We start from the raw sequence: 72,089 nt of genomic DNA on the forward strand, positions 1-72,089 counted from the left end.
ACATTTTTGGAAACCACTGAATTCGGATTCAGGAAAATTTATTTTGACTTTAAAACGTGCAGAAATGGTTTCTGTGCACATTGGTGAAATCGTTTCATCAATCGGAGTCACGATGAATTTTATATTAATTTCTGAACGAGCGGGCTTTGCTTGTCGGGCCCCAGCTTATGATTAATGGGCCCTAAGGAGTTAGTGGCCTGCATTATAAATAAGTTATTTCAGTACAGAAATTACACACAACAGGTCATTATTTTTGAGAGCAATTTTCGAAAACCCTACCCTCTCTCTCAAAAACGTTTTCGGCCGACCCCTCCCCTCTGCCCGAGAAAATTCCGGTCTGTGATTTTGAGTCGCGGTCAGGAATAACGAATCAGATTCGTGTAATCTCTTCGCAGAAAACTTCTGATAGATTTTCTAGTGCAATCTATCAGAGGGATTAAACCTCTGTTCGTGGACCTGATTGAAGGCGTTCATCGGTTCCAGGGAGAGACAACAAGAGCAGAATTGTTCTGTTGGTGTCCATTAATCTCGTTGCGAGATTTGAGGTAAAATTTATTTAATTGTTATTTAAATTTTACACACACAATAATTCAATCGTTGTATGGTTGATACCCACACCATGGAATCGTTCCATGAGAAAATTTTTAAACTTCCGCTGCACCGGGTATCAATCGTAATTGGTCTGGGAACTCGCCAGTTTTCCTACAGTGGTATCAGAGCCAGGTTGCTCAGATCAATCGATTGAATTAATCAATTGTACAAAATTTTTGAGTCTCGGTTTTTGAAACAAAATAAATATTTTTAATAAAAAAATTTTTTTTTTCCGGGGGCGAAACCCGGGCAGCGATTGGATCGCTGCCCGGAGGGGGCAGCGATGGTCGCTGCCCCCAGGGGCGGCGCACGGCGCCGCCCAAAGGGGGCGCACGGCGCCGCCCAGGGCGGCGACCGTCGCCGCCCAGGGCGGCGCACGGCGCTGCCCAGCGCAGCGCTGGGCGCTGCCCAGGGCGGCGCCAGGGCGACGCACGGCGCCGCCCAGCGGCGGCGCCAGGCGCCGCCAGGGCAGCAAACGTTGCTGCCCTAAGGGGGCAGCCGGGCTGCCCCGGCCCGCGCCCCGGGTGCGGGCCAACCCGGGAGTGTCCCGGGTGGCCCGCGGGAAAAATTAATATTTTATTAAAAAATTAATTTTAATATGTTAAAATTTTATTTTTGGTCCGGTCAAAAATTGTTTTTGATTGGTTCACGAGATTTCGGATCGAATTGTTCGAGTCCGTAAATTTTAAAATTGATTTTGGATAAATTTGAATTTTTGGAAAATTTTAATATTTTATCCGTAAATTGAATTTTGAAATCAATTATTTTGGTACAATTGATGATAAGATATGATCTTATGATATATTGAGTAAAATATGATTTTATTTGTAAAATTGGATTTTATAGATAAAATATGATTTTATTTGATATGGAGATAAAATATGATTTTATATGTGAAATGTGATTTTATATATAAAATATGATTTTATCTTGTTTAAATTTGAATTGCCACAGCATGTTATCCAATAAATTAATTTTGAATTAAATGTTATTGGATAAGGATGATCGATTGCCATGACCAATTTTGTAGGTGTATGTTAGGAATTTACATTTTGTCTTTATTGTTGTTGGTTTTATTAATGGGCCTGGTTTATGGCCCGATATGAATGTCATATGTAATAAAAGTGGGCTTGGTTTATAGCCCGTTCCCACCCCTAAAAATGTATCCCCTACTTGTCATTGTTATTTATTGTAAATACATTAGATTTAGTGGGAGATCAAGATTTGAAGATGGTGGGCCCAGCAGACAATGAAGACTGAAGAAATGTAAATTGGAAGCATATGTAATAGGATTGCATTTGCATACTGCATATTACCTAGGATTGGACTAAGACCCGTGATTGGCAACCACGGGTCAATTAGAAATGGAATCGATCATCCTATATAATATGTGATATTATGATTGTATGCATGTTTAGACATAAATTGCGTGAATCCGGCAATGCATGCAATAAATTAAATATGATGAGACAAATATTTTTATAAATAAAATCCCTCATTTTAAATATGATTTAAAATTTATATCAAGATAAATAAAGGAAATTTAAATATTGTTTAAATGTTCCTACCTTCCATCAACGGTCAATGTATGTGATGCTACCCGCGGATACGGTCCGGCTCATATTATTGGGGGGGCCCGTCCGTCGGAAAGCTGTACATTGGATCGACAAATGTTGTAAGTTGGGTGGAACTCCCATGGGATCGGCTCATATTATTGGGGGATCCACATGGCGACCGTCCATCACAACTTAATATTGATGGGTCATCTTGACATGTCACTTTAAACGGCGTCATATTATTGGGCCCTTATTGGACATGAGGTAAATACATGGGGGTTGCTTTGGAAGCAATTGGGCTCTACCTTTTGAGAATTATGGTTGGCTGATATTATTCGGGACCATAAGTTTGTCAATTGGACTCCATGTTCTCACTAAGGAAAAAGTTTCCCGTTTTCACTAGAGGGTGGTGAAATCGTTAAAATAGTGGGAGTGAGATTCATAAAATTAAATTCGCCTATTTTATGTCTTAGTAAATTGTTAAACAATCATCGATAATTGTCTGTTTTATCTCAGTAATCCACATGTTTCTGTTCTCCAACAAAACAAACTTATTGACGCAAACAATACAGAATGATTCCATAAGTTAAGATTGTCCTAAGTTCGGAAAAAGATTTTCTAAGTGTTAGAAAAGGCTTCTCCGAAAACAGCCCCGGCTGATGTAACTAGAGAAATGGTTGGACCATGATCTCAAGGCAAAATGTTACATACAAAATTGGACAAGTCTAAACAAGTTTGCCATCACTGCAAGAAACCCGGTTATTGGAAACGTAACTGCAAGGAATACCTCGAGCAGTTGCGAACTGCAAAGGGTATGTTATTCATTGAAATAAATATTTTTAATACTACTTCTTGGGTATTGGATACCAGATGTAGATCTCATATTTGCAATGAGTTGCAAATGATGATAAGAAGTAATAGGCTAAGGATGGGTGAGACCCAGTCAAGGCTCGGGAATGGTTCCAGAGTTAAATCCATAGCTATGGGAAATATTTATTTTTGCAGAATGGTTTTAAATTATTGTTGAGAGATGTTTTATTTGTGCCAAATTTAATTAAAAACATTATTTCTATTTCTATGCTTGATAGAGATGGTTATTCTTGTAATTTTGTGAATGGGATTTGCAATATTTACAAGAATGAATGTTTAATTGGAAATGGACAACTTGAAAACGATCTATACAATTTAAAACTAAAAGACGTTCCAGTAAATTGTATTGACAAACCGGCGACAACAAACAAAAGGAAAATCGATAGTCAAAACCCGGCAAACCTTTGGCACGCTAGACTAGGTCATATTTCCTCAAGGAGGATGAACAAGCTAGTGGGAGAGGGCATGTTTGATATGTCTGATATTAACTCTTTACCTACTTGTGAATCCTGCCTAAAAGGAAAAATGACTAAATCTCCTTTTAAGGGGAAACCTGAGCGTAGTCAGAATCTGTTGGATTTGATCCATACAGATGTTTGTGGTCCATTTAGAGTAGGGACTCAACATGACCACACCTACTTCATTACCTTTACTGATGATTATTCAAGGTATGGGTATTTATATTTAATGAAATATAAGTCTGAAGCATTTGAAAAGTTCAAAGAATTCAGGGCTGAAGTAGAAAACAAGCTAGGTAAAAGTATTAAAGCACTTCGATCGGATCGAGGTGGAGAATACTTGAGTACCGAGTTTTTGGACTATCTAAAAGAGAATGGGATTCTCTCTCAGTGGACTCCTCCTATGACACCACAGCTTAATGGTGTATCGGAGCGTCGTAATCGAACTTTGTTGGACATGGTTCGATCTATGATGAGCTTCACTGAGCTTCCACCTTCGTTTTGGGGCTATGCGCTTGAAACGGCGGTATTGTTGTTGAATAACGTCCACACTAAAGCAGTGGACAAAACACCATACGAGTTATGGAATGGCAAAGCTCCTAAGTATTCATACTTGAGGATTTGGGGATGTCCTGCTTACGTGAAGCGGACAGTGGGAGATAAGTTGGATAGTCGATCCAGCTTGTGTTATTTTGTGGGGTATCCGAAGAATTCAATCGGATATTATTTCTATTATCCTACTGAAACAAAGGTGTTTGTTTCACGGAATGCCACCTTCTTGGAGAAGGAGTTCTTATTGGATAAGAAAGGCGAGATGATGGAACTCGAAGAAGTTCGAGAAGAACCCGAAATACAAAATAACGATCCCACACCTCAGGAACCATTGCTGGACACGCCTGCACCTAGAAGATCCGAGAGGACTTCTAGACCTCCAGTTCGATATGGTCTTCTTCTTGAAGAGGGTCAAGATGAACCCGACATTGGATGTGATCCAAGAAGCTTTAAGGAAGCAATTTCTGATGCGGATTCGAATTTATGGCTTGAAGCTATGCAGTCTGAATTGGATTCGATGCATACTAACCAAGTCTGGTCTTTAGTGGATCCTCCCGATGGAATTGTTCCAATAGGGTGTAAATGGATCTACAAAAGAAAGCTTGGGCCTGATGGTAAGGTATTGACCTACAAGGCGCGATTGGTGGCGAAAGGTTATACTCAAAGGCAAGGAGTTGACTATGATGAAACCTTTTCACCAGTTGCTATGTTCAAGTCCATAAGAATCCTTATTGCCATAGCTGCATGGTATGACTATGAGATATGGCAAATGGATGTGAAGACTGCTTTTCTTAATGGAGATATTAAGGAAGAAATCTATATGAAGCAGCCTGAGGGGTTCACATCCATGGGAAGCGAGCATAAGGTATGCAAGCTTCAGAGATCAATTTATGGTCTAAAACAAGCATCAAGAAGTTGGAACCAGAAATTTGATGAAACAATAAAAGATTTTGGTTTCATCAAGAACCCGGAGGAACCTTGCGTGTACAAGAAAGTAGTTAAGGATGCGGTGACATTCTTAGTACTTTATGTTGATGACATCCTACTCATTGGGAATGATGTAGGGATGTTGCAGTCAACGAAGATATGGTTATCAGGTAGATTTTCGATGAAGGATTTGGGTGAGGCATCCTACATTCTAGGGATTCAGATCTATAGAGATAGATCTAAGAGAATGATAGGACTCACTCAATCAACCTACATCGATACCATATTGAAACGGTTTTCAATGGATGGGTCCAAGAGAGGACATCTACCCATGTGTCATGGAGTTTCTCTATCCAAGTCTATGTGTCCCAAGACTGATGCAGAGATAGAGAATATGACACATGTACCATATGCGTCAGCTATAGGTAGTATCATGTATGGGATGATATCTACCAGACCGGATGTAGCATTTGCTCTGAGTGTCACGAGCAGATATCAGTCTAATCCTGGTCAGATGCATTGGAAAGCCGTGAAGGACATTCTTAAGTACTTGCGAAGGACTAAGAATATGTTCATGGTTTATGGAGGACGAGAACTCAAACTGGAAGGCTATACCGACTCTAGCTTCCAAAGTGATGTGGATGACTCGAAGTCAACCTCTGGATTTGTGTTCATGCTCAATGGCGGTGCTGTCTCTTGGAAGAGTTCCAAGCAGGACACCACAGCGGATTCCACCACTGAGGCTGAATACATCGCAGCATCAGCTGCTGCTAAAGAGGCCGTTTGGATGAGGAATTTCGTCCAAGAGTTGGGCGTCATTCCTGAATTTGTTGGTCCAGTCCCGGTGTACTGCGACAACACGGGTGCCGTTGCTCAAGCAAAGGAACCAAGGTCTCATCAAAGATCCAAACACGTACTGAGGAAATACCACATAATCCGGGAGATTGTGGAAAGAGGAGACATCAGTGTCGAACGAGTGGCCTCTGCAGACAATATCGCTGATCCACTTACTAAGCCTTTGCCAGGACCATTGTTTGACAAACATCGCGAAGCAATGGGTCTACGTAGTATGACTAGTTGGCTATAGGGCAAGTGGGAGATTGTAAGAGTGGGTGCCCAGTGAGCCAACTGTGTGGCTATGGGCTTTGTTGACTCTTTGTATAAACAATCTTTTGTTTAATATTATTTACACTTTTATGGCAATGACTTTATATTACTTCATATTGTTATATTGTGATATACTATTGTTGTTTTGATAAAGACCTTGAATATACTATAGTGTATGTAAGATGTGGTAGAACATGGAGATGTCTATCATGAAATACATCTTATAGTCACTGTATATTCTAAAACCGTTCCTAGTCGATTGAGCCGTCCGATAATAAGGATAAGGATCGCTCGAGTTTGAGACTAGCATTTGCGATGCGGAGTACCACGTTTCATTGGTAGGGAACATGGAGATGTTCGAAGCATGCAAATGGATATTCATAGGATGAATAGTCGAACTACCCTATCCGGACTTTCCAAGTGGTTATCACTTATCGAGTGGATAAAGTCCGCGGTTTTGGTTGTACACCATTAGTCCTTACGACTTGAAACATCATGGAGACTCTATATGCTAGTGCTGTGCTTTGACTCGTTTACCGACTCTATGGGGGTCATCAGGTGTCGAGATTGGGTACAGTTACGACACATATAGGAGTCAATGCATTGTTGTCAAGGATTCACCACATACTTGCGAGTGTGGATATCCTATGCGATCTGAGGAGATATTAGTGTGACAAATCTCTGGCCAGAGTACTTGATGTGATTTAAGAAATGGTTTCTTAGTAGCACATGCGATGTCACTAATTTGATCTTCAAGATGTATTGCATAGTTATCGAATCTTGAGCGACTCTCGATATACCAATGGTTGTTGATTCGATCGGGATATATGGATGAAGGGACCGTACTGTACGTTAACCAAAATCTACTGGTTCTTGTAGGCACTATCAGTGATACCTAGGGAATCATGGGGCGATGTTGCTAGGCGCTTTACCATGATTCGTTGGGCAAGTCGGAAAGTGTTGTTCCGAGTCACAAGGAGTTGTGAGCCCACGGCTAGCTGTATCCCTGAACCATTGAGGGTCACACAGTGTAATGGAGTTTTAATCCCCGTTGAGATAGTTAAATTTAAAGAGTTAAATTTAATGAACTAAGGAGTTGGACTTCTTAAATAAGAGTAAGGGAGTAGGGTTTCCTAAAATGACATAGGGATGGACATTTTTGGAAACCACTGAATTCGGATTCAGGAAAATTTATTTTGACTTTAAAACGTGCAGAAATGGTTTCTGTGCACATTGGTGAAATCGTTTCATCAATCGGAGTCACGATGAATTTTATATTAATTTCTGAACGAGCGGGCTTTGCTTGTCGGGCCCCAGCTTATGATTAATGGGCCCTAAGGAGTTAGTGGCCTGCATTATAAATAAGTTATTTCAGTACAGAAATTACACACAACAGGTCATTATTTTTGAGAGCAATTTTCGAAAACCCTACCCTCTCTCTCAAAAACGTTTTCGGCCGACCCCTCCCCTCTGCCCGAGAAAATTCCGGTCTGTGATTTTGAGTCGCGGTCAGGAATAACGAATCAGATTCGTGTAATCTCTTCGCAGAAAACTTCTGATAGATTTTCTAGTGCAATCTATCAGAGGGATTAAACCTCTGTTCGTGGACCTGATTGAAGGCGTTCATCGGTTCCAGGGAGAGACAACAAGAGCAGAATTGTTCTGTTGGTGTCCATTAATCTCGTTGCGAGATTTGAGGTAAAATTTATTTAATTGTTATTTAAATTTTACACACACAATAATTCAATCGTTGTATGGTTGATACCCACACCATGGAATCGTTCCATGAGAAAATTTTTAAACTTCCGCTGCACCGGGTATCAATCGTAATTGGTCTGGGAACTCGCCAGTTTTCCTACACTACCCCTAACTCTTGGGAAATGCAACGGTCGCAAGACCAGGATTGTGAGCTTTATTATAGTAGATGCTCCGTCTGCCTATAACGCCATACTGGGTAGACCTGCCATGACCACTTTCATGGCTGTCGCATCAGCTCTGCATCAGAAAATAAAGTTCCCAGTTGGTAATGAGATCGGTGAAGTACAAGGTGATCAAGTTATTGCTCGCAAATGATATGTGGAGGAGGTCAGAATAGAACAAAAGGTGACCAGGACTGATAGAGTTGATAGACCTGGACTTTCTAGCATGGAAAAAGTCAACCTGATAGAAGACACAACTGTCACGGCTGAAGAAGAAACTGAGGAAATCATGATCTCCCCTCCTCCGGGGACGGTAAAAATTGCTCGCACCCTTGAAGCACAGTTAAAGCAAACCTTATTGGAATGCTTGGAAAAAAATAAAGATGTTTTTGCATGGTCAGTTTCAGACCTGGTAGGGGTCCATCGAGAAGTAGCAGAGCACAAGCTCAATGTGATAAAGGATTGTTATCCTATTATTCAAAAGAAACCACACTTCGGTCCTGAGAAAGATGCGGTAATAAAGGAACAAGTAGACGAATTACTCAGGGCTGGACACATTGAGGAAATCTATTTCCCGACCTGGTTGTCCAATATAGTTCTGGTGCCAAAGTCCTCTGGTAAATGGCGCATGTGTGTGGATTTTCGGGATCTGAACAAGGCATGCCCAAAGGACTGTTATCCGTTACCCAGAATTGATCAACTTTTCGATTCCACAGCAGGGCACGAGCTGCTCAGCTTCTTGGATGCCTATCAAGGATATCATCAAATCCCACTAGCTAAAGAGGACAAGGATAAAGTGAGTTTTGTGACATCAACAGGAACATATTGTTACATGGCCATGCCGTTTGGGCTAAAAAATGCTGGGGCTACATACCAAAGGTTGATGGATAAAGTATTCGAGCAACAAATTGGCAAAAATATCGAGGTCTATGTAGATGATATCCTGGTCAAGACCCGAACTGCAGACCAGTTCATTACCGACCTAACTCAAACTTTTCAGACTTTGAAGCACTATCAGCTTAAGCTAAACCCCAGCAAGTGTACTTTCGGAGTCCGAGCTGGAAAGTTTCTTGGTTATATGGTTACGAGAAGGGGAATTGAGGCAAATCCGGAAAACGGTCCATGCTATTATTTCTATGAGCTCGCCCAGGAATATACAAGAGGTACAAAGGTTAACAGGAAGAATCACAGCGTTAGCCCGGTTAGGAAAGATGGAACAAATCACCAGCCTGTTTACTTTGTGAGTCATGCTTTGAATGGACCAGAGCTCAATTACCTAACTCAAGAAAAGCTTGCCTTAGCTTTGGTCATCACTGCAAGAAAATTACGTCCTTACTTCCTGTCACATCCCATCACCGTGCTCACCAATAGCGTTCTGGGAAAAATTGCAACTAATCCAGATGCATCGGGAAGACTTATCAGGTGGATTACAGAGTTGAGTGAGTACGACATCAAATTTGAGCCTCGGATAGCCATAAAATCTCAAGCCCTACCAGACTTATTAGCAGAGACAGTTCAGTTAGAACAAGAGGAACTTTGGAAGATTTTTGTAGAAGGGTCATCATGTCAATCAGGGAGCGGAGCTGGAGTCGTGATTATCTCACCTTGGGGTGAAGAAACAAATATCTCAATTAGATTGGACTTCAGAGCTTCTAACAACTAAGCAGAATATGATGCATTATTACTTGGACTCATGGCAGCACGGAATCTGGGTATTTCTCGGGCTACTCTATATTCCGATTCCCAATTAGCTATTCAGCAGAGCAACGGGAAGTTTGAGATCAAAGATGATAAGATGAGGAAATATGCCAAGGAATTAGACAAAGCCAAGGAAGGATTCACCGAACTGAACTTGGAGCTCATCCCTCGAGCTGAGAACATCAAGGCCGACCATTTGGCTTGCTTAGCCAGTGCCTTGAGTGACCGACCTGACCCCATTGTTGCAGGTCGGGCTCTCGTATCTCAGCTGGAAACTCTTGATGATATGCTAACTCAAGTACCAAAAGGGGATTGGAGATATGATCTGCACAAATATCTAACCGCGAAAGAATTACCAATTGATAATAAAAAATCTAAGGAGATAAAACGAAGGGCACTTTGTTTCGTCATGATAGATCAAATTCTGTTCAAAAGATCCTTCACTCAACCTTTGTTAAAGTGTCTAGGTCCCGACGAAGCAAATTATGTATTACGGGAAATTCATGAAGGGTCTTGCGAAAGTCATCTAGGTAGTCTTGCCCTGGCTCGGAAAGCCCTTCTTGCTGGTTTCTTTTGGCCTACTATGCGGAAAGACTCTTTAGATCTGGTTCATTCATGTTATAATTGTCAGAGACATGCTAACTTACAGTGGATACCCGCAGAATATATGAAGGTAGTAGTGGCTGCTTGTCCTTTTGATCAGTGGGGATGGATATTGTTGGGCCATTCCCTATTAGCACGGGGCAAAGGAAGTTTTTGTTGGTCGCAGTCGATTACTTTTCCAAATGGGTGGAAGCTGATCCCCTGGAAAAAATTACAGAGAATGAAGTGCTCAATTTTCTATGGAAAAATATAGTGTGCCGCTTCGGGATCCCTCGCAGGTTAGCATCAGACAATGGAAGACAGTTCTGTGGATCCAAAGTCCGAGCATGGTGTCAAGAAATGAAGATCAAACAAGTTTTCACCTCTGTAGCATACCCGCAAGGGAATGTACAGGTCGAAGTTACCAACAGAACGATAGTCCAGTCTCTTAAGACACGACTGGATGCAGCCAAGGGCAAGTGGGCGGACGAACTCCCTTCCGTATTGTGGTCTTACCGAACTACAACTCAATCCGGTACGGGTGAAACTCCTTTCAGTATGGTGTATGGGACTGAAACTGTTCTCCCAGCAGAAATTGGACAAGAGAGTGCTAGGATAATGGCATATGGGGCAAACAATCAAGAACTGCGAGCAATGGATTTGGACTTACTTGAATAGCACAGGTCCCGAGCTGCAATTAGGCTCGCAGCCTATAGCAAGCGAATGACCCAGGCCTACAACAAAAGAGTATATCCTAAGGTTTTCCAGGAGGGAGACCTGGTTATGCGAAAGATACAACATCCAGGGGAAAGAGGAAAGCTAGAGGCCAAGTATGAAGGCCCATTCAAAGTGATAGGAAAAGCTGGAATAGCTGCATATTACTTAGAAGATGCCCAAGGAAAAAAGGGTAAAAGGCCATGGAATGCTCAGCACTTGAAAAAATACTATCCCTAGTAGCCCAGCTCGGGTCTCGTCATATTATTTATATCTTACTAAGCTGGTTCTTAACCAGCCAAGTCTTTTTGCGTTACAGTCATTCCTGTTTTGTTTACATCAGGGTCAGTCCTGTTTTAGCGTCAATTTTGTTTTTGAATGTTGCAAAAGTCATTTTTGTTTTATGGAACACCCTATGATTTTTGGTAACATCCTTTACTCAAAGTCCACCTCAGTGGCCCACATCAGTGGAAATCAAAGCCCAGGCAGGTCTGGCACTCAAGGACCACATCAGTGGAACTCAAAGCCCAGACAGGTCTGGCACTCAAGGACCACATTAGTGGAACTCAAAGCCCAGACAGGTTTGACACTCAAGGACCACATTAGTGGAACTCAAAGCCCAGGCAGGTCTGGCACTCAAGGACCACATCAGTAAAACTCAAAGCCCAGGCAGGTCTGGCATTCAAGGACCACTTCAGTGGAACTCAAAGCCCAGGCAGGTCTGGCACACAAATTCCACCTTAGTGGCCCACATCAGTGGAACTCAAAGCCCAGACAGGTCTGTCACTCAAGGACCACATCAGTGGAACTCAAAGCCCAGGCAGGTCTGGCGCACAAAGTCCATCTCAGTGGTCCACATCAGTGGAACTCAAAGCCCAGACAGGTCTGGCACTCAAGGACCATATCAGTGGAACTCAAAGCCCAGGCAGGTCTGGCGCACAATGTCCACCTCAGGGACCCACATCAGTGGAACTCAAAGATCAGGTAGGTCTGGCTCGAAAAATTTAAGCAGGTTTGTCATATCAAATTTTTATTAGTTTAGGCAGGACTGGTGTCAAAAAATCAACCCTTGGTACTTAAAAAATTTGATTGGGGCTCTATTTCAAAGATTGGTATGGTTTAAACAGTTAATAACTTGGGGCTTGATTTTTATTCGGCCATTCCAGGTACATGCAGATCGAGTTTCAATGAGTTAAAGTCATGGCTTGCATCCGGCCAATCCTGGTATATGTAGGTCAGGCTTTAATGATTCACAATCAATTTGATTTTTATTCATCCAGTCTGGGAACATGTAGGTCGGGTTTTAATGAATTTGTTGTTCATCCAATCCGGGTACATGTAGGTCGGGATTTAATGATTTACAATTAATTGGATTTTCATTCATCCACTCCGGGTAGATGTAGGTCGGGGTTTAATGACTTAATAGATTTTGGCTCGACTGTCATTCACAATAAATACGAAGCATGATAGAATGTCAATATAGAAGCCCGAATAAGCCAAAAATATTCATTCACAAAGGAACATAAACCATGTATCAGCCCGACCTGGGCAACAACAAAAATAAATGACCGCGCAGGTTCTATAAAATGGATCATATTGTTCAAAAAAAAAAGAAGTAATCAAGGGGCGGAGGCATCTGGTGTCCCTGAGCTCGGGTCGGGATTTTTTGTTTTCTCCAGCTCGGTATCTTCTGAGTCTTTGTCGGGCATGTCGTCAAGAGCTTTGGTACAGTCCAGAAAAAGAGCAGGGTGCTCGATCTCTGAATACCCATTATCCCTGAACTGGGCTAGGCACCCCTTAACGCCCTCATCAAAAAAGGTAGCCGCCTTCTCAGCTACCGCGTTTGAAAAATCCGCGGAGTTCAGGAACTCCTTTTTCCTGACCTCCTTCGCAGCCTCAAGCTGCTTGGTCAGGGCCCGTACTCGGTTCTCTAGTTCAATCTTATCCACCTCCAGCTCGGCAGTCTTTTTGTGGGAAACCTCAAGAGCATCTCGCCCGGACTCAATCTCCACCCTCATCTCGGTCACCTCCTCGTTGTGCTCCTTCTTCATCTCACGAGATTTCCGTGTGAGTTCAGAAATCCGAGCTACGAAGGCTTCTTGGTTCATGGTATGTTCTTCCCGGGCTTTAAAAGCTCGATTGGTGATCTCCCCTCCCCAAGCTAGAGCCTGTGAAAATATAAAGGGTAAATGACAGCTCGGTAAATGCTAGCTCGGTATACAAGGTAAGATTGAAAAATTGCAACATACCTGCAGGGATGCCAGAGCAAAGTTCTGTTCAGCCTCCAAGATTGGCACCGCTTGTAGGATTTTTAAGTCAGATCGGGAAATCAAGTTCTGCATTATGCCCAGGCAGCCTTGCGGGTCGGGCTTTGAGAAAAAAGACATATCTGGGACCCCGGGCTGATCAGGCATTCCTTGAACTCAATATCAGGTATGGATTCGAACTCCACTATGGGTTCCTTGCCACGAGCTCGGGATGAGGAAACAGTGGGCGGCTGCTGAAACTCGAGAAGACCAGTGCTGTGCTGGTCCTTGGCTTTGGAGTTTTTCTTTTTGGATGTATCAGTAGGAGGGGGCTCAGGATGAGCACCGGCCTCACCTTCTGTTTTCTTCCTTTTCAGATTCTTTAGAGCAGCTCGGAAATTACCAGGCATGGCTGCAGATCTGATCCTGTCGTCTAAATCAAACAAAAAGCGATAAATAAAATGCACGGGTTTAAGTTAATCTAGATAAGGGTAGCACGGGTACAGGGGTACTACCTACATCCCCTTCGATCTCTAATCCCTTCCCACTGAAGCCGTAATGACATAGCAGATCATCCTCAATCAGGCTTTCAATGTTAAAGGTTTGCACGGACATTGTGTTGATAAAGTTTGTGAAATCATAAGTGGGTAGAGCTATGGGTTCAGGGGTTGTGAAATTCATAGCCCAATTAGACCGACATTCCCAGGGCTGGTTGGGTTTAACATAAAAATACCTGTTTGTCCAACCCTTGTGGGAGGTAGGCTTACCCTTCAAAAAGGGGTACTCGGGTCGCATGGAAATATAAAAATGACCCAGGACGGTTTTCTTAATTTGTAGGTAATAGGTGAAATTTCCTAAGTCTAAGGGAATTCTAAAAAAACAGAACAGGACAGCTAGGGATAAGATCGAACTAAAGGAATTCGGGGACAACTGACTTGGACAGACGCAGAAATATTGACAGATTTGTGACACACAGCTCTGGAGAGGAAATCTCAAGACCATTTTTACCTGATCTAGACTAAAACTTAGAAAGTCAAGGGGAGGTTTGTGAGCTCGGTCCTTCCGACCTGGGATTAGGAGGTCATAACCCTCAGGCATGCTCGATCTCTCCCTAATGAGGGGACCCAGGTTCGGGCTTAAATGGGAGGCCAATACCTCAAACCATTTTTTGCCTTTAGCAGATAATCGGGCTTCGTCCGACCTAAGTCTGTGTAGTCGCTTCAATTTTTCCTCTCGAGTTTCCGATAAATCCAGATCTGAACTTGGATTTTCGGAGTCGGAATGCTCGGGGTTGTCAGAAGGAGAGTTAGGTGCATGAACAAATTCTACTATCTCTCTAACGGAAGTCTCATTCAGAGATGACATATTAACTAACCTAAGGAAAGAAAGGTAAGACTTACAAATGGATAGGCTGCAGTGGTATGGCTCGGGAACGACACAAGAAGGACGGGAATAGGCAGTCCGGGTCGGGTGAGCTCTCGAAATTTCTAAAGCATAACAGTACAAGAGTGAAAGGTAAAAAACGAAATTGGTGAATTGATCTAGACCGTGGATTGTTACCTCGATCTACGGCTCAGGACGGGACAAGTTAGGCCATCTAAGCTTTGGGAGGTGAACAGTCCGAGGACATCTAGGTCGTCCATTAAAAACACATCACGCGGATCCTGATCTGGACCGTCTAAAAGACACATCGCATGAATTCAATTTTGAGCTGTTCGAATGAAGCATGGGTAGTTCGGGGTCCGGACTGCATTCTTGGTCTGAATTCATTCTTCTTTTAGACCAGTTAGGGAGGTACTATTGATACCCCGGGAAATTATTTTAACCCGAACCCGTTCATTATGAGTTTAAGAGGGTTGACACAATTATGGGATTATTATTATATATAAGGTCCAGCCCAGTTTCCTACCTGTTAGGGCGTGTCAAGACCTGGGCTGCTGTTAATGGGACAACCAGAGCTGGGGCCCAATGGGCTTGGTATATTTTCTAGTTCAAGTGGGACTCGAATACATTGAAGATAAGCTTGACTATTGCACAGATATGAATGAGATAGGGATAAATTCAAGGGTGGAGCAATGAATGAAGAGTCCTACTCCATGACATGTTATAATTCGACTAGGTAACTTACTCTATTTTTCCTATAAATACAGGTACTGTTATGGTTGTGTTCATTCATTACTCACTATTCATTATTCATCACACATTCACTCTCACTTTTACAGCCATGCACCCATACTCTCTCGTTTTCGTATTAATCATACCCCCTGCCTTCAAGACACTGACTTAGGCATCGGAGGGGTCACGCCAAAAATACATTCGGCGCCCCCCTGACCTAGTTGTTGCCTGTGCAGAACTTGGTGGTACTCGACCCGACCTGCTTCATTGAAGATTTGGAGGATCCATTCTACCGCACCGAACCCGAGGTAAAATTCCGACATCATCAGACTTAGTTTTGATTCATTATGTTTATTAGTGAGTAGTAGTTTTTCTTCGATCAAGGCCACGTGATTGGGCCATATAATTTATGTAGAAAACTTGATGGTTTATTCAAGAATTTTCAGACTTTATTTTATTTTATTGATTATCGAATTTATATTTGTCTTGTGAATTTCCTGGCCAGTTATTTGATTGCATGTTAATTGATTCCAATTCGACAGAGGAGGTTTCGATTTTGATCACTTCGATATTCAACATGTTGTAAAACCAACTAGAAATAGAATTTGGTTTCAATGTGCGGTTTAAGTGTTTACTGAATTTTCAAAGTTCATCATGCATTCAAATTTTATTAGAATTACGAAAGATTAATCCGTCAATATTTGAATAGGTTTGATTGTTCTAGAAATAGTCCTTTGAACAAATTAGGAAAATTCCCGTGAATTAAGATTAAGGATGATGTCTTAGATCGACAGCTTGTTACATGAATTGTCTGGTACCTACGTGTGTCCTTGATCAAATTATTTCCAATTTGAATTTTAGTCTAAAATTTTCTGTTGCATTTTTATTGAGTTAAAATTTAATTGCAATTTAGTTTTTTAGTTAAATCTAAAATCACTTTGTTTGATTCGTCTAGATTAATTAGGAATAATTATATTCTGGTAGTCATATTTATACAGTCCCTGTGGGTTCGACATCTGATTTTAATCACTATCTATAACTTGACCTGGTACGCTTGCCAGTTGAAAACCAAAAAATCTGAAGTGCGGAAATAATGGATAAAGCATCCTCAAATTAAAACTTTCAAATTTAATCATAATATAAAAATAATCAAGAAACTGAACAATTTCTACAATTTTCTAAATATACTCATAAACCTTAAATAAAATATATGACATACAATTTACATAAAAATAACATTATGCGGAAAGCTAGCATAGGTCAAGGGTATCGTGCTCTGCCGCATTGCAATTCCCTCAAGTGTCCCGCCTCTCGATCTCAACGAAAAAACCTGCACCAAACAAGTGTAGTGAGCCTAAAAACTCAACAAGTATAATCCTTTAATAGCAAATATATTAGATATTACATGCACATACCTTTAAAATAATTGTAATCAAATACTTTGAAACTTTACTCGAAAAATGCTTTTAACTAAAAATAAGACTTGAACTAAAAGAGGTCGCATACATTAAAACTCACTCAACTTGAACTTAAACTAGAAACTTTAACTGAAAAATCATGCTAGAAACTTTAATTGATATTTAACTTAAATTTTTCTTTGAATTTAGATCTTCAATTGTGACTCCTCGTTCGATTGATCAATCTATAGCTATAGTACTATGCTAGCAAGAAAACCAAGATTTCTCCCGACTCCACATTGCCCCTTGATGGCAAGGAAATTAAGATTTCTCTCAACTCTACAATACCCCTCATTGGCAAGGAAATCTAGATTTCTCCCAACTCTACAATACCCCTAGTTTGGCAAGGAAATCAAGATGTCTCCCAACTCCAAAATACCGCTTGTTTGGCAAGTAAACCGAGACATCTCCCAGCTCATCATTGCACGTCAATAGTCACAATCAATTTTCCTCATTCAAAACCTTTTCTTTTCACTTCATAACTCAGCATAACTTTCTTGCCTTTAACTTATCAAGCATGGTTGGAAACACTCGAGTTACACTTATATATGTCATGCATCATCATCTACAAAATGACTACAAAATATTACTTGACACACTTTAAAATAAGAGATTTAAATGCAATACATGATGGTTAAAGGTGTTGCCCCTAGGCTAAGGATCCAACCCACACACTTAACTTTTCTCTCAATAAAACTCAATACGGGCGCCGGTCCCGTATAATCTATAACTCAACCTTCCCTTAACCAAAATGCTTCCTACTCAAACCGGAACTTTCTACACACCTTGAACTAACCCAAGAATCAGTCCTTAACTCCTCGAGCAAAACCGAGCAGCCTGCACGAACAGGATTTCCACACAGCCCCTATCCTCCACATAATTCTTCACTAACCACTCCACTTAAACCACCCATAACTTAACCAAAACTTATCCAATTGCTGTCCACTTGAACCGAAATGCTCCCCACATCCTAAAATTGACCTAAGACCAAACCACACCATAACCAAACAGCCCGAAACCACCGTCTGAACCAAACACATACAACCATCAACAAAGAAGCATCATCTAGCACACCCAACCTATACATTCAACTTCAATCCTTTGCTCCCCTTAACCTCAACCAGCCTTGAACCAACCCATACAAACACCATGGACCACCACTTGAGCCAACCCTAGCCTCCAAACCAGCCCAGGTTCAACCAACCACTCAACACCCGAACCAACTCACATACACTAACAAACAACAACTAAACCAGTCGGTTAGGGCTCCCCCATATACCAGCCCCTATTCCTTCTATATAAAACCTTCCCAGCTCCAAAACAAAACCAATAACAAGGTTCAGAACCCATAGCTAGGGCATCCCTGAACCATCATGAGCAATAAATTAAAAAATAATCATAAATCCTCATCAATTTTGCACCAAGATTTCGAAATGCTTTCATATATGCATAAATCATTTAAACACCTTTAATGTAACTCAAAAGCACCACAACCCAACATAATATTTCGAAAATAACATGAATCCTAACTGAAAATGTAAGCAACATTTCAAAATTTTTGCTCAAACCTCAAGAAAATCGAACCCTAGCTACAATAACAATAATACAACAATATATCACTTGCATGGTGAGAAAAAGAAGTTTATACTTGCCTCAAACCTTCGAAATAATTCCCATAACTTAGCTTAAATTGTAGAGGAGAGGGAGGAGAGAACTTTTTCTTGAGGAGCCACACCATTCCAGCCAACTAGAGAGGAGGGGGTCATGGAGGAGGAGCAAGGGGGCGGCGGGTTTGGGGCTTGGGAGGAGAGTGAAAGGTTTGTTCTTTTAATTAGGGTTATAGTAATAAGTGTGTGTATAAACTTGTGTGCATAGGTGTGTGTATAGAAGTTGCTACTTTTTAAAATAATAAAAGTTCTACTTTGAAAATAACAACTACTACACAACACCCACAACACTTAATTAAAAATTCTTATATTTAAAAATATTTAGTTGAAATGAATTAAATAACATCTATCCGGGTTTTAAAATACTAATTTTGAAGGTCAGTAAATAAATTCTACAATTCTTTTTAAAATAATTATGATTACTCAAAAATTCTTAAAATGAAGCTTTATCTACTTTTCTCAACTTTTAAAGATTTAAAAATCTCTAAATAAAATATACCTCAATATCCTCGGTTTCTCTCGTCGGCCCTGAAATAATGTAACTCAAAAATTCTTTAAAAATAATCAATACTTAAATATTTTGATGTCACAAATATAATTAAAACATTTAAATACTAAAAAAAGCAATTAAATAAATTTATTTAAAGAAATACACAAGCGAAATTAAAAATCTTTAATGAAGTTGGACAATTAAAAGCACTTAAATAAATAAGTTGGAGAATTCAAATTATTTAAATAAGCAAGCTTAAATATTTAAAATCATTAAATAATAAGTTGTACAATAAAATCATTTAAATAAATAAATAACATTTTATTAACACGTAAATTAAATAAAGAATTTAAATCAATTAAACTTAAAAATAATAATCATATTATTTATTTAATTTTATGCATGCAATTTGAAACATTGGTTTGAGGCATTACACTGATTATCACGTTTAAGTTATTTTGCATGCTTAAACTTTGATTAATTAGTTATTCCGGGTCGGATCACTATAATAATGAAGTAATGGATCTACATATGCACACATAATATGTAAAAATCGGTATGAAAAAATATATAATTAAAAACAAATTCTAACCTCTTGTCACTGATATTAATTTGATTATAAAACTATCATGATCCTACGAACAGAGAAAACACATATCTTCTATAAATTTATGAGATCATTTGTATATATTGTGCCTTTTTATGAATAATTTCATTGATATAAGGATTTTGTATGCCACTATTTGTAGATGCTCGTAATTAACCATTATAAGGAGACTCAGGGACGTAGCCAGAAATCTTTTTGACCTTGGGCTAACTGTTTTTTGACAGGTTGTTCGTCGTCATTGTTCTTTCATTAGAAAAATCAACTTATTATGAAATAAATATACAATTAAATTTTTAGAAAATTAACTGGTTTTATACATTCAATATGTAATAATAAAGTCCCAAAAAGCACAACGAACAAGAAAAAAATGCAAGATGAAAAAAAAAATTATGGGAACCATTTTCTCGAACAATTCAAGTAATGAGATATAACCAATATACAAGCTATAAATCGATGACAACACAAATAAAAGCAAAACACAAACATAATTTCACTAATTGTCTAAGAATTCAACAAAATCACCATGAATAAAATTGACTTATCCAAACAAATAAACATAAAAATTAAACAAATTTTCAATAATAAACTTGGTTATTAAGGAGATATAAAAATTTGACTATCATAGTAATTAACCGATTTTGAGGTGAGAGAAAAATATAGAAATTGATTAAACATAAATGTATTTTTTAATAGGATAATTAAATTTAATGTGATAAAAAAATTCAATTGCTAATTAAATTTAATGGGCTAAAAAAATTCATTAATGGGCTAAAGATCCAAAAAAAATTTTACTAGGGCTAAAACCCAATAAAAAATAAAAAAAACACTTCAAACCTCATAAAAAATAAAAAAAACAAATTTTTTAATATCTAACTAAAAGAAATTGACTAGAGCTGGAGCCCACCCCAACCTTTGGGGTGGCTCCGTCCCTTAGGAGACTCGAGGGTTGACAATTTTGATGATATATATGTGTTAGAGTAGATGCCCTGCAAGCCAACTGTTGGCTAGGGATTTTATTTACTCAAGTGTAATAAACAATCTTTATTTTAATATAATTACTCTTTTATTCAATTTTGGCATTTACTTTATCTGCATACCCATGCAAGCTGCATAGATAAAGACCTTGAATATACTATAGTAAATAAATATGAGGTTTTACATGTGATGACAATCATGAAACACATATTTCAATTACTGTATATTCTAAATTAAGTTCCTAGTCGATTGAGCCGTCCAAAATAAGGATAAGGATCGCTCGAGCTCGAGACTAGAATCTGTGATGATGTGTACCACGTTTCATTGGTATGGACATAGAGATGTTCAATCATACAGATTGGTGCTCATACGAGGAGTTCACTGAACTACCCTCTCTCGGATTTCCCAAGTGGTTATTATTCATCGAGTGGATAAATCCGTGGTTATGGGTGTACACCATTAGTCCTTACGACCCGAGACAACACTGAGGCTCTACATGCTAGGATTGTGCTTTGACTCGTTTACCGACTCCAAGAGGGTCATCAGGTGGCGGGATTGGGTACAGTTACGACACATGTAGGAGCCAGTGCATTGTAGTCGGGAATTCACCGCTCACCTACGGGTGTGGATATCCTATGTGATCTTATAAGATAGTAGTGCATGGAATCTCTGGCCAGAGTATGAAATGTACATTAGGGTAAAGTGGTTTCCTAGTTGCACATGCGATGCCACTATGTATTCTCTTAGATGTATCACATCGTTATCGAACTTCACATGCAACCCTCGATGAACTAATGGTTGCAGATTCGATCGGGATATATGAGATGAAGGGGCCGTACTGTACGATAACCATAATCGACTGGTTCTTGCAGGAACTATCAGTGATACCTAAGGAATCATGGGGCGATGCTACTAGACGCTCTTACCATGATTCGATGGGTCCAATCAAAAATGAATTCTGACATTCTTATGATCAAGGAGTTGATTCATAGAATGAGGCTAATAAGGGTAAGCTCGTATAAAGGACAATGTCCTGAATCACAAAGAGTTGTGAACCCACGGCTTGCTGTATCCCTAAACTATTGAGGGTCACACAAGCACTAGTTTCCCTATTCCCGTTGAGATAATAAATTCAAAGAGTTGAATTTATAATAAACAAATTTGATTGGATCAAATGATAAGCTTATAAATGAGTTTATAATGTCTTATAGAATTTTTAAGAGCACAACTGCTAAAAACAGTTAAGGGAGTGCACCTGCTTAATTTGAGTGGTAGTGTTTCAAAATTAGCAGCTGTCTTATTTATACTTTATTGGTTTCGAAAATTCAAGTGTGCATCATAATAACGATTGATTTAAAATCGTCACATCGATGATATTGGATCATCGATCGGGATTATGATAATATTAATACAATAGATACATGATTCATGGGCTAGTAGGAGTACAAGCACATCATGATAAATTATTAAAGTAATGGACTTTAATAAATTAATAGTATTTTAGTTGGACTATAATAAAACCCACTAGTTGTATTAATACATGATATTAATTTGTTTAAGAAAATAATATTGATACCATAATATATAAATTGCACACAAAGGAAACTATAATATAATATAATATATATATATATATATATATATATATATATATATATATATATATATATATATGTATCGAGAATATCATCCCATGATTGGAATGATATTTTCTAAATCTTAATTATGTATATATGTAATAATTAAAGTTGCTTAATTTAATTTACATATCTAATTAAGATATACTTATATATATATATTAATATGGATAGATTTTCGAGACTCAATTCATTCTAGCAAGTAATTTTTCGAAATTGCTCTCTCCCTTGTGCTCTAAGAATTTCGGCCACCCTAATCAATAGGGATTTGAGTCGTCACTCCTTGTTCATTCAATCTCAACACAAATTTCTTCTTTTCTCTCTAGTGCGAGTTAGAAGAGGAATAGGCAAACTGATCGTGGACTTGATTCGGAGATTGAAGAAGGAGATACTCTAGTTGATCGTTCGTAGGGAATTACAACAAGAGCTATATCCGCTAATCCCGGAATAGTTGGTGTCAAGTGAGATATTCACTAAAGGTATAATTTCGTAAACATCCTATGAATGTCAATTAAACCATACGAGTGTCCAAGCATGTTTTGAATGTCAAGACGAAAAATTTTAATTTTCCGCTGCGTCTTGGGTACGAGAAAAATGGTACTCCAACAGTGGTATCAGAGTCAGGTTCTCTATATCGTATGGTTAATTTCATGTTGAGTTTTTTTTTTTATTTCTAACCGCATAAGAAAATTCTGAAAAATCGCAACACCTTAAAATTTATTTTTTCCAAAATTTTTTTTAAAAAAAAATAAAAAAATTTAAATTATGTTACTGTTCACGTGAACAATAACACACGTTGTTACTGTTCACGTGTGAACAGTAACGCGCTGCCCGAACAGTTCTGGCAGCCCCAACGGGCAGGCTGCCCGAATCGTTCGGGCAGCCCTTGGAGTGAGATTGGGCTGCCCAAAAAGTGTTTGGGCAGTCCCGACAAAGTACACGATGCGATTTTATAATTTTTTTTTCCAACACCTTAAAATTTATTTTTTCCAAATTTTTTTTTAAAAAAAATAAAAAAAATTTAAATTATGTTACTGTTCACGTGAACAGTAACACTAGTTGTTACTGTTCACGTGTGAACAGTACGGGCTGCCCGAACAGTTCGGGCCGCCCCAACGGGCAGGCTGCCCGAATCGTTCGGGCAGCCCTTGGAGTGAGATTGGGCTGCCCAAAAAGTGTTTGGGTAGTCCCGACAAAGTACACGATGCGATTTTATAATTTTTGAATTAATTTGGGTTAAATTGAAATTTTATGAAAATTTGACTAATTTATCCTTACAATTAATTTTTAGTAAAATTATAAATATTTTCTTATGAAATAAATAATTAAAATGTGGTTTTAATTTTTTATAGTAAAAGGAGTTTTACAAGAAATTAATTATTATTGAATTAATTGGAAATTAAATAAAGAAGTTTATTTAATTTATTAATTCATTTAATAATTATGACGGTTAGTAATAAAATTACAAGATACATGATTTGTTTGTTTTTATAATATTTGATATTATATGCATGAAGGATGATCGAGCGCCGTGACTAATATTCTAGGTGTATGTTAAGATATTTTACTGTTTTTCTCATTTTTTTTATTTTTAATAAAAGTGGGCTTGGTTTATGGCCCATTCTCACCCCATAAGATGTATCTCTTATGTGTCATGGCTATTCAAATGTAATTATTAGAATTAGTGGGAGATCAAGATTGGAAAATGGTGGGCCCAATGAAAAAGATGAAGACATGTAAAATATTGGAAGTTTATGTAATAAGTTGCATTGCATCCCTCCATTTACCTAGGATTTGGACTTTGATCCATGTTTGGCTCGCATGGATCAAATAGTATTGGAAATCGATCATCCTTGTTTATTTAATTATCATATTATGATATATGTGATATGTAGTAATATGCATGTATGTATATTATTAGATAATATAGTTGCATGAATCCGGCAAACATAAAAAATCATGACGCACGATTTTTAAAATAAAATGATGAGACAATTTCAAAATTAAAATCCCTCATTTTGAATGAGATTCAAAATTTATATCAAGCCACAAAAGTAAAAATTAAAAGAGTTTAATTTATTCTTGTCTTCCATCAACGGTGGTTGCATGATGAACGCTACTCGCGGTCAGTGCCTGGCTCATATTATTGGGGAGGTTTGGACGCCGGAAAACTGTGACTTCCACTGACATAGATGATGTGAATTGGGTGGAACTCCCATGACTTCGGCTCATATTATTGAGGGAACTCGTGACGACCGTCTACTACAATTCAATATTGATGGGTCGGCTTGACACTCGAAGATAAACGACGTCATATTATTGGGTCCTTATCAAGAGTGGGGCAAAACACGTGGAGGTTGCATGGGGATGCAATTGGACTCTAACTTTTAGAAATTATGATTTGCTGATATTATTCGGGATCATGATTGTCTAGATTGGACTCTACGTGCTCACTAAGGAAATGCGAATTCTCGTTTTTCACCAGAGGGTGATGAAAATGTAAAAATAGTGGGAGGAAAATTTATAAAATAAAAGTCCATATTTTATATCTACAAATTATTTTAAAATAATTAGTAACTGTTATCTGTTTTTCATTTTCAGTGTGCTCAAAATGTCGACACGTAATCCACTTTTTATCATTCTTGATCAAAACAAGTTAACCGGACCTAACTATAATGACTGGCTGAGGAATTTAAAGATTGTTCTAAATTCGGAGAGGATCGCGTATGTGCTTGAAAAGAAGCCCCCGAAGGAGGCAGCTGCTAACATCAGTGAGACTGAGCTAGCCAAGCTTGATAAATGGTGGGACCATGATCTTCAAGCTAAAAGCTACATCCTTACTTCTATGTCGAATGAACTGCAAAGGCGATACGAGGATGCTGCGAATGCTGCTGACATTCACTATCATCTGAAAGAGTTGTATGGTGTACAAACTCGATCTGAGAGACATGCTACTGTTAAGGAACTCATGATTACACGCTTGCGAGAAGGGGACTCGGTCCATGTGCATGGTGTTATGATGATTGGGCTCATTGAGAAATTGGTGGGACTCGACATGGTTATGCCTGCTGAGCTCTCGACTGACATTCTCTAGCTGTCACTCCCTTCCTCATTCGATGGATTTGTGGTAAATTTCAATATGAACAAGCTAGAAGTCACCCTTGAAGAGTTGGTAAATATGCTTACTACTTATGAAGCCACAATTAAGAAAGAAAAGCCTGTTCTGCTTGTGGGCTCATCGTTCAGGACGAAAAAGGGAGCCCAAAGCAAGGGAAAGAAGCGTTCTGCCCCGCCAAAGAAGAACAAGCCCAATAAAAAGCCATACAAGAAGCCTTCTCAAGGGCCCGCAAAGCCCGACAAGAAAGAACAAGTCTGTTTCCACTGCAACAAGCCTGGACATTGGACGCGTAACTGCACTGAATATCTAGCCCAGAAACGTTCTGGCCATGGTATGTTTTATATTGAAGTTAATATCTCAGACAATTCTTCTTCTTGGATATTGGATACCGGATGTGGTTCTTATCTATGCAATGATTTGCAGGTAATGGCAAGAAGCAAGAGACTTAGAGAAGGAGAGACTTTTCTAAGACTTGGAAATGGAGCAAGGGTTGCTGCCAAAGCCATAGGAGATATTACTTTAATATTAGACAATGATTTTAAGTTACTTTTAAGAGACGTTTTATATGTTCCTGATTTAATTAAAAATATTATTTCTATTTCTATGCTTGATAGAGATGATTATTCTTGTATTTTTGCTAAAGGAGTTTGCAATATTTACAAGAATGAATGCTTGATTGGAACTAGTGAATTACAAAACGATCTTTAAAACTTAAAATTAAAGGATATTCCATTAAACAATGTCCAAACAATGACAACAACAAACAAAAGAAAACAAGATGGTCAAAACCCTGCACACATATGGCACGCTAGACTAGGTCATATTTCTCCAAGAAGGATGCACAAACTAGTGAGAGAGGGAATGTTTGACTTGTAAAATATAAACTCTCTACCTACGTGTGAATCCTGTCTAAAAGGAAAAATGACCAAAACTCCCTTTAAAAAGAATGTGGAACGTGCACATGATCTTTTGGATTTGATCCACACGGATGTATGTGGCCCGCTAAGTGTTAGCACTAAATATGGGCAATCCTACTTCATTACCTTTACTGATGACTACTCGAGGTATGGGTATGTGTATTTGATGAAAAACAAGTCTGAAGCATTTGAAAAGTTCAAAGAATTCAGATCTGAAGTAGAGAAACAATTAGGAAAAAATATTAAAACACTTCGATCTGATCGAGGTGGAGAATACTTGAGTACTGAATTTTTGGACTATCTAAATGAGAATGGGATTCTCTCACAGTGGACTTCGCCAGCAATGTCACAATTGAATGGTGTTTCTGAACGTCTCAATCGAACTTTGATGGACATGGTTCGATCAATGATGGGATTCACTGAATTACCTGCATCGTTTTGGGGATTTGCGCTTGAAACTACAGCAATGTTGTTGAATAATGTCCATACAAAAGCAGTGGATAAAACATCATATGAGATATGGATGGGAAAACCTCCCAAATATTCTTACCTAAGAATATGTGGATGTCCTGCTTACGTGAAGCAGACAGTAGGAGACAAATTGGATAGTAGATCTATTTTATGCTACTTTGTGGGATATCCAAAGAACTCTGTTGGATATTATTTCTATCATCCCAAAGAAACAAAGGTGTTTGTTTCAAGAAATGCCACCTTCTTAGAGAAGGAGTTTCTATTAGATAGAAAGGGTGAGATGATAGAACCCGAGGAAATTCGAGACACACCCAAGACTGTAGAAGTCGAACCTAATCCCCAACAGCTAGTAGTTGAATCAAATGCACCTAGAAGGTCTGATAGAGTGATCAGACCACCTGCAAGATATATACTTCTTCATGAGCAAGGCCATGATGAGCCTAATGATGGATGTGATCCAAGAAATTTCAAAGAAGCGATATCTGATGCTGAATCATCAAAATGGCCTGAAGCCATGCAGTCCGAGATGGACTCCATGTATTCAAACCAAGTATGGACTCTAGTAGATCCACCTGAGGGAATTGTTCCCATAGGATGCAAATGGATTTACAAGAGAAAACTTGGGGCGGATGGGAAGGTATTGACCTTCAAAGCGAGACTAGTGGCTAAAGGTTATACTCAAAGACAAGGAGTTGACTATGAGGAAATTTTTTCACCAGTTGCTATGTTCAATTCCATTAGAATTTTATTAGCCATAGCTGCATGCTATGACTATGAAATATGGCAAATGGATGTGAAAACAACATTCCTCAATGGAGACATTAAAGAGGAAATCTACATGTCTCAACCTGATGATTTCACATCAGTGGGAAGTGAGCATAAGGTATGCAAACTTCAGAGATCGATCTACGGTCTCAAGCAGGCATCTAGGAGTTGGAATCTCAGATTTGATAGCACTATCAAAGAGTTTGGTTTTGTTAAGAATCTTGAGGAACCATGTGTACAAAAAGGTTAGTGGGAGTGCAGTAACATTCCTAGTGCTTTATGTCGATGATATCCTCCTCATTGGGAATGATGTAGGACTATTGCAATCGACTAAAGTATGGTTAGCAAGTAAATTCTCCATGAAGGACATGGGTGAAACATCCTATGTATTGGGAATACAAATCTATAGAGATAGATCGAAGAGGATGTTAAGGCTCACCCAATCCACCTATATTGATACCATACTAAAGAGATTCTCTATGGAAGAGTCCAAGAGAGGATACTTACCAATGTGTCATGGTGTTACTCTATCTAAAGAAATGTGCCCCAAGACTGATGAAGAGATAGAGATGATGACACGCGTTCCCTACGCGTCAGCGATTGGTAGTATAATGTATGGTATGATATCAACACGTCCTGATGTAGCGTATGATCTAAGTGTTGCAAGAAGATATCAGGTAAACCCTGGTCCATTGCATTGGAAAGTCGTGAAAGATATTCTTAAGTACTTGAGAAGGACTAAGAATTTGTTCATGGTTTTTGGGAGCGGAGAATTGAAATTGGAAGGCTGTACTGACTCTAGCTTCCAATGCGACGTGGATGATTCAAAATCGACTTTTGGTTTTGTATTCGTGCTTAATGATGCTGCTGTATCTTGGAAGAGTTCCAAGCAAGACACGGTTGCGGATTCCACCACTGAAGCCGAATACGTTGCAGCGTCTGCTGCAGCCAAAGAGGCAGTTTGGATGAGAAATTTTGTCCAAGAGTTGGGCGTTATTCCAAATGGAGTTGATCCAGTCCCGGTGTACTGCGACAACACTGTTGCCATTGCACAAGCAAAGGAACCAAGGTCTCATCAGCGATCCAAACACATACTGAGAAAATTCTACATCATCCGAGAGATAGTGAAAAGAGGAGACATATCAGTCGAGCGAGTCACCTCTAAAGATAACATTGCTGATCCACTTACAAAGCCCTTACAAGGACCATTGTTCGAGAAGTATCGCGAAGCAATGTGATTAAAATTCATGAATAGTTGGATCTAGGTCAAGTAAGAGTTTGTTATAGTAGATGCCCTGCAAGCCAACTGTTGGCTAGAGATTTTATTGACTCATGTGTAATAAACAATATTTATTTTAATATAATTACTCTTTTATTCAATTTTGGCATTTACTTTATCTACATACCCATGCAAGCTGCATAGATAAAGAACTTGAATATACTATAGTAAATAAATATGAGGTTGTACATGTGATGACAATCATGAAACACATATTTCAATTACTGTATATTTTAAATAAAGTTCCTAGTCGATTGAGCCGTCCAAAATAAGGATAAGGATCGCTCGAGCTCGAGACTAGAATCTGTGATGATGTGTACCACGTTTCATTGGTATGGACATAGAGATGTTCAATCATATAGATTGGTGCTCATACGATGAGTTCACTGAACTACCCTCCCTCGGATTTCCCAAGTGGTTATTATTCATCGAGTGGATAAATCCGTGGTTATGGTTGTACACCATTAGTCCTTACGACCCGAGACAACACTGAGACTCTACATGCTAGGATTGTGCTTTGACTCGTTTATCGACTCCAAGAGGGTCATCAGGTGGCGAGATTGGGTACAGTTACGACACATGTAAGAGCCAGTGCATTGTAGTCGGGAATTCACCGCTCACCTACGGGTGTGGATATCCTATGTGATCTTATAAGATAGTAGTGCATGGAATCTCTGGCCAGAGTATGAAATGTACATTAGGGTAAAGTGGTTTCCTAGTTGCACATGCGATGCCACTATGTATTCTCTTAGATGTATCACATCGTTATCGAACTTCACATGCAACCCTCGATGAACTAATGGTTGCAGATTCGATCGGGATATATGAGATGAAGGGGCCGTACTGTACGATAACCATAATCGACTGGTTCTTGCAGGCACTATTAGTGATACCTAGGGAATCATGGGGCAATGCTACTAGACGCTCTTACCATGATTCGATGGGTCCAATCAGAAATGCATTCTTACATTCTTATGATCAAGGAGTTGATGCATAGAATGAGGCTAATAAGGGTAAGCTCGTATAAAGGACAATGTCCTGAATCACAAAGAGTTGTGGACCCACGGCTAGCTGTATCCCTGAACCATTGAGGGTCACACAAGAACTAGTTTCCCTATTCCCGTTGAGATAATAAATTCAAAGAGTTAAATTTATAATAAAAAAATTTGATTGGATCAAATGATAAGCTTATAAATGAGTTTATAATGGCTTATAGAATTTTTGAGAACACAACTGCTAAAAACAGTTAAGGGAGTGCACCTGCTTAATTTGAGTAGAAGTGTTCCAAAATTAGCAGCTGTCTTATTTATACTTTATTGGTTTCAAAAATTCAAGTGTGCATCATAATAACGATTGAGTTAAAATCGTCACATCGATGATATTGGATTATCGATCGGGATTATGATAATATTAATACAATAGATACATGATTCATGGGCTAGTAGGAGTACAAGCCCATCATGATAAATTATTAAAGTAATGGACTTTAATAAATTAATAGTATTCTAGTTGAACTATAATAAAGCCCACTAGTTGTATTAATACATGATATTAATTTGTTTAAAGAAATAATATTGATACTATAATATATAAATTGCACACAAAGGAAACTATAATATAATATATATATATATATATATATATATATATATATATATATATATATATATATATGTATCGAGAAGATCATCCCATGATTGGAATGATATTTTCTAAATCTTAATTATGTATATATGTAATAATTAAAGTTTTTTAATTTAATTTACATATATAATTAAGATATACATATATATATATTAATATATATTAATATGGATAGATTTTCGAGACTCAATTCATTCTAGCAAGTAATTTTTCGAAATTTCTCTCTTCCTTGTGCTCTAAGGATTTCGGCCACCCTAATCAATAGGGATTTGAGTCGTCACTCCTTGTTCATTCAATCTGAACGCAAATTTCTTCTTTTCTCTCTAGTGCAAGTTAGAAGAGGAATAGACAAACTGGTCGTGGACTTGATTCGGTGATTGAAGAAGGAGATACTCCAGTTGATCGTTCGTAGGGAATTACAACAAGAGCTATATCCGCTAATCCCGGAATAGTTGGTGCCAAGTGAGATATTCACTAAAGGTATAATTTCGTAAACATCCTATGAATGTCAATTAAGCCATACGAGTGTCCAAGCATGTTTTGAATGTCAAGGCAAAAAATTTTATACTTTCATTGCGTCTTGGGCACGAGAAAAACGGTACTCCAACAATATGTCGGAGGTATAGTAAACTAAATCTCAAGATATTTACAATCTTAGTCCAGATAATATTATTAATTTATTTTCACATAAATATAAGACGTCTTCTATATTAAATTTGACAAAATATGTTGACCAGAAATAAATTATTTCGTGTACTTAATAAAATAATCTACCACAATTTATTTCTTTTTCGTCAGCTACAAAATTGTGATAGGATGAATTATGATTATTTTGAAACCTTTTGAGATATTCTGGTGCAACTATTTTGATTATATATATGTGTGCATATATATATATATGTATATATATATGTATATAGATCGATTTATATTATGTGAATGTTTTTTCTTCAGCTTTTCAACGAACATTTTTTTTCTAAATTTCACGAGAATAATTGATGAATATTTTTATATAAATTTTTAATGTGGTGAGAAGTTGGAAAATGGTTTTTAAAAATGATGTAAACTCATTATTGTGAAATGTGTAAAATATAAATAGATGGAGGGCTGTTATTATAATTGCATAGAAGGAAAGCGATCTAGTTACTTTTAAGTCTTTTTTTCTCAATAAATGACATTTAGGATAGATAGATGCAAATAGGTAGATAGGCACGTTATTTTTTAAATTTCAATTTCAATTTATTGCAAACCAAAAAAATTAAAGACATTGGTCACATAAATATTAATGATAAATAAAATATTTATACACATGATACACAGATAGATATATAGTTGAGAGCTTATTACCGCTTTAAGGTTAGGGATTAGGCGATATGGTCCCTAGCTAGTCAAATGAAGCAACCTAGAAATTTAGGATGTGGTATATAATAATCAGGAGCTATGTATCAATATATTTTCTAAGATTAGCTATTATAATATTATATTGAGAGAGATACGTTGGTATCTCTTCCCATGTGCTTGTATAATTGATTTTTTTCTTCAAGTATTTTCGTTAAAAAAAGTTTGAAATTAAATTATTTGTTTTTATGAAATTTCAAATAAAAAAGTTTCTTTTTTTATATATATTTTTTAGAAAACAAAGTGAATATGTCATGCCAAAAAAAGAGATATTTTGAGATTGAAATATTAACCCTGATATTATAATTAATTTGTCTCTATTAGGCTCAATCTTAATGCATATTTAAGATATAATTTAAATTGCATCTATAATATTTTGGTGGTAGAGTTGATATATATACAAATACGTACATATATATCTCAAAGTTTGAATTTCTTATGCTCCGCAGTGCTACTACTTGGTCTCCTACTTCAGCTTCTACAATTACAGTGGCCAAATTAAATTATAGGAGAAAGAGCGTAACTCGTGAAGCAGGTTGATCGAGATTAATTTATTCCATTTATTTTTTAATTTTTTTGGTATTTAATAAGTAGTTGAATACATACGTAGACAGGCCTCGTAATTAATTTGAAAACGAAGAGTAGATCGAGATTGTACAAGATAGACTATGTCTACCACATACTAACATAATTAATTTTTCCAACTTCCCCCACCCAACTCCCCCTATTATTTTGCAATAATTTTTAATGAACAAAAGCATATAAGGCATGAATCTATATATATATATATATCCTCGCTAGCCTCCATCTCTCGATCTCCATCATTGTTTTTGTTTTGTTTTGTTTTTTTCTCAGGAAATGGAGTCTAAAACCATGATCCTAAAAATTGGATGCATTTTGGTATTCCTTGCTAGTTTTGCGACAAGTGATGTGGACAAAGATAAGGAGAAATGCGCGAACCAAGTTGCGGGGCTTGTGACATGTCTACCATATGTTAGTGGGCAAGCAAAAGCTCCTCCAAAGGATTGCTGCACAGGTCTCAGACAAGTGATTCAGAGCAGCCCCGAGTGCATCTGTTTACTGGTTAAGGATAGGGATGATCCGAGTCTTGGCCTCAAGATCAATGCCACACTCGCACTCAGTTTACCCTCTCAATGCCAAGCACCCGCTAACGTCTCCGACTGCCCTCGTCAGTTCCTTAATTGGATTCTTTCATGAATAATCAATTAATAATAGCTATAGATCAGTAACTTTCATTTCACGAGTTTTTGTTTTGTACAGGTCTGCTCCATTTGTCGCCAAACTCTCCCGATGCTAAGGTGTTCTATGATTTCGCAAACTCTGGCAATAAAACTAATACTGCTCCTGCACCTGGTGAGAATTATTCATTCGCGGCCTCATCACTAACCATTAGCTAAACTTATTTAGTTAGTGTTTGAGATAACTTTTAGAAAACACTTTTTCGTTTTTCTTTAACAAATTTTTTAAATTTTGTTAAATTTTTTTAAAGAAAAACTGAAAAGTATTTCGTTAAAACTCTCACAAACACTACCTTAGTTTTGTTTCTTAGGCCCATGGATTTTGTTTGACCATGAACTTCGGGCATTTCATAGTATCACAAATTATATATGTTAGATCTTGTGAAATATACATTAAATTATTTCAAAATATTCACGTGAACATCGATCTGGTGTCATAACAATTACACGTGCCCACAATGGATTAGAATTTTTTCCACAATATAATATAATTTAATGAACGACATCTCATCTTGACAAAATATTTTATCCATTATTACTACGTGTGCACATGTTATATTGCTTAAAGTGGTTAAAGATAACTACTTTTAAAACCATATATTTGATGAGACAATCAAGCTAGAAACTATCTATTTATTATGATATATACTATGATTAATGCTCTAAATAAGATAGCCGTAATATTAATTAAGAATTAAAATTTGATTTGATATTAGTAAATTAATTAATTTTTCAACGAAGTAATAAATACTTGATAATAGATTTTTTTTTTTTTATAAAAAAAAAGAAATTTGAAGCTACTTATTGTATACGATCGAGATTAGTACTCCATAGTGTTGTTATAAGGAAAAAAATATTATGGAACTACGTTCGTCGAAAATATATAGGCTTTTAGTTTTTCAAATAAATTAAGAAAAAAATTTCATACTTTACTCGTATTTAATTTATTCATAAAATTGGACAATAGTATATAGATGGAAAAATAGTTTTTTTGGTCCATCAACTTGTTGATTTTTTTATTTTGATCTATTAATTTTTTGAAGTTTGATTTTGGTACACTAAATTTTAGTTTTGGCTATTTTGGTCCAACTGTTAAAATAACATCGAAAAATACTGACGTGACATCGGAAAAATGATGTTGTGGTACCGAAAAATGCTGATATTTCAAGTTGTCGTATTGGCATTTGGACAAAAGTAACTGAAAATTAAAAGTTAGTTTACCAAACCAAACATTGAAAAGTTAATGGATTAAACCAAAAAATTGGCAAGTTAATGGAAAAAAAAATATCATATTAGGTTTGTCCATTTTTGAATGAATTGAATAGAAGTGTACGTATTAGGTTTTCCTTGTCTCGTCTGTTTACCAACTAACAGATTTACAAAAATTGGCCGAGTTTTCTTTAATGATCCCAATGGTATCAGAATTTAGATTTTATTTTTACACACTACTGCTCGAATTCCCACCGAACATAATTTGATATTTTTATTAAAAAAATATCCCTCTGGTCTAATGACTGTAACTCTAAGTAAGGGAGATTTCTCCAGCAGGTTAACTATTACTATAATGAGCACTGTTCCATTTTCTCTCTCATTTTCTTAACTTATTTTTACATTAATATATTATATATCTATTTAAGGCTAACTGTATGTTATTCCAGGAGCTTTACATCCCATATATTCGAACATCTTTGGAATACATAGTGCGGATGCCCACCTTCTGCTCTCGAAATTGATACATACAAACCTGAGAAAATAGGATTTTTTGTTCACTAACTAGTCTCGTTTTGGATTTGAGTTCATTTCAAAGTCTGATTTCGTTAGGTGATATTTTTTTTAAGTCTTTATCTCATAAAGTGTTAATCATATAAGGTCGAAAGATGCTAGCCTGCCGGTGTCATGTAAGTGATTTGACCGAAGTAGGCAGAAATAAAAAGCTATCAAAATCATAGACAAATTCAAAACATGATTAGTTAGTAAACCAACAATATTATTTCTAATAAAAAATTTTTTGCTCATATTCAGAGCATAAAAAGGTGACGAAAATTACCTGCAATTAATTATTTCGTTCCTGAATTGATTATAGGTACGAGCACTAGTTCAAGTGCAACAGGAACAACTTCTGATCAGAAGAGTGACGGTGGAAGAAGAAAGAGATTTTTAGGGATTGAAATGGTTTTTGGGCTGTTGCTTACGGTGGTTGTCTCTATTTCATATATTGCCTGATTATCTTTGGATTTATATTGTTTATTTGTTATCTGCTTTTGATTTTTTTAGGTGAATAAAAAAGTTTATAGATATGGATATTGTATTTGTGTTGAGATCATCATGTTTACGAATTGCATGATTATGTTTTCCGATAATTAATTAATTAATTGCACTGTCATTTTCTTTGCTAAGTACATGATCATTCAAACTGACCTAGTTGCCAAAAATTAAATTTTTTTTTATGCCTTGAAACATCTTCCACACATCCACATGGCTTTTGTGGGGCTTTGCAATAAAGGGATATGAGTTGGCTGCAACCACTACGGTTTATGACATATATACTTAATGTAGGTTATCATCAATGTGCAAACATATACAAGTACACTATTATATTATATTATATTATATATCTATATATATCATAAAAAGAATGATCATATAGTTTAACCAGGGGCGGATCCAGGATTTCGATTATGAGGGGCGGCCTACAAACTAAACACAAGATTAAAAGAAAAATGACAAATTACAGTATTAGCTATATTCAAATAATTAAGTATCAACCGTATGTTTTGAACAAAATATATATTTAATATAAATTATAACATCAATACAAAGATTTTTACCAATTTTATTATACATGTGATCAATGCATTCAAAAGAAAATTAAAACATCCAACTCCATTTTTCTCTGAAGTCTAGTTTTGTTAATATTCATGGTTGAGAATGACTTTTTTCTATAGTAGTTGTAGAAATTGAAAGAGTAACCACAAGCACGATATCTAAAAAAAGATCGTATATCTCTATTGTTTCATATCCCGTTTTATTTATTTTAAATATTTTTTATTTACTATTGAAAATATATATTTCTATCTTCAAATATATATATATATATATATAGTTTTGCTATGCTTTCCACCTCTCGTGCCCACCTTCGTGCCCACCTATGAGGTGGCACTCATCCATTGGATGAACCATTTGTATATGATTCATCTCATTCATGGGATGATTGCCACCTCATAGGTGGGCATGAAGGTGGGCACGGGAGGTGGGCAGCATAGCAAAACTCTATATATATCATTTTATTTTATACTCAATTCGTGTAATATATTTATAATTATTTTTTCACACATATTAATAATTTTAGAAATGTCAATTGGTAAATAACATTTTATGTTTACATTTATTTAATGAGTACTTATATGGTGTAAAATATTATTGAAATAATCAATATGTTTAATGACAAGCCTAATTAAATATGAGCATATTCGTAAAGAGTTATAAAAACTATTACTTATTATCCTACAAATCTACATATTTTGTACAAAAAAAAAATAAAAAGTGATTTATATATGAGACAGATTGTGAGGACCTATGTGACGTCCCGTATTTTAAAAAATTTAATAAAAGAGTTACGGAGAAAGAGTGAGAAAATTTTTTTTTACTTAAAATAATATAGGGAGTGCATCACACTAACTCCAAAAGAGTTTAAAATATAAATTTATAGCAATAAAACTCGTGACTGAACATTCACGAAGTCAAAGAAATAACGATGCAACCCTACAACAAATATCTTCTAAAATACGACACGTCAAAACCTACTATTAATATTTAAATGGGATAAGGGAATGTGAGTTACTATAAAGTATAAACAAACTACTACATCAAATACGTTTAAAATAATCGAGGAACTTCCATAACAAATATCAAACTAAAATGAACATTTAAAAGACAAAACACTTGAAATCCTCAAAACTCATCTTTAAAAGACTGACAATGAAAATAATAAAATCACTACTTTTAAACATCGTACATAAAATATTGTAACAACATAACATAAATAAACATAGGTAAATATTTTCTTTTTAAATACATCAGAGCTTTTGAACTATTGTGTCATGCAATGTCTTCGCCTCTTGGACTCTCCAGCCGTGCTACCAAAGCTTTTTAAATCAAAACTGCTAAACCATCTGCACCATTCAAGTATAATGAGTCTAAAGGACTCAGCAAGATTAAAATATTCATGTCAATATCATTATAGCTTCAAAATAATTTAAACTTAATGACTTGAACATACATAACATGATACCTTGAACTTGAAGAATTTTATTGTAAACTTCATGAAACTTAGAACTTATAATCTTGAACATGAACTTCAAAGCTCATAAAAGATGCAAGGAATTTGAATATGGACATCAACTTACTTAACTTTAAATCTTGAAAATAGACTTCATGCATATTCTCAAAACATTAACATTTCATTCTTAAATAAACTTTTGCACTTAACATCTAATAAATAAAATCATGCAACTTGGACAAACATTAAATCATGAACATAAACCATGAACATAACATAGAAACTTATCATTTTGGGTGATGAATTATGTGAAATTGTGGCAACCGTCATAATGGGCACATTCGTAGTTCCTGTTGATCAACAAGCGCATGGCACTAAGCCTCATAACATTCGTTCTTTGGAAAGGCCATCTCCGGAGCTCATCCCGGAGCACCAGTCTCGTGTATTTATCTATCTCATGAGCCATGTTTGGAAAGGCCCTCTCCGGACCCCAAATTGGAGCACCAATGTGAAGCCACGTTTTTGTCATAGGCAGGAATTGTAACAGCCACATTGAGTATGCAGATTAATGTTGCATGTATCAGCCAAGGATTGCAACAGCTAGAAACCAAGAGGTTGTAACAGCTGAAATAATGAGGAATCATGGCTGTTAATGAACATTATTGGTCATGAATGAGGAGACCCTTCACCTGTTGATTTTTTTCCTATAAATAGTGGCAGAAACCCCAAGGAAATCACACAAAATTCGAGCACCACCACTCCACATTTCGGGTTTCAGCTCTGTCATTCGAAGCAGCATAATTCTTGCAGACTTCTGTCCAAGTATTGAGCAGAATTTCTGTCAAGGTTGGAGCAGAAATTCTGTCCAAATTCGAGCATACTTCTTGTTCCAGTTTCAAGCAATCATCTACAGCAAGGCTAAGCCAAGAAGCTGACCGAGGTTGATCTAAGAAGCAGTGCCAAAGTTGATCAGGGAACCGCATTTTCTGTCCAGAACCGAGCAACTCAAACTTCTGCACGATTTGTTATAAATCGAATACTGTAAGAGGGCTTATACCTATATATGTTTAAAAACGTTCATGATCTTGTTTGTGAAAGTTCAATCGTACATCTCTTGTTTCATATGTCTTTGAATTATGTACAAGTTATTCCATGAAACTCCTTGTTATGCACTGTTAGAAATCGACTTAAGAAGTGGTAAAGAATTCTGAAAACATGATAAGATATTATATGGCCCTGATGCGGTGGGTTATAATAACCGTTTATGGCCTCGCCCCCTTAGAGGAGTAAAAATTAGGGACTGATCAGTAGCCATGATTAACGAGATGAATAACAGTGCTATGTCTAAGTTTATGTTCCATTCATGATATGTATTGATGCTCATTTTCAAGTTTTGCCTTGTCTTGATTTATGTTGCGACATGTGTTGGAACATGCTCCCTTTGAACTCCTATATATATGTATATTCAACTTTTGCATGTACGATTGGCCCCCTCTTGCTGAGTGTTTCCCAAAACACTCATCCCCCTTACTTCCCTTCCCAGATACCGAAGAGCAATTGGATGATGATGAGCAACACACTTTCTGGGGTTGGTGATCAAGTCTAGAATGATGAAAATGCTAGCAGTCTTACTAGTTTTATTATCTTTTATATTTTGTTTCCGCTACTGTTATGTTTTGATATTGTAAAGACGTTTATGGATTTGTAAAAGACTGGTTGAAGGCTATTTTTACACTACAAGGCTTGTTGTTTTACGATTTAAAATTGTTAACAACGCCGATGCTACGTTCCGATCTCGGGGCGTGACATTTTTGTGGTATCAGAGCCGCCAGGTTCATAATCCGGGTGGGAATACCTTAGAAATTTTTTTGCAGTTTCTCACAGTAGGCCAAAGGGCCAATGTAGTCCCCTCCGAAACGATCTCACGAACCAAAGTCACCACAAAATTACATTTTGTCATGATGTAACTCGGATTTTGGCCGAATTCCTTCGTTTAGGCCTCCAAAATCGCGTTTTTGCCGTTTTAGGAAAGATTTAGAATGCTTATAACTTTTTATAAAAAACTCGAAATCCAATTCCGTCGATTGTGTCGTGATCCTCACAATCGATACTGTCAGCTCAATTAAAAATCTCAAAATTTTCCATTTTTGGAAAATTTTTCCGAAAAGTCCCGTTTCGTTTGTAATTATTGCAAACTGTTCATGTATTGTGTAATTGCTGAATTCTGATATATATATATTTTTTTGTTCTAAGCCCTGCCTTTCCATTTGTTTTCTTTCAGGAAATGACGCCCAGTTTTCCTCGTACTCATGCCCATTCCATCTTTCGCATGAAGCAACTGGTTATTGATAACCAGAAGCATAAGATTACTCGACTTTGCGCTAAGGTAGTTCTTGCTGGACGTGAGCAGCGTGAATGGGAGAAGAGGGCCAACCAGTACTTCTATGAGTTAGAGCAAGTGAGGGGGGACAACATATATCTTCGTGATGACATGGACCTTAACCATTTTCGTGAAGAAGCTCTGCGCAACCAAGTGATTAAGTCTGAAGAAGAGCATAACAAAACGAAAGGAAAAATGGAGGCAGCTGAGATAGAACATAAGCAGTCGAAAGACAGATTTGGGACAGCACAGGACACCATAGCAGAGCTGTCTGGTGTTGTTAGCCACTTGTCTAAACAAGTGGAACATGAGAAGCCGTTGAGGCAGCAGTCCTGCGCAGAACATGGGCAGCGTCGTCAACAGATGCGAGATCGCATCCAACAGCTGGAAGCTCAAGTCCAGCAATTGCAGGGTACAGTGGCAAACTTGAATAATCATAATGCCATTCTACTCCAGACCGTGAATCAACTGCAAGAAGAGGATTCCGAGGAGGAACCTGAGGAGGATCCGGAAGAGATTGAGGTTGAGGAGGTGGCCGCCGATGTTCTGGGGGATGGAGAAGTTATAGACTTAGATTAGTATGGATGCATTAGTTTTTATTCAGCTATGTTTTCTTGTCACTTATTTCCAAATCAGTTGTTGCTTTCAATTCCAAAACTATCAGTTGTTATTCGGTTGTTATTCTGAAATTCAATGAATGGTATTTTGTTTATCTATGTATTCAACTTGTTAAGTTATTTTTCTAATCTATAAATCTATCAGAATCTTAGAAACTTTTACGTATGTAGGACAATGGACGAGAGACCAGTACGCAACAATCGTAACCCACGCTATAGAAACCGCAACAACAACAATGAAGGAAACCCTCCTCCTCCACCGCCACCGCAAGGGTTAGGCCTAAATCATGCTGACTTGGCAGCTATAGCAGCCATTGTGGCTAACACCCTTCAAGGGTTGGGAAACACGCCTGTAAATGGCAATCCACCACCACAGGCAGTACCACAGGTGCATGGGGTGAAGTATCATTACGAGTCACTGAGAAAGAATCGAGCCCAAACCTTCAAAGGAGATCCAGATCTTGAGGTTGGCCAATATTTTGGCTCAAGAATATCGAGACTCAACTCCGCCTACTCGAGATCCCTGATGAGTTCAAGGTGGATGTAGTAACACCCTTCTTGGAAGAAAAGGCCGCCAAGTGGTGGGAGGCAATTTCACCACCTATGATAGCAGCTGGTCCAATCACATGGCAACAATTTAAGGATACGTTCTTGAAACAGTACTATCCAGCCGAGGTTAAATTGCAGAAATTGAGTGAATTTGAAAATTTCACTCAGACTCAGGATATGTCAGTGGTTGAATACACTTCAAAATTCAATTCACTCGGAACGTATGTTCCCACTATCATGGCTGATGATATCTTGAAGATGCACCATTTCAAAAGAGGTTTGAGCAGTCGTATTCAGACAGCTTTAGCAGTATACCATGCCACAAGTTTCGCTGATTTAATGGGAGCTGCAATTCGAGCTGAGACCGATATCAAGCGAAGGGAAGACGAGAACACGAACAAGAGACCACTTGTGGGGCAATCTTCAACAGGAAAACAGCCATTCAAGAAACCATATCAGTTTACTGGAACAAACAAGAGCACTCCTTCCAAACCAAGTAATCAAGAAATCAAACCATGTAGTACTTGTGGATTTAAACACTTCGGAGAATGCCGCAGAGCAACTGGCGCCTGTTTTGGATGTGGGAAGACTGGGCACCGCATTGCAGATTGCCCAGAAAACAAGAGGAAAGAAACTGAGGCAAAAGGTAGTTCAACTCCGAATAAACCAAAGGAGAACAAGCCGAATGCCCGAGTTTTTGCCATAACCCAAGAGGAAGTTGAGAATGCAAATGACGTTGTAGCAGGTACCATCCTAATCAACAAAACTTCTGCTTATGTGCTGTTTGATTGTGGTGCTACGCATTCATTTATATCTAAGAGGTTTGCTAAGAAGTTAGGACTTACTCCTGAGATACTTGAGGAACCTTTTAGAGTAGCAACTCCTACTAGCAAAACAATTGAAACACATAGGGTTCATAGAGATTGTGTAATTAACATCAGTGAACACGTATTTCAAGCTGAACTCATTCAGCTCCCCATGGTAGAATTTGATGCCATTTTAGGAATGGATTGGCTAGCAAATAACCATGCTTTAGTAGATTGTCGCATGAAGAATGTCAAATTGAGAACTGCAAATCACGACGAAGTCATTTATCATGGCAAATTCAAGGATCAGAAGTCTCTTTTATCTGCTTCTCAAACGTGAAAAGCTATGAAAAGTGGCGAAGAAGTATACCTAGCAGTGGTAGGCAAGGTAAAGGAAGAAGTTACACGTTCATTAGAAGATATTCCGGTAATTCAAGAATTTCTGGATGTGTTTCCTGAAGAACTTCCTGGGGTAATTCCCGACCGCGAAGTGGAATTTGAAATTAATCTGGTACCTGGTGCTGCACCGATCTCGAAAGCACCATACCGAATGGCTCCAGCAGAGTTGAAAGAATTAAAGGAGCAACTCCAAGAATTGTTGGATAAAAAGCAGATACGACCAAGTGCATCTCCTTGGGGAGCCCCGGTCCTGTTTGTAAAGAAGAAAGATGGGAGTATGAGATTGTGTATTGACTACAGAGAACTCAATAAAATCACAATCAAGAACAAGTATCCTCTTCCAAGAATTGATGATCTGTTTGACCAACTCAAAGGAGCAACAGTCTTTTCCAAGCTAGATCTAAGGTCAGGCTATCACCAGTTGAAAGTCAAGACAGAAGATGTTCCGAAAACTGCTTTTCGGACAAGGTATGGCCATTACAAGTTCATGGTAATGCCTTTTGGACTAACCAACGCACCAGCATCGTTCATGGATCTCATGAATAGAGTTTTCAAGCCGTTCCTCGACAAGTTTGTGGTGGTGTTTATTGACGACATCCTCGTATATTCACCAAGTGAAGAAGACCACAAAGAGCATCTCCGGCTCACTCTTCAAACGCTGAGAGAGAAATAACTCTATGCCAAATTCAAGAAGTGTGAATTTTGGCTAAAGAGCGTCACCTTCTTGGGCCATATTATATCCAAAGATGGAGTGTCTGTGGATCCCAAGAAAGTGGAGGCAGTCATGGACTGGAATAGACCAAAAACGGTAATTGAAGTTCGGAGTTTTCTAGGTCTGGCTGGCTATTATCGGAAGTTTGTGGAAGGATTTTCCTCAATAGCTATACCTCTCACCAAACTTACACAAAAGAACTCTAAATTCATCTGGGATGAATTGTGTGAGAAGAGCTTTCAAACCTTGAAAGAAAAATTGGCATCCACTCCAGTGTTGATTTTACCAATGGAAGGTAAAGATTTTACCATATACAGTGATGCATCAAAAGGAGGGTTGGGATGTGTACTCATGCAAGAAGGTAGGGTAATTGCATATGCATCAAGACAACTGAAGCCGTATGAGCAAAACTACCCCACGCATGACCTTGAATTAGCCGCAGTGGTCTTTGCACTAAAGATTTGGAGACATTATCTTTACGGTGCAAAGTGTGAAATATTTACTGATCATCAAAGTCTCAAGTACTTGTTTACTCAAAAAGAGTTGAATATGAGACAAAGAAGGTGGATTGAACTATTGAAGGATTATGACTTGACAATAAGCTATCACCCTGGAAAAGCAAATAAGGTAGCTGATGCTCTAAGTCGGAAGAACATGGGTAAGGTAATCTTAGCCTCACTCTCAGCACAACCATGTCTTCGAGAAACAGTCAAGTTGAAACAGAGCCACGATCCTTCTTTAGCAAAATTCAGGGAGCAATCAGGAGAAGGAAAGGCACCAAATCTTGAAATAGATTCCAATGGAGTTATGTGGATGAAAGGACGATTGTGTGTACCCGACATTGATAATCTTCGTCATGAGGTAATGTCTGAAGCACACAAATCAAAATTTTCAATCCACCCCGGCAGCACCAAGATGTATCGAGATTTAAAAGGAAACTTTTGGTGGAATGGAATGAAAAAGGATGTTGCTGAGTTTGTGTCTAGATGTCAGGTCTGTCAGAAAGTTAAAGCTGAACATCAACGACCTGGAGGATTACTTAAACCGTTGGAAATTCCAGAATGGAAGTGGGATCACATTTCTATGGATTTTGTTGTCGGCTTACCCAAGTCACGGCAGAGTCATGACGGAATATGGGTAATTGTAGGCAGACTTACAAAGACAGCGCATTTCCTACCGGTCCGCATGAATTACAACCTGGATAAACTAGCTACTCTGTACATGGACAATGTCGTAAGATTACATGGCGTACCTGCTAGTATTTTGTCAGATAGAGACCCGAGGTTTGCATCCAGATTTTGGAAAAGCTTTCAGAATGTCATGGGAACCAAGGTCACTCTCAGTACGGCTTATCACCCTCAAACTGATGGCCAAACAGAGAGAACGATCCAAACATTGGAGGACATGCTAAGGGATTGTGCTCTAGACTTTAGTGGAAACTGGAGTGAACACTTGCCTTTAATCGAGTTTGCTTACAACAATAGTTACCACAGCAGTATTGGTATGGCACCATACGAAGCATTATATGGGAGGAAGTGTCGCTCACCTTTATACTGGGATGAAGTAGGAGAGAAAACCATAACGGGACCTGAACTAGTTCAAGAAACGGTAGAAAAAGTAACCATCATCAAGGAAAGACTCAAAGCTGCTCAAGATCGACAAAATAGTTGGGCTGATATGAAGAGACGACCGTTGGAATTTGAAGTAGGTGAAAAAGCGTATGTAAAAATCTCACCCATGAAAGGAGTTGTTCGATTTGGTAAAACTGGAAAATTGAATCCCAGATATGTCGGACCATTCGAGATTTTGGACAAAGTAGGAACCTTGGCATATAGACTGGCCTTACCACCAGATATGTCAAGGATTCACAATGTTTTCCATGTTTCTCAATTAAGAAGGTACATCCCAGATCCCAGTCATGTCCTTGAAATTGAACCTCTGGTAATTGAAGGGAATCTAAATAAGGAGCTCAAGTATGAAGAGATTCCAATACGAATAGTGGATACCAAGGATCAAGTCTTGAGAAGAAGAACCATTCCATACGTGAAAATTCAGTGGTCTAATCACACGGAATAGGAAGCCACTTGGGAATTGGAAGAGAATATGCGCAACCTGTATCCATTCCTATTTGAAGAACAAGTCAATCCAAGTTTCGAGGACGAAACTTCTTCCAAGGTGGGAGGAATGTGAAGCCACGTTTTTGTCATAGGCAGGAATTGTAACAGCCACATTGAGTATGCAGATTAATGTTGCATGTATCAGCCAAGGATTGCAACAGCTAGAAACCAAGAGGTTGTAACAGCTGAAATAATGAGGAACCATGGCTGTTAATGAACATTATTGGTCATGAATGAGGAGACCCTTCACCTGTTGATTTTTTTCCTATAAATAGTGGCAGAAACCCCAAGGAAATCACACAAAATTCGAGCACCACCACTCCATATTTCGGGTTTCAGCTCTGTCATTCGAAGCAGCATAATTCTTGCAGACTTCTGTCCAAGTATTGAGCAGAATTTCTGTCAAGGTTGGAGCAGAAACTCTGTCCAAATTCGAGCATACTTCTTGTTCCAGTTTCAAGCAATCATCTACAGCAAGGCTAAGCCAAGAAGCTGACCGAGGTTGATCTAAGAAGCAGTGCCAAAGTTGATCAGGGAACCGCATTTTCTGTCCAGAACCGAGCAACTCAAACTTCTGCACGATTTGTTATAAATCGAATACTGTAAGAGGGCTTATACCTATATATGTTTTAAAAACGTTCATGATCTTGTTTGTGAAAGTTCAATCGTACATCTCTTGTTTCATATGTCTTTGAATTATGTACAAGTTATTCCATGAAACTCCTTGTTATGCACTGTTAGAAATCGACTTAAGAAGTGGTAAAGAATTCTGAAAACATGATAAGATATTATATGGCCCTGATGCGGTGGGTTATAATAACCGTTTATGGCCTCGCCCCCTTAGAGGAGTAAAAATTAGGGACTGATCAGTAGCCATGATTAACGAGATGAATAACAGTGCTATGTCTAAGTTTATGTTCCATTCATGATATGTATTGATGCTCAGTTTCAAGTTTTGCCTTGTCTTGATTTATGTTGCGACATGTGTTGGAACATGCTCCCTTTGAACTCCTATATATATGTATATTCAACTTTTGCATGTACGATTGGCCCCCTCTTGCTGAGTGTTTCCCAAAACACTCATCCCCCTTACTTCCCTTCCCAGATACCGAAGAGCAATTGGATGATGATGAGCAACACACTTTCTGGGGTTGGTGATCAAGTCTAGAATGATGAAAATGCTAGCAGTCTTACTAGTTTTATTATCTTTTATATTTCGTTTCCGCTACTGTTATGTTTTGATATTGTAAAGACGTTTATGGATTTGTAAAAGACTGGTTGAAGGCTATTTTTACACTACAAGGCTTGTTGTTTTACGATTTAAAATTGTTAACAACGCCGATGCTACGTTCCGATCTCGGGGCGTGACAACCAATCCCGTGTTTGCCACCACAAAGACACATAAGACATCAAAAGCGTTTTCATACATTAACATGTCATATCATGCTTCATCATCTTTCATTTCATCATAACTTATCATTCATCATATCATTTCATTCATTATGAAACGTCATTGTTTCATCGTAACTTCCGTCATCACTTTCATTTCGTGAACATACAACTTTACTCAATAACTTCATGCATGTCATAGATAATGAAAATCATACTTTCATATTGAACATAGGTTTCATGAATGAAACTTAAACATGCACATGCATCACATAACATAATCGGTCCACGTAAGTCGTTCTTTTCGTTCTTGACGTAAAACTTGAAATTTTTTGCATAGGAACTCTTAAACATACTTAAAACACCTTAATACATTATAAACATGCATTTAGAACTTAAAAAAATTCATGGAAATATTTTTGGGACAGAACCATCCTCGCTCGAGCGGCATTAACTCTCGCTCGAGCGAGACCTGTTCTGGAGAAGCATGTTGCAGGCATTGAAACTATATTTTGCGTTTGGAATTTGGAACAGTGGTAAACATGAAAGTTGTAGACTTGATCTTGGATTTCTAATGCCGAAAACCGCACCTCAATTAAATTTTGCAAAAAAAAGTTATGCCCATTCTCCCGAGATGTGTCACTACCAGAAATTCAAACAACTCAACAAACTTCGGGGCAATTTTGGCCAATCTTCCATAATGATTTTGACAAAACTCAAAACATGAAAGTTGTAGATAAATAAGTTATTTCTCAAATGGAATTGGCCTCATATCATTTGGATTACTACACTAATTTGTATCCTCAAAATCATAACAATTATCGGTAATCCGGTGCCACCGAACACAACTTCAACACTTCAAACTTCAAACATAAACTTCTTTTACCCAAAATCCTAACTACATAAATAATCAAAACTCATTTTTTTGTAATTGAACATGGGAACTTCAAACACTAAGATTTTAAATGATTTTGCTTCAGAAACTTTAAACCGTAACTACCATCAGAATTGCTCAACTTCTTCAAAATCTCAAAAATTCATTTTCTTTCAATTAAACAACAATTTCTCACCTTTAAAACTTTCAATAAGATCATAATCTTTAAAGACTCATTATTTTCTACACATCTATCAAAAACTTGTCAAGAACGACCACGCTTCACAATTTTGACAATTCATAACTTGATACTAATTTCATGCTTCTTCAAAATCATAAACCATTAAAACATGCACATCAACATAAATTTTTATATTAAAATAATTATAATCTTGAATGGGTTTCAAAATCTTAAAATACTTGTTTAAAAGCTTGCCTTAACCAAAGATTGAGTTGATCCGAATTCTTGGTAACGAGCTAACCACGAGATGAACGAGATACAAAGCTTTGAATTTCTAAATCTTGTAGAACCGCAGGGGAAGAAACAAAGGAGGAAAGGAGAAGAATGATAAAGGAAAGAAAAGAAATGTGAAGAATGATGGGAGGGGAAAGAGTCAAGGGGACAAGGGGTATTAAGGATGGGGTAGGGAGTAGATAAGTAGGGAATGCTAAATTTAATACAACGCGTGTGTTGACTACTTAAAACGTAGTCAGTCCAACACATCTCAAACTCGACTAATGAGATTTCCTCCTCCCGATCATTAAAATAAAATCATAGCAATATTATACTCAAAATACTCGTAGAATTATTTTCTACGATATCGTTCGTAGGCTAGACTTGTATTGTCAATCCAAAATCAATTCTAATAAAATCATTTAATACAAAAACTAAACATATATTTTAATACCTGAAACATCAACTTTTAAATCATTTACACAACACATAAAATTATTTAATTGAGAGTAAACTTTAAATCTTAAATAATAAAATACAATAACATAAAATTCATTTAAAATTCCTTTAATAAATCATGAATAATACAATAAATAACTTAAATCTATTAAAATTCATTAAATAAACCGTGAATGGACTTATGAATTTTCTGGGTATTACAACCAAGATTCATAATCATCTAAGGAAAACATAATCAAACAATCATCGATCAAAGAGCCAAAGAGTTAAAAAAAATTTTAAAAGGGGTGCGCTTGAGCGGTTGAATCTCGCCGCTCGAGCGTGGCCAAAAGTCCAGCCCTCGAGTTGGACTACGCTTGGGCTGCAAAAAAACGCAGCTCGAGCGTTGCCTAGGCAGAAAACTTCCCATGCCCGCTGCTCTGGTTCTAGCCAATTCCAAGCCTAAAATCATCAACAAAAGATCTCAAACAACTCATCCAAATGGAAACAATCAAACGAAAGATCAAACTTGTTGGAAAACGGTGTTCAGATCAATCAGAATTGATACCCGGTGCAGCGGAAGTTTTAAAATTTTATATGAAACGATTCCATATCATGGGTATCAAAACTTTACGATTAAATTGTGCGTGTAAAAATTAAATAACAATTAAATTTTTACCTTGAATCTCGAAACGAGATTATGGACACCAACAGATAACTCTGCTCTTGTTGTATATCCCAGGAACTGATGGACGAACAATTCTTCAATCAGATCCACGAACAGAAGTTTAATCCCTCTGATAGAGTGCACTAGAAAGTCTATCAGAAGTTTCTACGAAGAGAAATAACAGATTTGATCTGTTAAACCAGACTAAAAATTCGAAATTCACAGGTTGGAATTTTCGAACAGAGAGAGGAGAGGGGGCGGCCACACCTAGAGAGAACAGCTAGGGTTTTCGAAAATTTTGTGACCTCTGTTGTATAATTTCTGTACTGCAATAACTTATTTATAATGTGCGCTGCTAATAGCTTAGGGCCCATTAGTCATAAGTTCAAGCCTGACAAGCAAAGCCCGCATGTTCAAAAATTAATATAAAATTCATCGTGACTCAGATTGATAAACCAATTTCACCAATGTGCACAGAAACCATTTCTGCATCTTTTAAAGTCAAGATAAATTTTTTGAATCCGAATTCAGTGGTTTCCAAAAATGTCCATCACTATGTCATTTTAGGAAATCTTACTCCCTCTACTCTTAAATAAGAAGTCCCACTTCTTTATTCACTAAATTTAACTCTTTAAATTTAATTATCTCAACGGGGATTAAAAATCCATTACTTGTATGACCCTTAATGGTTCAGGGATACAGCCAGCCGTGGGCTCACAACTCCTTGTGACTCGGAACAACAATTTCCGACTTGCCCATCGAATCATGGTAAGAGCGCCTAGTAACATCGCCCCATGATTCCCTAGGTATCACTGATAGTGCCTGCAAGAACCAATAGATTTTGGTTAGCGTACAGTACGGTCCCTTCATCCATATATCCCGATCGAATCAACAACTATTGGTAAATCGAGAGTCGTTCGAGATTCGATAACTATGCAATGCATCTTGAAGATCAAATAGTGACATCGCATGTGCTACTAAGAAACCATTTCTTAAAACACATCATGTACTCTGGCCAGAGATTCGTCACACTAATATCTCCTCATATTGCATATGATATCCATACTAGCAAGTATGTGGTGAATCCTTGACAACAAAGCATCGACTCCTATATGTGTCATAACTGTACCCAATCCCGACACCTGATGACCCCAATAGAGTCGGTAAACGAGTCAAAGTACAGTACTAGCATATAGAGTCTCAATGATGTTTCAAGTAGTAAGGACTAATGGTGTACAACCAAAACCGCGAACTTTATCCACTCGATAAGTGATAACCACTTGGAAAGTCCGGATAGGGTAGTTCGTTCAATCATCGTATGAATATCCATTTGCATGCTTTGAACATCTCTATGTTCCATACCAATGAAACGTGATACTCGGCATCGCAAATGCTAGTCTCAATCTCGAGCGATCCTTATCCTTATTAACGGACGGCTCAATCGACTAGGAACTGTTTAGAATACACAGTGACTATAAGATGTGTTTCATGATAGCCATCCACATGTGCCACCACATCTTACATACACTATAGTATATTCAAGGTCTTCATCTAAACATCTTGTAGTATGTCACAACATAATAATATGATAAAAGATAAAGTAAACGCCATTATAAAAGTGTAAATTATATTAAACAAAAGATTGTTTATACATAGAGTCATAAAAGCCCTTAGCCACAAGTTGGCTCACCGGGCACCCACTCTTTCAATCTCCCACTTGCCCTAAAGCCAACTAGTCATACTACGCAGTCCCATTGCTTCGCGATGTTTGTCAAATAATGGTCCTGACAAGGGCTTAGTAAGTGGATCAGCGATATTGTCTGCAGAGGCCACTCTCTTGACAGTGATGTCTCCTCTTTCCACGATCTCCCGGATGATGTGGTATTTCCTCAGTACGTGTTTGGATCTTTGATGAGACCTTGGTTCCTTTGCCTGAGAAACGGCACCCATGTTGTCACAGTACACCGGGACTGGACCAACAACTTCAGGAATGATGCCCAACTCTTGGACGAAATTCCTCATCCAAACGGCCTCTTTAGCAGCAGCTGATGCCGCAATGTATTCTGCCTCAGTGGTGGAATCCGCTGTGGTGTCCTGCTTGGAACTCTTCCAAGAGACAGCACCGCCATTGAGCATGAACACAAATCCAGAGGTTGACTTCGAGTCATCCATGTCACTTTGGAAGCTAGAGTCGGTATAGCCTTCCAATTTCAGTTCTCTTCCTCCATATACCATGAACATATTCTTGGTCCTTCGTAAGTACTTAAAAATGTCCTTCACGGCTTTCCAATGCATTTGACCGGGATTGGCTTGATATTTGCTCGTGACACTCAGAGCAAATGCTACATCCGGTCTGGTAGATATCATCCCATACATGATACTACCTATGGCTGACGCATATGGTACATGTGTCATTTTCTCTATCTCTTCATCAGTCTTGGGACACATGGACTTGGATAGAGAAACTCCATGACACATAGGTAGATGTCCTCTCTTGGACCCATCCATTGAAAACCTTTTCAATATAGTGTCGATGTAGGTTTCTTGAGTGAGTCCTATCATTCTCTTAGATCTATCTCTATAGATCTGTATCCCTAGAATATAGGATGCCTCACCCAAATCCTTCATCGAGAATCTACCTGATAACCATATCTTTGTTGACTGCAACATCCCTACGTCATTCCCAAGGAGTAGGATGTCATCAACATAAAGTACTAAGAATGTCACAGCATCCTTAACTACTTTCTTGTACACGCACGGTTCCTCCGGGTTCTTGATGAAACCAAAATCCTTTATTGTTTTATCAAATTTCTGGTTCCAACTTCTTGATGCTTGTTTGAGACCATAGATTGATCTCTGAAGCTTGCATACCTTATGCTCGCTTCCCATGGATGTGTATCCCTCAGGCTACGTCATATAGATCTCTTCCTTAATGTTTCCATTAAGAAATGCAGTCTTCACATCCATTTGCCATATCTCATAGTCATACCAAGCAGCTATGGCAATAAGGATTCTTATGGACTTGAACATTGCAACTGGTGAAAAGGTTTCATCATAGTCAACTCCTTGTCTTTGAGTATAACCTTTCGCCACCAATCGTGCCTTGTAGGTCAATACCTTACCATCAGGCCCAAGCTTTCTCTTGTAGATCCATTTACACCCTATTGGAACAATTCCATCGGGAGGATCTACTAAAGACCAAACTTGGTTTGTATGCATCGAATCTATTTCCGACTGCATAGCTTCAAGCCATAAATTTGAATCCGTATCAGAAATTGCTTCCTTGAAGTTTCTTGGATCACATCCAACGTCGGGTTCATCTTGATCCCCTTCAAGAAGAAGACCATATCGAATAAGAGGTCTAGAAGTCCTCTCGGATCTTATAGGTATAGGCGTGTCCTCTGAAGATTCTTGAGGTATGGGATCATTATTTTGTATTTCGGGTTCTTCTCGAATTTTTTCGAGTTCCATCATCTCGCCTTTCTTATCCAATAAGAACTCCTTCTCCAAGAAGGTGGCATTCCTTAAAACAAACACTTTTGTTTTAGTAGGATGATAGAAATAATATCCGATTGAATTCTTCGGATACCCTACAAAATAACATAAGGTGGATCGACTATCCAACTTATCTCCCACTGTTTGCTTCACGTAAGCTGGACATCCCCAAATCCTCAAGTACGAATACTTAGGAGTTTTGCCATTCCATAACTCGTATGGTGTTTTATCCACTGCTTTGGTGTGGACGTTGTTCAACAACAACACCGCCGTTTCAAGCGCGTAGCCCCAAAACGAAGGTGGAAGCTCAGTGAAGCTCATCATTGATCGAACCATGTCCAACAAAGTTCGATTACGACGCTCCGATACACCATTCAGCTGAGGTGTCATAGGAGGAGTCCACTGAGAGAGAATCCCATTCTCTTTCAGATATTCCAAAAACTCGGCACTTAAGTATTCTCCACCTCGATCCGATCGAAGTGCTTTAATACTTTTACCTAGCTTGTTTTCTACTTCAGCCTTGAATTCTTTGAACTTTTCAAATGCTTCAGACTTATATTTCATTAAATATAAATACCCATATCTTGAATAATCATCAGTAAAGGTAATGAAGTAGGTGTGACCAAATTTTGTACCAATACTAAATGGTCCACAAACATCCGTATGGATCAAATCCAATAGATTTTGACTACGCTCAGTTTTTCCTTTGAAAGGAGATTTAGTCATTTTTCTTTTCAGGCAGGACTCACAAGTAGATAGAGAGTTAATATCAGACATATAAAACATGCCCTCTCCCACTAGCTTGTTCATCCTCCTTGATGAAATATGACCTAGCCTAGCATGCCAAAGGTTTGCCGGGTTTTGACTATCGATTTTTCTTTTGTTCGTTGTCACCGGTTTATCAACATAATTAATTGGAACGTCTTTTAATTTTAAGTTATATAGATCCTTTTTAAATTGTCCACTTCAAATCAAACATTCATTCTTGTAAATATTGCAAATTCCATTCACAAAATTACAAGAAAATCCATCTCTATCAAGCATAGAAATAGAAATAATGTTTTAATGAAATCTTTGGCACAAATAAAAATATCTTTCTCATAATACAACTTAAAATTGGTTTGCAAAATTTAAACAAATATTTCCCATAGCTATGGATTTAACTCTGGAACCATTCCCGAGCCTTGACTGGTTCTCACCCATCCTTAGCCTATTACTTCTTGTCATCATTTGCAACTCATTGCAAATGTGAGATCTACATCTGGTATCCAATACCCAAGAAGTAGTATTAAGAAAAACATTTATTTCAATGTAAAACATACCCTTTGCAGTTCGCAACTGCTCGAGGTATTCCTTGCAGTTACGTTTCCAATGACCGAGTTTCTTGCAGTGATGGCAAACTTGTTTAGACTTGTCCAATTTTGCATGTAACATTTGGCTTTGAGATCATGGTCCAACCATTTCTCTAGTTCGGCCAACCTTTCGGCAGTTACATCAGCCGGGGCTGTTTTCGGAGAAGCCTTTTCTAACACTTAGAAAATCTTTTCCGAACTTAGGACAATCTTAACTTATGGAATCATTCTGTATTGTTTGCGCCAGTAAGTTTGTTTTGTTCGAGAATTGAAACATGTGGATTACGAAGATTCATCATAATGATATACTGAGATGAAACAGACAATTATCGATGATTGTTTAATTAATTTACTAAGACATAAAATATGGCGAGATTTCATTTTATGAATTACACTCCCACTATTTTGACGATTTCACTACCCTCTAGTGAAAACGAGAAACATTTTCTTTAGTGGGAACATGGAATCCAATTGACAACCTATAGTCCCGAATAATATCAGCCAACTATAATTTTCAAAAAGTAGAGCCCAATTACTTCCAAAGCAACCTCCACGTTTTTACCTCATGTCCAATAAGGGCCCAATAATATGACGCCGTTTATTGTGACACGTCAAGATGACCCATCAATATTAAGTTGTGATGGATGGTTGCCATGTGGATCCCTAATAATATGAGCAAATCCCATGGGAGTTCCACCCAACTTACAACATGTGTCGATCCAATGTACAGCTTTCCGACGAACGGGCCCCCCAATAATATGATCCGGACCGTATCCGTGGGTAGCATCTCATACATTGATCGTTGATGGAAGGTAGGAACATTTAAACAATATTTAAATTCCCTTTATTTATCTTGATATCAATTTTAAATTATATTTAAAATGAGGGATTTTAATTTTGAAAATTTGTCTCATCATTTAAAATTTGTATGCTTGCGGGATTCATACAATTTAGTCTAAACATGCATACAACGATAATATCATATATTATATTTTAGGATGATCGATTCCATTACTAATCGACCCGTGGTTGCCAATCACGAGTCTAAGTCTAATCCTAGGTGATATGCAAGTATGCAATGCAATCCTATTACATTGTGCTTCCAATTTATATTTCTTCAGTCTTTATTGTCTGCTGGGCCCACCTCCGTCTTCAAATCTTCATCTCCCACTAAGTATAATGTATTTACAATAAATAACTATGACAAGTAGGGGATACATTTTAAGGGGTGGGAACGGGCCATAAACCAGATCCACTTTTATTACATATGACAATTCATATTGGGCCATAAACCAGGCCCATTAATAAATCCAACAGCAATAAAAACAAAATGTAAATTCCCTAACATACACCTACAAAATTGGTCATGACAATCGATCATCCTTATCCAATAATATTTAATTCAAAATTAATTTATTGGATAACATGCAATGGCAATTAAATTAAAAAGGATAAAATCATATTCCATATATAAAATCTTATTTTACATACAAAATCATATTTTATCTTTTTATCAAATAAAATCATATTTTACATATAACATCCAATTTTATACATAAAATCATATTTTACTCAATATTTCCATAAGATCATATCTTATCATCAATTGTACCAAAAATAATTAATTTCATAAAATCTGATTTAACGGATAAAATCTATAAATTTTCCAAAAATTCAAATTTATCCAAAAATCAATTTTAAAATTTTCGGACTCGAACAATTCGATCCGACGCCTCATGGACCAATCAAAAACAATTTTCGATCGGACCAAAAATAGAATTTTAACATATTAAAATTTTAATTAAAAATAAAATTAATTTTCCCGGGCCGCCCGGGATGATTTCGGGCAGCCCGCACCCCAAAAGGGGCTCGGGCCGGGCAGCGACAATCGCTGCCCGTGTTTTGCCCGTCAAAAATTTAATTTTTTAAAAATTTGTTTTGTTTAAAAAACCGAGGCTTAAAAATTTTGTACAATCGATTAATTTAATCGCTTGATCTGAGCAACCTGGCTTTGATATCACTGTTGGAAAACGGTGTTCAGATCAATCAGAAATGATATCCGGTGCAGCGGAAGTTTTAAAATTTTATATGGAACGATTCCATATCATGGATATCAAAACTTTACGATTAAATTGTGCGTGTAAAAATTAAATAACAATTAAATTTTTACCTTGAATCTCGAAACGAGATTATGGACACCAACAGATAACTCTGCTCTTGTTGTATATCCCAGGAACTGATGGACGAACAATTCTTCAATCAGGTCCACGAACAGAAGTTTAATCCCTCTGATAGACTGCACTAGAAAGTCTATCAGAAGTATCTACGAAGAGAAATAACAAATTTGATCTGTTAAACCAGACTGCAAATTCGAAATTCACAGGCTGGAATTTTCGAACAGAGAGAGGAGAGGGGGCGGCCACACCTAGAGAGAACAGCTAGGGTTTTCGAAAATTTTGTGACCTCTGTTGTATAATTTCTGTACTGCAATAACTTATTTATAATGTGGGCTGCTAACAGCTTAGGGCCCATTAGTCATAAGTTCAAGTCTGACAAGCAAAGCCCGCATGTTCAGAAATTAATATAAAATTCATCGTGACTCAGATTGATAAACCAATTTCACCAATGTGCACAGAAACCATTTCTGCATCTTTTAAAGTCAAGATAAATTTTCTGAATCCGAATTCAATGGTTTCCAAAAATGTCCATCACTATGTCATTTTAGGAAATCTTACTCCCTCTACTCTTAAATAAGAATTCCCACTTCTTTATTCACTAAATTTAACTCTTTAAATTTAATTATCTCAACGGGGATTAAAAATCCATTACTTGTGTGACCCTCAATGGTTCAGGGATACAGCCAGCCGTGGGCTCACAACTCCTTGTGACTCGGAACAACAATTTCCGACTTGCCCATCAAATCATGGTAAGAGCGCCTAGTAACATCGCCCCATGATTCCCTAGGTATCACTGATAGTGCCTGCAAGAACAAATAGATTTTGGTTAGCGTACAGTACGGTCCCTTCATCCATATATCCCAATCGAATCAACAACTATTGGTAAATCGAGAGTCGTTCGAGATTCGTTAACTATGCAATGCATCTTGAAGATCAAATAGTGACATCGCATGTGCTACTAAGAAACCATTTCTTAAAACACATCATGTACTCTGGCCAGAGATTCGTCACACTAATATCTCCTCAGATTGCATATGATATCCACACTAGCAAGTATGTGGTGAATCCTTGACAACAAAGCATCGACTCCTATATGTGTCGTAACTGTACCCAATCCCGACACCTGATGACCCCAATAGAGTCGGTAAACGAGTCAAAGTACAGTACTAGCATATAGAGTCTCAATGATGTTTCAAGTAGTAAGGACTAATGGTGTACAACCAAAACCGCGGACTTTATCCACTCGATAAGTGATAACCACTTGGAAAGTCCGGATAGGGTAGTTCGATCATTCATCGTATGAATATTCATTTGCATGCTTTGAACATCTCTATGTTCCATACCAATGAAACGTGGTACTCGGCATCGCAAATGCTAGTCTCAATCTCGAGCGATCCTTATCCTTATTAACGGACGGCTCAATCGACTAGGAACTGTTTAGAATATACAGTGACTATAAGATGTGTTTCATGATAGCCATCCCCATATGCCACCACATCTTACATACACTATAGTATATTCAAGGTCTTCATCTAAACATCTTATAGTATGTCACAACATAATAATATGATAAAATATAAAGTAAACGCCATTATAAAAGTGTAAATTATATTAAACAAAAGATTGTTTATACATAGAGTCATAAAAGCCCTTAGCCACAAGTTGGCTCACCGGGCACCCACTCTTTCAAAACTAAGGCATCGTGAGATTTCAGGAGCAACTAAAACATGCCATACAAAAGTTCTAGAGTTATACATTTATTCAAACTAGTAGCACATGCTTCGGTTCTAGTTTACAATCCAAAAACCAATGCATAACAAGTTCGAGTACGATCTAAGTTCGATTACATATTCGACTTCTAAAACACCAAGTCCTCACTTCTATCGACTCAACCATCTAGCCATGCGATCTCTGACTCAATCCTGCCCCACCTATTGCCAAGCACACATACAGAGACAAGACAACATCCAGATAAATCCGGTGAGAATAATATTCCCAGTAAAAGAGACAAGCATGCTAAATCAAATAAGCATCTCAAAAGAAATACATCAACTTTCAGATATTCAAAATGAGAATAAATGAATGCATGACTTCAAAAGTCTAGATTATCAATCCGGATAATCAAAAGATAAAACGGTTCCTTAATTCCATGTTTGGGATCCCGAGGATGAAATATCACAACAATCACACCTACTTTCCCTTTCGAGGTGGAAGATGTATACTTCAATCTTCTAGACTCTGAGGCATTCAATAGAGAGTTGATCGGTCACTGTAGTAAATCGCCTACCAATGCTACTCGACTATAATCCCCAAATTGTCTAATTCAAACGAAACGAAACGTTCGGCTCAATATGAATGCATATGAAAACTAAAACATTCAATTAAGTCATATAGACATGCAAGTATGTGATATCTCCAGGACACTCGAATCAATCCGGATTCGAGTTAATTGTCCTATTCCATCCAATGTCGTCTTATACCTCTCTTTGATCGCAAGTTCCAATCCTGAACAATCAAAAGATGATTCGGTTCAAAAGCTATTCGAATCCAAATCAAAAGTCAAGAAGTACAATACTATACCGTCTTCAATCTCTCGAGATTCAAACTCTGCAAATCCAAGATATCAACCTTCCAATCAATCTGTACGGAGATCATGTAAACAAATCAATATCATTCAATAACTCAAATCAAATAATTTACAACAATACAATCGATTGATAATCCCAAAACTCAAACCGGCTGCATAACGGCTATATTCAGATCAAACTGAAAACACAGACAGCAGTAATATATCGATACCAGCTCAAATCAATACCGATTAATCAATAAAGACTCAAACCCATCAAATCTCAAAACTTCAAATCTCAAAAATGATAAGAAAATTCATAACAAATCCGAACGACGTTCTTTTCCAATTCCGACTGAGAATAAACGATAAGAACTAGTCCAAGAACATCATACTCGAAACTCATTCGATTCTAAAAACATTCGGAAAATTAATTATAACTGATCGGTGAAATACTTACGATAGAACGAAGCTCTCGCAGATGGGATCGCGAATCTTCCCTCAGAAATAAATTCTAACGGACGGATCGAGCATAAATCGAAATCTGAAAGCTTGAAGAAAGCTTTGGTCGCCTCTAATGGAGAGAACACGGTTTGAAGGGGATGATGGAATAGGAGGAATGCATTGGTCAAGTAAAATAATATAATAATTCCACTTTTTGCGTTTTAGTCCCTGAAAAATTCAAAATTTGCAAAATAGTCCCTGATAAAAATCAAAACGGCCCACGAATAATAAAATCTCCGGTTATCTCAAACAAACTCAATGAAGACAAATTCGGGGCGTTACAATTCTCCCCCTCTAAGAAGAGATTTCGTCCTCGAAATCAATAAGAATCAATCACATAAGATAGAATAAAGGACAAAGGATAGTAAGAAGAACTCACGTTATCCGAATAACTCTGAAAATCGTTGTCTCATATCAGATTATGTCTCCCAAGTCGCTTTCTCGTCTCCGTGATGGCCCCACTGTACTTTCACTAACGGAATCGACTTGGTTCTGAGCAGCTTTTCCTTCCGATCAAGAATCTGAATAGGTCACTCGAAGTAGCTCAGCGACTCGTCAAGCTCGGCCTCGTCAGGCTGAAGAATATGCAAAGGATCGGGATGATATTTCCGCAACAACGAGACGTGAAAAACGTCGTGAATCCAGATAAAGAAGGAGAAAGAGCTAATATGTAGGCAAGATTGCCTATATTTTCCAGAATCTCATACGATCCAATGAACCTCGGAGACAACTTCCCTTGCTTCCCGAATCGAACAGTGTCTCTGAAAGGAGAAATCTTCAGAAATACTCGGTCTCCCTGATCAAAAGATAGAGGACTGCATTTGAAATTCGCATACTTTACCTGTCTGTCTTGTGCCGTCTTCATTCTCAATCGAATAGTCTTTACCTGCTCAAACATATCGCGAATCATATGTGGTCCCAAATCGGGCGACTCAGAAATCTCATCCCAGTACAAAGGAGATCAAAAGGTGCCATACCAATACTCGTCTGAAAGTTGTTGTTGTATGAAAATGCAACCAAAGGCAACGAATCCTGCAAACTGGTGCCAAAATCAAGCACCACGGCTCTTAGCATGTCCTCAAGAGTCTGAATTGTTTTCTCAGACTGACCGTCGGTCTGAGGATGATACGCTATAATCAGATGCAACCGAGTACCAAGAGCCTCCTAAAGACTGTGCCAGAAATGAGAAGTAAACCGAGGATCTCGGTCAGAAACAATCGACCTCGGCACACCGTGCAATCTAACAATCTCCTTGACATACAACTTGGCCATCTGATCATGACGATAAGTCATCCTGTACGGAATAAAACAGGCAGATTTCTTCAGTCGGTCAATGACTACCCAGATAGCATCACATCCACGGACTGATCGCGGTAAATTTGTGACGAAATCCATCAAAATATGATCCCACTTCCACTCTGGAATGGATAAACTGTGCAACAGACCACCTGGCCCCTTCCTCTCTGCTTTCACCTGCTTACAGTTCAAACATCGGGATACAAACTTTGTAACATTGTTCTTCATCTTCTTCCACCAAAACTGACTCCTCAGATCGTTATAAATCTTCCGGCGACCTGGATGAACACTGAACGACTGCAATGTGCCTCTCGAAGAATACACTATCTCAACTCAGAAATATTAGGCACAACAATACGGTAATTCACAAAGAAAACATCATCCCTGACCTGAAACTCAGACTGATGTCCCAATCTGACTTTCTCCATCGAACTCTGAATACTCGGATCCGAACTCTGTGCCTCTATGATCCTCACAAACAACTCTGGTTCGGCCTGAATCGCAAAAACTCTGATAGACCTCCGATCTACTTCAAACTCCAAACCAGAAGTGCAACAGTTCTCGATCAATTGAGAAACACCGATAGTAGAAAGAGATAAAGAACAAAGTTTTCATCTCAAAGCATATGCAGCTGCATTCGATTTCCCCGGATAGATTTCGCAGTCGAAATCTTTCAACAAATCTAGCCATTTCCTCTATCTCATATTCAGTTTGGACTGTGAAAACAAATATTTCAGGCTCTTATGGTCAGAAAAAATCTCAAAGGACTCACCATAAAGATAGTGACGCCAGATCTTCAACTCAAATACAATCGCAGCGAGCTCAAGATCATGAATCGGATATTGAGTCTCGTGCGGATTCAGCTGCCTTGATGCATACGCTATCATATGCTTTCTTTGCATAAGAATACATCCAAGACCTTGAAGAGAAGCATCGCAATAAATGGTAAAACCTCCAATACCTGATGAAATAGAAAGAATCGGAGCACTGGTCAACCTCTTCTTTAGTTCAATAAAACTGGTCTCGCACTCTTCAGTCCAAACAAAAGGTGCATTCTTTTGAGTCAGCTGGGTAATTGGATTCACAATAGAAGAGAAACCCTTGATGAATCTACGATAGTAACCCGCTAAACCCATGAAACTTCGGATCTCAGGCACAGAAGTCGGCCTACGCCAGTTCATAACCGCTTTGATCTTGCTGGGATCAAAAGAAATCTCATCTCCAAAGATAATGTGACCGAGAAATATGACTTGGTCCAACCAGAATTCGCACTTTGACAACTTGGCATACAACTGCTCAACCCTCAAAACCTATAAGATGATCCTCAAGTTCTCTGCATGGTCAGTACGGCTCTTCTAATATATAAGGATATCATCAATGAAAATAATAACAAACTCATCCAGATAACGCTGAAAGATATGGTTCATCAAACTCATAAAGGCTGCTCGAGCGTTTGTCAAACCGAACGGCATGACAATGAATTCAAAGTGGTCATACCTCATTCTAAATGCAGTCTTAGGAATGTTTTCATTACGAACCCTCAGCTGATGATATCCGGACCTCAAATCTATCTTTGAATAAATGCAAGAACCCTGCAGTTGATCAAAGAGGTCATCTATTCGAGGTAAAGGATACATGTTCTTTACCGTCACTTGATTCAATTGGCGGTAGTCGATGCAGAGTCTCATAGAGCCATCTTTCTTTCGAACGAAAAGTACCGGAGCACCCCAAGGCAATACACTAGGTAGGATGTATCCCGTGTCAATCAAATCCTCCAAATACTCCTTCAATTCCTTCAATTCGATCGGAGCCATTCGATATGGAGCCTTGGAATCAGTTGAGTACCTGACAACAGTTCTATACTGAATTCTACCTCCCGAATAGGCAGTAATCCAGGAATCTCATCCGAAAATACGTCAGGAAACTCTCTAACCACTGGTATGTCAGACAACCCAGGGCTAGACTTCAAATTATCCATTGCATAAATCAGAAATCCCTCAGCTCCTTTCTGTAACAGTCGAGTCATAGACAAAACAAATATCAAAGGAATTTTGGATCGAGAACCCTTACCAAAGAATTTCCACTCCTCGGCCATCTCCAGTCTTAATTTGACTAGCTACCTTCTGAAAACAATCGACTGTAGCCTTGTACTTGGTCAAAACATCTATACCAACAATGCAATCGAAATCGGATAACCCAAATACAATATAATCAAAATCAATCACATTCCCATCAAAAAGCAGTTCACAGTTCCTGACTACCCTCACAGAAAAATTCCTCCACCCAAAGGTAAAGTAACAGAAACTACAGCAGGCAAAGGCTCGCAAGGCAAGGCATGCATCAAAACAAATTTCTCAAAAATAAAAGAGTGAGATGCACCTGTATCAATCAAAACATGAGTAGGATAACCAAATATCAAACAGTTACCTGCTATAACGTCATCAGGCTTCTTGAGCCTGATCCTCATTCAAAGAAAAAACTCTAGCATTCTGTCTAGGAGGTTGAATCGCGTTATGTCCACCTCCCTGTCGACTATGCTATTGAGGCTGAAAGGAATGTACAACAGATGCCTGCCTCTTGGGCTGAGCTGATGGTCTCGACGAACTTCTACCTTGTGATCTCTCATGAACATGCTGAGGACAGAATTTTGCGTAGTTTCCAGACTGATGACAGATATAACAACTCTCAGGCACACCCCTAAACTGATCACTGGAGTGGCGACCTCCACACTTGTTACAAACCACTCCAGAGGATCCTGAACTCTGTCCTGAACTAAACAGCTTCAAACCACCTGAACTCGAAGAACTGCTCCCAGATTTCTTAAACTGCTTTCCCTAGGGACTAAAGTAGTCCTTTCTATTGCCTTCACTGCTACCACCCTCTGATCTCTGAGGTTGGTTCTGATAATAAGACGGTTGTGCCTGAAACTTTCTCTTATGTTGCTGAGGTGCAAACTGATTCCCCCTCTGCCTCATCAGTCCTACCTCAGCACCCTTGGCCTGATCCATCGCATCCGCAAAGTTATTGGGCCTCCCATAATTCACAAGAGTAAAGATATTAGGATTCAAGCCTTTGATGAATTGATCGGCTTTAGCTTCTTCGTTGTCGGCAATGTGAGGTGCGAACCTCATTAAGCTGTCAAACTTGGTAACATATTCCTCGATATTCAAGTTTTCTTGTTTCAGATTAGCAAACTCGGCACCCTTATCCTTTCCGTACAAAACTTGAAAGAACCGTTTATAAAACTCAGATTTGAAAAGATTCCAGTTAATAGTTGTACCTTAATTTTCAATAGCTCTTTTTGTCGAGATCCACCAGTTCTTAGAAACAACTCGCAGCTGATGAATAACCAACCTGGTTCTGCTATCGTCAGAATAGTCGAGAGAATCAAAAAGCTGATCTATGTCGTCCAACCAACTCTCGCAGTCAACTGGATTCTCCATAACCTTCAGAAGTGGGGGTTGGAAAGATTAGAAGCTCTTCAGGAAGGTTTCCATTGGTGTAGCTGTGACATCCATCTGATCTGTCATGGTACTGCCCTGTTCGTTCGGAGGAGTTACTGTCGGCTGATTCTCATTCGGAGGAACAACTGGCGGTGGGTTCCTATTCAACACTCTTCGAGGGGCCATTATCTGATAATCAAGAGTTAGAACACAGATAATCAAATTCCATCAATTCCATTTGGTTCCCAATACCTCTTTCTCGAATAATCCCACCATCTCGAAAAGATTCGAATTTGATCCAAGAATCCAAGCAATTGATATCTCAAGTAAATCATGCTTTATAAACTTAAATCACATAATTATTTAATTCAAATAATTCTCAATTAATAAATCATGATCGCATGGTATTTAATAAAACAATTAAATAACTCAAACACATGCGAGAGATCAATTCAAGCGAACTCAATCTACCCCGCTCACTCTAATTTAGTCCGAGAATCTTATGGCTCTGATACCACTTAATGTGAGGACCTAAATTCTTAATCATCTAAGGAAAACATAATCAAACAATCATTGATCAAAGAGCCAAAGAGTTAACAAATTTTTATTTTTTTTAAAAGGGGTGCACTCGAGCGGTTGAATCTCGCCGCTCGAGCGCGGCCAAAAGTCCAACCCTCGAGTTGGACTGCGCTCGGGCTGCAAAAAAACGCAGCTCGAGCGCTGCCTGGGCAAAAAACTTCCCATGCCCGCAGCTCAGGTTCTGGCCAATTCCAAGCCTAAAATCATCAACAGATCTCAAACAACTCATCCAAACGGAAACAATCAAACGAAAGATCAAACTAAGGCATCATGAGATTTCAGGAGCAACTAAAACATGCCATACAAAAGTTCTAGAGTTATACATTTATTCAAACTAGTAGCACATGCTTTGGTTCTAGTTTACAATCCGAAAACCAATACATAACAAGTTCGAGTATGATCTAAGTTCTATTACATATTTGACTTCTAAACCACCAAGTCCTCACTTCTATCAACTCAACCATCTAGCCATGCGATATCTGACTCGGTCCTGCCCCACCTGTTGCCAAGCACACATACAAAGACAAGACAAAACCCGGATAAATCCGATGAGAATAATATTCCCAGTAAAAGAGACAAATATGATAAATCAAATAAGCATCTCAAAAGAAATACATCAACTTACAGATATTCAAATTGAGTATAAATGAATGCATGACTTCAAAAGTTTAGATTATCAATCTGTATAATCAAAAGATAAAACGGTTCCTTAATTCCATGTTTGGGATCCCGAGGATGAAATAACACAACAATCACACCTACTTTCCCTTTCGAGGTGGACGATGTATACTTCAATCCTCTAGACTCTGAGGCATTCAATAGAGAGTTGATCGGCCACTACATTAAATCGCCTACCAGTGCCACTCGACTATAATCCCCAGATCGTCTAATTCAGAAGAAACGAAACGTTCGGCTCAATATGAATGCATAAGAAAACTAAAACATTCAATTAAGTCAAATAGACATGCAAGTATGCGATTTCTCCAGGACACTCGAATCAATCCAGATTCGAGTTAATCGTCCTATTCCATCCAATGTCGTCTTATACCTCTCTTTGATCACAAGTTCCAATCCTGAACAATCAAAAGATGATTCGGTTCAAAAGCTATTAGAATCCAAATCAAAAGTCAAGAAATACAATACTATACCGTCTTCAATCTCTCGAGATTCAAACTCTGCAAATCCAAGATATCAAACTTCCAACCAATTTGTACGGAGATGTAAACGAATCAATATCATTCAAAAATCAAATCGAATAAGTTACAACAATACAATCGATCGATAATCCCAAAACTCAAACCGGCGGCATAACGACTATATTCTAATCAAACCGGAAACACAGACATCAGTAATATATTGATACCAACTCAAATCAATACCAATTCATCAATAAAGACTCAAACCCATCAAATCTCAAAACTCCAAATCTTGAAAATCATAAGAAAATTCATAAAAAATCCGAACGACGTTCATTTACAATTCCAACTGAGAATAAACGATAAGAGCTAGTTCAAGAACATCATACTCGAAATTCATTAGATTCTAACAACATCCAAAAAATAAAGTATAACTGATCGGAGAAATACTTACGATAGAACGAAGCTCTCGCAGCCGGGATCGCGAATCTGCCCCCAGAAATAAATTCTAACGGACGGATTGAGCATAAATCAAAATCTAAAAGCTTGAAGAAAGCTTTGGTCGCCTCTAATGGAGAGAACCCGGTTTGAAGGGGATGATGGAATAGGAGGAATGACTTGGTCAAGTCAAATAATATAACAATTCCACTTTTTGGGTTTTAGTCCCTGAAAAATTCGAAATTTGCAAAATAGTCCCTTATAAAAATCAAAACGGCCCACGAATAATAAAATCTCCGGTTATCTCAAATAAACTCAATTAAGATAAATTCAGGGCGTTACACAGATAGAGTATAATTTTAGAGAATAAATTTTAAAAATCTCAATAAACATATAAATATTTTAGATATTTGGAATTGTCTCTTCGATTAATATTTTATCTTCTTCTATTTTATTTGTTTTTATAATCTCATTTAATTTTATATAATTTTAAAGAATAAATTTTAAAAATTTCAGTAAAAAAATAATTTATCGTTGATTGAAACATAATAATAATTTAGATATTTGGTGACATTAAAGAAGAAAAGGGAAAAAGGAAAAGAAAATACGGAGGAGGAGAGGGAAAAAAATATAATACGGAAGAGGGGAAAAAAAAAATTCTAAAGAGAGGAACGAGAGTCGAACTTGAACACTTTCAATTCATTCCAATCCAATCCAATCCGTCCATCCATCCAAATGCATTAAGGAACCTTTTCCCACCAAGCTACAAATTTTTTACCTAAACTTCTAAGGAAATTTAGTTATATATTTAATGTTATAAAAATATTACTTATATAATACTAAAAAAATTTATTTTTGGGGGGCCACGTATGGTGGTTCCGCCTCTGAGTGTAACTATCTTGATACGACGATCTAAATTTGCAAATATAACTTTATTTTTCAATAATTCACATTTATTAATTTCATTTGAAATTTATTCAGAAAAAAAAAAGAAAACTACTTTAAAAAATGATTGATTTTTTTAAAGTTAATTATCTTACAAAACCGCCAAAAACTTTTGATAAATATATATATATATATATAAATTTTTTTTAAAAATAGAAAAAATAACTCTAACATCATTTTTTTCATATATTATGTTACACAAAACATATATGTCTCTTTAAACTAGTAAATAGAAAAGTGTCACTTTAATTATGAATTTAAATTAATTTGTACCCATTTATTTGTTGCATTTTCAACTTTGCATATGTTATTTAATTTTTCATCTTTGGTTTTTTATTGCATTATATTTTTCAGCTTTGTTTTTCAATTAATTCTATCAACAAGGTTTATTAATAAGTTTTCCAACTTGTTTTATTAATAAGTTTTCCACGTAATTATTATTATAATATTATTTTTTTAGGATCGTAAATGCATGTGTTAAGAAAAAATACTTTTCGCGGAACAACATTAACGGCGCAAATTAAAAGCACGCCGCCAATGTTATTATTTATGACGTGCACATCCATGTGTGCCGTTAATATATTGATAATTTATACAAACAACAGTGTACAAAAAATTCACGCCGTAAATAATTATTTTAACAACGTGCTACATGTACGCCGTTAAAATTAAATATTTACAGCGCGCTCAATACGACGTTAATAGACTTATAGTGAAATATTTCGTTTAAAATAAAAAAATTTCTTTTACAGCCCCAATTTGCGCTGTTAATAGTCATAGAAAAATAGGATAACAAGGATCGGGAAATCCCAAAATATTGCGCTCTTTTATATCTTTTCTGTCCTTCAGTAAACTATTAGGTTATACAAATCTTTCATTTTATTTTCCTTGTTAGAATTAAAGAATCGGAAGAATTTATGTTAAGAAAGGTAAAAAATTCCTTCAGTTTTATTTTCCCTGTTTCTACCCAAAATTGTATTGCGTGATTCTTTTCTATTTCCTTTATGTAGCTAAAATTGTAGAACACGAAGTCGAGTTGGAAGAATTTCTCATCTCCTCATTGTGTTTCAAATCTATTTACTTTTGTGATATGGATGAGAGTACTTTTTATTCAATTCAAGAATCGTTTTTTCTCGATCTCGTGATATTTGATTTTTATATGGGAGATTTGGGTTTTGTGATATGGATGAGAGTATTTTTGCGGTTCGATTCAAGAATTATTTTTTTCTCAATCTCTTGATATTTGATTTAATCGATTATGTAGGAGATTTTGGTTATGGTTTTGGTAGTTCACTTAGTTGATTGAGAATACATCAGTGTTCTTTCCTTTTTTAAAAAAATTTCAGGACACTTTTTATGTGATATCTAATTGCTTTAAATTTGAATTGTTGAAGCTGTGAATCTAACATATTCTTATTTTCTTACAAATTTCAGTTTTTTATACTAGTCCATGTATCACTTACTATTTATCTCAAAATAAACAAGTCTTCATTGATTTCCGACTAATTATATACTGGAATTGGATATTCTATAATCTATACTTTAACTAATCCCATATAAGTTCATCATGAGGAACATCATCCTTTTATCGTCCAACCTCTTGTATCATAAGTTTCTATTCTCTGTACGAACTTCTCTGATTTTCTTTTCTCTGCTCAGATTCTAAGATAACAATCTCCACATGTTTTTTTTTCTACTTTAAGTCATTTATTTCTCTGTTTTCACTAATTCTCTTTTATCTACTCAGATTTCATGACAAAACAAGCTTAAACTTAATCATTCGTGTATTGAATCTTTATAACTAAAGAAGAAGTTCAAGTCCTTACCCACTTCCTCAAACATGCTAATTTTTCATTCTGATTGTCAGAGCTAAATTATAACACAATGATGAAATAATAGAAAAGTAAGAAAACAAATTACTTCTAAATCAAACCTCAGAAAAGATTTCATATAATAGTTCTTCATTTCGAAAGTCAAGAAATAACCAAATGGGTAACAAGTCGTTGAAATGTTCATTGCTAAACGGTGCCCTGCAAAGTATTTCAAATAGACAATTTATAAGAGATACAAAATGTCGTATATTAAAAAATTTGGTTTCTGAATGATGCACCTCATTTATAATTTGAACTTTCATCAATTTATCAAGTAATCTATATATCAAAACAATTAGATTTTAATATTCTAAGTACAAAGGTTGCACGTCATAAAATGAAATCTAAAGTAGTAATGTTACACTTTGAGAATTGGTTACAAACTAAAATAAATCCCATCACACAGATAGATTATAAAATATTTTAGTACTAAAAATATTTTTCAGCACATGATAATATTATTTGCCTTGTTTTTTTTAAATTATGTTTTGGTATGAAATAACCATTGTGGTTTTAAAAAAATGATGAAATTTGAATTTCATTGCTAATATTACAATATTCATATATTTTGGAAGTCATATATTTGCATTTTAGAGTAAAATAATGTAGATTTTCTTCTTGTTTATTTTTAGTTGTAGATTTGAGTTGATCTGTGATCCAGAATATAATTCAATCCGTTTCATTAAACTTTATTTTCCGCTTGTTTATTTTTAATGGTAGATTTTTAGCTGATTTGTGTTTTAAATTTTAATGTAAACAGTTTCATTGGAATTTTTAGTTGTTGACTTTATAGTTAATACAAACAGTTTTTTTTGTAATTTTTTAGTTTTAGATTGTAGTTAATATATGATTCATATTTTATGAAAATAGTTTCATTGATTATTTTTGTTATATGTTTTATATTTATTGAAAACTGATATGAATGAGCGTAAGGGAATTGATGCATATTTTTCTTGTTTATTTTTTTGCGATTCAGCATGTTAAATTACATGTTTAATTAGGTCGTGTATATATATATATATATATATATATATATATATATATATATATATATATATATATATAGATATATATGAGAACGATGAACAGATTGGGTAAAAAACGCAGCAAGGCTTCTGTAGATGAAATCCAGGTGATATTTTATTCATTTGATATTTTGGTTTATTTTAATTCTAATAATAAAATCACGGTGAATGATAATATATCTTTATGTTATTTTTTAGGAAAATATAGCTAATAAGCTATCGAGGGTGGACTCCAACACCCCACCTAATTCGTCACAAGATTTGCGTAGTAAAAAGCTGATTGATGATGCCAAAACTAATAAGAAAAAGGGACGAGGTCCATCAAAGTTTAATTTGGTTAGTGGCCAACAAAATCCCAAAGAGCTTTAACGCAATGAGCTCGGACAACCAATTGGAGATAATTCAGTCACGTATGCTACTTTTCTAGGATGCATAGTAAAAGAATTTGTGCCTTATACATTAGATCGATGGAAAGACTTAGACGAAGGACTGAAAAATAAGATGTGGCATTGTCTTCAGGTAATTCTTATAATTGTTTTTTTTATTTTTATTTTATAACAAATTGTAGAAATGTTTTATGCCTCAATGTGTAGCTGAACTATAAAGTTGAGGAGTGAGAAAAAGATTTAATCTTTCAAAGGTTAAGTAAGTTGTGGTGTGTTAGAAAATCAAAACTCTAAATTCTTATTCGAGAAGTTGATTCTGGTCGAGGGGCTGCTCGAGATCTTAATCTTTTGAAGCCTGAATTTATGGATAAAAACGAGTGGGGCTTGTTTGTGAAGAAGACATTATCTCCATCATTTCAAGTAAGTATCAAGTTATGGTTTTGTTTACTGTTTGATACATGTATATAATTGCCACAAATCTATTTTAGAACATAGAATGTGTGAAGACCGTAATTTTTCCTTAAGGTTAAGATTTTATTTTAATTATTATTTTGTCTTGTATTGATTATTAATGTATTTTTAATAATTAGTATTAGATATTGTTGGAGATAGAATATAATTTTGGGTATCTTGATAAAATATTATTAAGATAGGTGATCAAGATCTAGGTGTGGTCAAATCTTGGGAGATAGATTCCTATTCAAAATTTTAAAGGCATGATCCTAGTCTATCATTATTTATTTTGTGTGCCTATAAATACAGACTCAAACTTCACGATATTCACGTTCATAAATCTGCCAAATCCTTCTCTTTGTTTTCGACACTGGAGCCTATTTTTTTAGCCATATTATTTTCGTCAGATAGCCTAGCAACTTTGATCTGTATTTTCGTCCAAAAATTTAGTCCCTTTACCTTGCTTTTCTCAAAGTTATCTTAGTCCAAAAGGTTAGTGTTCCAAATTGTGTCAGAAGGATTCCCAAAAGCAATTTGTGTCAGAGGGATTTTCAAAAGCAATTTAAAGATTTGGGTCATTCTTCTTACACCTTCACGTGACTTACAAGGAAATTGTTGAGAAATTGGTAGTAGAGTACGTTGATAAGTGCATTTTGTATGCATTATTTCATGTTATTTTTATGTCTATTTTGTGTGCATTCATATTATTTTTATGTGTTTTTATGTGTTTTAGTGCTTGTGTGTGTATTTCACTCCTTGGGTTAATTTTGTAGGAAAATGGAATTTTGAAGAGTGAATTACGGAGCAGCCTTGATCGAAAAATCATATTTAATTTTAGAGACATTGAAATCCAATCTCCATCGTTCAGATTAAGTTAAAGATGTTTTGAAGTTGCTGTCCAAATTTCAGCTCAATCCGACGGCTAGATCTCGAGATATGAATTTTTGAAAATTGTCGCTCGGCGCAGATTTTTTGTACTGCGCGCGCGTGAGGCCTATGCCGCGCGCGCGTGCGTGTTCGGGGGTCATATGTGTTCCGAAAAATCCTTGTTTTGAGAGGAATTAACTGATAGGCGTTCCGGACCATATATATACAAGATATAACATATTTTTGAGGGGTTGGGAAGCTCCAGAGCGCAGACAACGCAAGAGGAGGCGGCTACAAGGCTTGGGAGAGAAGATTTTTCTTTTTTTTTCTTCTTCTTATTTTTATTTTTGAATTATTATTTTTAATTATTGAGTAGTTTATTTTCAACCAAGACGGCGTAATTGAGCCGAACAAATTTATGTAAAAAACTTGGATGTTTGTTTGGGATTTTTTAGAGTTGATTTTATTTTATTGATTGTCAGATTTATATTTGTCTTGTGAATAGTCTGATCAACTGTTTGCTTGCATGTTAATCAATTCCAAATCGACAGAGGAGGTTTTGATTTTGATCACTCTGATAATTAACATATTGTAAAACCGACTAGAAATAGAATTCGGTTTCAGTGTGCGGTTTAGGTGTAAACTAAATTTTTACAAATATTTAATGCATTCAAATTTGATTAGAATTACGAAAGATTAGTTCATCAATATTTGAATAGGTTTGATTGTTCTAGAAATAGACCTTTGAACAAATTAGGAGAATTCCCGTGAATTAAAATTAAATCCGAGTCCTGAATCAACTACATGTTACGTGATTTGTTCGGTACCTACGTGTGTCTTGGTTGTCTTTATTTTA

The 72,089-nt window shown here is 37.1% G+C and overlaps 5 protein-coding genes across 5 annotated transcripts; all 5 read left to right on the plus strand.

Moving 5' to 3' along the window:
- Positions 1 to 9,673: 9,673 nt before the first annotated feature.
- LOC140889908 (uncharacterized) lies at positions 9,674 to 10,938 on the plus strand. The gene is made up of 2 exons (XM_073297652.1): positions 9,674 to 10,244; positions 10,382 to 10,938. Exons 1-2 carry the CDS (start codon positions 9,674 to 9,676, stop codon positions 10,936 to 10,938), a joined length of 1,128 nt encoding a protein of 375 aa, XP_073153753.1.
- A 13,841-nt stretch (positions 10,939 to 24,779) lies between these two features.
- LOC140889909 (uncharacterized) lies at positions 24,780 to 25,262 on the plus strand. The gene has a single exon (XM_073297653.1). It carries the CDS (start codon positions 24,780 to 24,782, stop codon positions 25,260 to 25,262), a length of 483 nt encoding a protein of 160 aa, XP_073153754.1.
- Positions 25,263 to 25,307: 45 nt separating this feature from the next.
- LOC140889910 (uncharacterized) lies at positions 25,308 to 25,735 on the plus strand. Its single transcript, XM_073297654.1, has 2 exons — positions 25,308 to 25,617; positions 25,710 to 25,735. Exons 1-2 carry the CDS (start codon positions 25,308 to 25,310, stop codon positions 25,733 to 25,735), a joined length of 336 nt encoding a protein of 111 aa, XP_073153755.1.
- Positions 25,736 to 32,570: 6,835 nt separating this feature from the next.
- On the plus strand, positions 32,571 to 35,378 carry LOC140892500 (non-specific lipid transfer protein GPI-anchored 14-like). The gene is made up of 3 exons (XM_073301420.1): positions 32,571 to 32,949; positions 33,042 to 33,134; positions 35,103 to 35,378. The coding sequence occupies exons 1-3, from the start codon at positions 32,619 to 32,621 to the stop codon at positions 35,240 to 35,242; spliced, it is 564 nt and encodes a 187-aa protein (XP_073157521.1). The 5' UTR covers positions 32,571 to 32,618; the 3' UTR covers positions 35,243 to 35,378.
- A 5,092-nt stretch (positions 35,379 to 40,470) lies between these two features.
- Positions 40,471 to 41,990, plus strand: LOC140889911 (uncharacterized). The gene is made up of 2 exons (XM_073297655.1): positions 40,471 to 40,683; positions 40,785 to 41,990. The coding sequence occupies exons 1-2, from the start codon at positions 40,471 to 40,473 to the stop codon at positions 41,988 to 41,990; spliced, it is 1,419 nt and encodes a 472-aa protein (XP_073153756.1).
- Positions 41,991 to 72,089: the final 30,099 nt, after the last annotated feature.

Source organism: Henckelia pumila, chromosome 3 (assembly GCF_033568475.1).
Source record: "Henckelia pumila isolate YLH828 chromosome 3, ASM3356847v2, whole genome shotgun sequence".
Classification (NCBI taxonomy): domain Eukaryota; kingdom Viridiplantae; phylum Streptophyta; class Magnoliopsida; order Lamiales; family Gesneriaceae; genus Henckelia; species Henckelia pumila.

What these genes read in the sequence shown, in the direction of transcription:
- LOC140889908 (XM_073297652.1), top strand. Translation starts at nt 9,674, where the DNA reads ATGGCAGCACGGAATCTGGGTATTTCTCGGGCTACTCTATATTCCGAT. An exon ending in TCGGAAAGCCCTTCTTGCTG is followed by an intron (nt 10,245 to 10,381) that starts GTTTCTTTTGGC and finishes CCTTTTGATCAG; the next exon opens with TGGGGATGGATATTGTTGGG.
- LOC140889909 (XM_073297653.1), top strand. Translation starts at nt 24,780, where the DNA reads ATGTCGACACGTAATCCACTTTTTATCATTCTTGATCAAAACAAGTTA.
- LOC140889910 (XM_073297654.1), top strand. Translation starts at nt 25,308, where the DNA reads ATGAACAAGCTAGAAGTCACCCTTGAAGAGTTGGTAAATATGCTTACT. An exon ending in CCAGAAACGTTCTGGCCATG is followed by an intron (nt 25,618 to 25,709) that starts GTATGTTTTATA and finishes AATGATTTGCAG; the next exon opens with GTAATGGCAAGAAGCAAGAG.
- LOC140892500 (XM_073301420.1), top strand. Translation starts at nt 32,619, where the DNA reads ATGGAGTCTAAAACCATGATCCTAAAAATTGGATGCATTTTGGTATTC. An exon ending in TAACGTCTCCGACTGCCCTC is followed by an intron (nt 32,950 to 33,041) that starts GTCAGTTCCTTA and finishes TGTTTTGTACAG; the next exon opens with GTCTGCTCCATTTGTCGCCA. An exon ending in TAATACTGCTCCTGCACCTG is followed by an intron (nt 33,135 to 35,102) that starts GTGAGAATTATT and finishes AATTGATTATAG; the next exon opens with GTACGAGCACTAGTTCAAGT.
- LOC140889911 (XM_073297655.1), top strand. Translation starts at nt 40,471, where the DNA reads ATGGACGAGAGACCAGTACGCAACAATCGTAACCCACGCTATAGAAAC. An exon ending in CACCACAGGCAGTACCACAG is followed by an intron (nt 40,684 to 40,784) that starts GTGCATGGGGTG and finishes TTTTGGCTCAAG; the next exon opens with AATATCGAGACTCAACTCCG.